Source organism: Triticum aestivum, chromosome 6B, assembly GCF_018294505.1.
Source record: "Triticum aestivum cultivar Chinese Spring chromosome 6B, IWGSC CS RefSeq v2.1, whole genome shotgun sequence".
NCBI lineage: Eukaryota > Viridiplantae > Streptophyta > Magnoliopsida > Poales > Poaceae > Triticum > Triticum aestivum.
In genome coordinates, this window is record NC_057810.1 from 497,954,909 (window position 1) to 498,026,306 (window position 71,398).

Consider the following 71,398-nt stretch of genomic DNA (forward strand, 5'->3'; position numbering starts at 1 on the left):
TATTGCATGAGTTTATCCCTCTACATCATGTCATCTTTCTTAATGCATTACTCTGTTCTTTATGAACTTAATACTCTAGATGCATGCTGGATAGCGGTCAATGTGTGGAGTAATAGTAGTAGATGCAGGAAGGAGTCGGTCTACTTGTCACGGACGTGATGCCTATATACATGATCATGCCTAGATAATCTCATAATTATTCGCTTTTTTATCAATTGCTCGACAGTAATTTGTTCACCCACTATAATACTTATGCTATATTGAGAGAAGTCACTAGTGAACCTATGGCCCCCGGGTCTATCTCTTATCATATAAGCTTTCTATCTACTTTTATTTGCATCTTTAGTTTTCCAATCTATATTATAGAATACCAAAAATATATTTATCTTATCATATTATCTCTATCATATCTCACTTTTGCAAGTGGCCTTGAAGGGATTGACAACCCCTTTATTGTGTTGGTTGCGAGTTCTTATTTGTTTGTGTAGGTGCGTGGGACTTTTGAGGAGCCTCCTACTGGATTGATACCTTGGTTCTCAAAAACTAAGGGAAATACTTACGCTACTATTGTTGCATCACCCTTTCCTCTTCAGGCCTCGTTTGTTTAGCATGGATTGGAGGGGTTTGCAGAGGATAAACCCCGCGAGGCCCAAAATCCCCGCAAATACCTGTTGGCCCATTTGGTAGCCACGGTTTGGACGGCCCAATCCCCTCCATTCCCTTTCGACCCACCTGTTCCCACGTGGTTCAGAACCCTCGAGGCCCCCCTCGAGGATTTGGTCGCCCGCCTCACGCCGCCGCCGACTCCTCCCGACCCGAGACGCCGCCGCCGACTCCTCCCAAGACGCCGCCGCCGACTCCTCCCCAATACGCCGCGCCGCTCGACGCCGGCGATCTCCTCCGACATAAGTCGTCGTCTCCCCTCCCCTCCCCCCTCCTCTCCCGGGAGAAGTCTTTGCCGTGGCTGCCACCTCCCGCAGCCCTCCGTCCGCCTCGTCCTCACCGGCGAGCACGCCAAGAACGGCGTATCCTACCCTAACCCTACCTGGCTAGCTCGCCAAGGACGGCGTCCTCTTCTAGCCCCTCTTATACCCTAATCGTAGCTCGTCTGATGCATCTAAGGGGATAAAAGGAGAGGAGCGGCGTCCCTTTTTTCTTTTTTTTGCATGGGAAGCGTGCGGACGCCATTGTACATGATAGTTGTTCAGCCATCATCTCAAGCCAGATGTTGGAGAGCAAAGAAATAAATGAGTATCCAGGGAGGAGAGGAGTTGAGACTTGTAGTAGTAACTTGTTAAGATAGCAAGAAAGAAGCATGCACAAACTAGGTACATTTTAGATTCATCTCATCATCATTATGTAACTTGAGACTTTGGATTTCATAATTGGTTGTGGATGCTGGGTAAGCTCAATGTCAGTGCTCTTCTGTCAACTCGCATGCTGCGTACTCCCCTCATAATGTGAGATATTTTCCTATGTAGTCTTTCCATATTATAGCAAGGGTGCGGGTACTCTGAATTGCTCTTTGCACAAAGGAAAAGCTATCTAGATGACATACCACATCTGAACAGATGTCTTCCATGCTACTTTTTTAGCAGCAGAGATAAATAAGAGCCTGTGATGGTGATTTCTGGACCGTGTGAATTGTATTAGTGATGGTGATGGTGATGGTCTGATGTTGTAACTGTTATCCGTATGTGCGGTGAGCCTGTGACCATGGACAGCACAAGTTACAAGTCTAATTTCTGTGCACTTTTAGTGAAGCAAATAGTCCTCTAGCTAGCTAGCTAACTTGGTCTTGTATTGATGGTATCACGCAGATTGGTTCTTATTTCTGTCATTCATTTATTATCTAGCTAGCTAGCATTTCCATTGAACTGAATCTATGTAATGGACCTTGCTAACTTGTTCTCCCTCCATGGACTTGCAGCCTCTTCCATGCTCAACCACCATCAGCCTCCTTAACCCTGACCGAAGAGCTGGCCTTTTCCCCGGTAAGATGTAACTTTTGGTTAATTCTCCGTGAGTGTTGGTGGAACAATTTAGTAGGGATGTTTGTTTCTATAGTATATATGAATGATTGTGTGTCATCTTACATGCTGCTGGTATGTTCTTATTTTGACAGAGGCCTGCTGCTTGGATTCTTGTTGGGGTGGACGAGTTGCCTCCATCTTGGGATCCAGTTGTCACGCCTAAATTCGGTAATATACACCAACTTTTTGGCCTCTTGACCTTATTACTATCATGTCTTAACCGAAGTACTATATCCTACTTGATGGCTCTTGTAGTCTTACTATGTATGTATGTCTTATTAATAATTTGCTTCAAGTCAAGTAAACCATGAAATGTAGTTCTTATTTGTTGCTTCCCGATTCTAGTTTTAGTGCCGAGATGAACTCCGAGATTATCGATCGAATTAGGAAGAGGAGAAGCGAGGATGATGAAGATATGATGTCCTTTATTCTGCCCGTATTGCATCGAATGCGTAGTAGAGGGCCAATCGAGAGAACTCAGTGACATAGCTCCATCTTATATGGCAAGAAGCGGGTTGATGATATCCTTAGAGGCCATGTGAAGAATTGCCTAGTAGCTTATAGGATGGAGCCACGTATCTTCCGGCTTTGGCATCTTACCTTAGAAGAGAAAATCTGATATCGGATAAAAGAATTAAGGTGGAGGAGAAGTTAGCCTTTTTCTTGTACATGGTGTCTCACAACGCATCTTATGAAGATCTTCAGCTAGAATTTCAGCATAGTGGACAAACATGTTGGCACACTGCATTCAATCGAGAACCAAGTGAAACTTCCCGCAGCTGCCGCAGTTCTTCACAATATCATCAAAATGGAGAATGGTGACGAGACTTGGCTTGACAACCAGCCCGATAACATAGCGCCAAATGTTTTTGTTGATCTCCCGAATGGCGACGAGAATAACTATGGGAACAACGACTTAGGGAACACTCTAAGGGATGAAATAGTAATGCAAATGTGGGAAAACTTGATGACTGTAAGTTCTAGTGTAGTGCATTTTGTCTTTGCAAAACTTGATGACTTGTATTCCATTCTTTTGTAATCAATCTTATTTTTGAGCAGTCTAAGTTTGATAAATCATTTCTTTTATATATACAGTCGTGGCCAGAAATAGCCAAGTTCCAGAATAAGCCCTTTCCCCTCTACGATAAGCTTGGTGATCTGTATGATGGTGAGTTACTAAGTTGAATGGATTTTAATTTCCTCTCTTTTTGTTGACCTTTATAATGAATTTTCATTTCATTGTTGTGTGGCCTTGAATGATAACTTGGGTGTTTGTGCAGGGCATATAGCAGAAGGTAACTTCAATTTCACATCAACTGAGGTTACAGAAGTGAGTGATGGTGATCTCGAAGTTGAAAGAGAGAAGACTTCTTTCTCTTTTGACCTAAATCAATACGGTGATGATTTACACATGTATGATGATCCAAGAGATGCCGCCCCAAGTGATGGTCCAAGTGATGCTGCCCCAAGTGATGGTCCCAGAGGTGCTGCCCCAAGTGATGGTCCAAGAGGTGCTGCCCCAAGTGATGGTTCAAGAGATGCCACACAAAGAGGTGGTGTTGCTACTTCAAATAACAAGCATGTGAAGGAATCAAAGAAGGGTAAGAAGCGTGATGATCCTATGGTGGAAGTGATGTCACAATATGTGGAGATAAAACAGAAGCAAGCGGAGGAGGAGTCTGCTCTATTGGCCGGGGCAAAAAATGCCCAAGAATTCTCCATCAGCAAGTGCATTGCTGTTTTGCACAAGATGGAAAGTATCCACCGCGATGAAAGAGCCACTGCCTACAAAGTGTTCAAAAGTGTTGAGAACCGTGAGATCTTTCTTAATTCTGCCGCCGAAGATGAAGAGAGTGTTGCAGTGTTTCTTCAGAGCGAAATGGCAGAATTGACTCAACATACTTAAGGTAAGCTACCTTGTTCCTATTAGCATCTGTATATTCTGGTCACTTCAGTTTTAGACTAGTTCTACCCAAAAAAAGAGGATACAATTGATGTGGATCCAAGAAAACTACCCTTGACCTTTTGATTCAAGGGTCTATATATATGTTAATTCATGATTAGCTCAACTAGCTTAGCTCTCGCGGCTGATTGCTTTGTGCAGGACGTACTATATAGCAGCTGCTGCTTTTTTTCCTTGTAAGAAGTATTAATATATGGTTGTTGGTCGCTTTTGTAGTTTGCATGATTTTCTTGGAATATTATTGTACACTGAATTTGTACATGGAAAATGAATTTGGTCTTGTCCCAGCTTCTAATGAGTAAAATGAATTTGTACATGGAAAATTTCTTTGCTACTCCAGAGTGTGTACACTGAAAATTTGATACCATTGTACACCGAAAATCAAGAGTACAAATTTGCCTGCTTGATCTTGCTCCTTGCTTGCTTGCTGTTAGAACAAAACAGGAGTAGTATTGAACTTCAATAAAATTGTTGATCTTGTGTACAAATGCCATTAAATCAGGAGTAGGATTTTCTGTAGCTCCAATATAAATTCAGTATTGCTGTAGCTTGTATTTGGCTGTGCAGTGTTATCTGTATTGCTTGTATTAGTAGTACCATCTGTATTGTTTGGAGTACTCCTGTTTGCTTGCTGCGCACCTACAAAAAGAAAATGAAGAAAAAATCAAATTAATGTTGCTTGCTGGAAACTTTGCTTTAATATATACAGCTTGTTTCTTGCTAGCAGTACAATGCTCCTACTACAAGTACAATACTCCTTGCTTGTTCTATTCCTGAAACTTGCTGTACTACATGCCTACTTATGTTCCAGAAGGCACTCTAATGTTCATCTAGCAAAACTTATAGTTATAAGTTATTCTGAAGGCACTCTAATATTCATCTCTTTTTGTTTCATCAGGTTCTCAAGCACCAAAAGAAGCAACAATAAACAAGCTGGAGGGATAACTTTCTCTCAGATTCTCAAAGATAAATGATCATGACACCAAAAGATTGATATATCTTTGCTGCAAAATTATATTGGGGCTATGATGAATTGTTGTTGCTGTGAAAGATCATATTGTCATGATAAATTATGATTCCTGGGATTTGGGATTCGAAGTCATGTTGTTATGATAAATTATGATGTTGTTGTGATGATATATTGATTTTGAGTCATGCAAAATTATGTTGCTGCTAGGAAAAACTACTGCTAAATTATTCCCCTCTAGCAGTTTTTCTCATTTTTATTAGGTGGCCTTTACAATTCTGTAGCAAGGATATAAGGGAGTTAGTTACATTGTAAAAATTGAATTTTTAGATGATCTACACCATGTTATGTCAATTTGACAAACCCTGCCTACCAAACAGAAACTTTAAACGAAGAGGATTGGGGATGAAGGGGTTTTGGAAATTCAAGGGGTTTTGAGGGGATTGGGTGGAAGGGAGGGATTCACCAAATCCTCCCAAATCCCCGCCTCTGAAATCCTCCCAAATCCCTTTGTGCCAAACGAGGCCTCAAGGAAAACCAACGCAAGCTCAAGACGTAGCAGCGCCTACGGTCGAAACGGGGTCTTGTTCATCCATCGTCTACTGCCTGGCTGCAGCTTCCACCTGCTACTGTTCATCCACCGTCGACTTCCTCCAACCTCCACCTGCTATTGTTCATCCATCATAGACTTCCTCCAGCCTCCACCAGCTAATGTTCATCCACGGGGTCCTGTTCATCCAGCCTCCACTGGCTACTGCTCAACCAGCCCTCCACGGGGTCCTGTTCATCAACCGGCCACCGGCTACTGTTCATGGAGCCTCCACGGGGTCATGTTCATCCACCCTCCACCGACCTCCTCTATCGGGGTCATGTTCATCCAACTGCAACGGCCTACTACCACCATGGGGTCATGTTCATCCAACCGCCACCGAGAACTATTCTTCCAAACCCAACCACATATGCCTCGACTCGTTCAACCAACCCCCACGTTCACTATTCATCAAGAGGCAGCAGGTTCAATCAGCTTTAGTTAGCAGCAGTAATGAAGGAATCCCTCAATCGGGTTCAGTTAACAACAACGGATCGATCGGGGTTCAGTAACGTAGCTAGTGCAATCGCTCGGGTTCAGTTAGAGCCCAACGCCTCGCTTGGGTTCAGTTAGAGCGCAACGCCTCGCACACATGCGCGTACGTGTACAAGAGAAACGCGCAAACCTCCATGCATCGCTCGGCTCCGACCACCCACCATAATAGGGAAATCCCTGAAATTTTCCTCGCCCTCGCTTCTACCATGGTTTTTCCCATCATGGACGGCCCAAAGAATGTCATGCAGGTGCGTCTCCGTCCCGCCCAGGACGAAAAGCCATTTTCTGTCCTAATTTCTTGTCATAGAAGTAGGAGCCCGCCAAATATATGATGATACCGGGTTTTGTCAGAATTATCGTCATAGAAGTGTCATAAGCATGACAGGAAAAAATCGTTTAGCCCAAAATGTCACGGATGTGTCTTTTTTTTGTAGTGGTAGCACATGATATTCTTACATACAGGAGAATATGAGGTCCTCCTTCATCTTAGATGCTACGGTAATACGAGCTTCGAGGTTGTTGGATATGGGATCCAAGGACATGTGAGTAGTTTTTGTACAAATTGTGTGCAATTCTCAAACTCATTAAGGTTTCCTGTAAAGATATTAAGACATCATGTGAGCTGTTATATCTCAGATCTACAAGGTCCAAGCAACTCGTATCATCATATAGCATCTAAGGTGTGGGGGCACATGATATTCTCCCGGGGAGGGAGGTGCACAACCAATCAGTGTTTGGGAGGGTGGGGACAAATATAATGTTCAAAAAATATAGTCTAAACAATACTAAGCAGAGCTTCACAATTTTATCTAAGGTAGAGGGGTTAACCCCCAACAATCTACATAGCTCTGCCTATGCAAGAGGTGTAGTGCTAGCGTCTATGTGTGAGAGAGACGACGCGAGAAAGCGAGGTCAATCGAGTTATTTATAGAGGGAGAGATCAAGGGAGTGTGGCCTAGCGTACACTCAAATGTTAAAGGCAATACACCAAGATATTGTGCAGTGAAGCTGTGGTGAGGGCTGGAGGGAGATATTTACCGAGAGAGTGATCTACATAGACTTTGTGTGTGCGCGCACGGTCAAGGTGTTTTACAAAGGCAACACATGTGTCTTGAGAGAGAGAGAGAGAGAGAGAGAGCATTTGTACTGGAGGGCACAACGAGGTTGTGTGTGAGAAATACATTTGTTGAGAGTGTGAGGGCGAGAATCACATAAATGGAGATTGAAATAATGATCCCTTTAATTCAAGAACTTATCATAAATCACCGAGCCTTTTGGAATAACCAGTAATTTGCAAGGAAAATACGGGCATTGTAATACATACAGATTTGTTCGGCAATTTAAAGATTCCTTTCATATTCTCGAATGGTAGGAGCCAACGGCGTACCAGCCAGACCCGAGCTTGTGTTGATCCTCAAAAAAGAAAAAAGAAATCGGGCTCGTGTCTTTCTGCTGGAGTGTGTGGTACACACATTAGCCAACCCCAACCACTCGAGCCTCCATGTTTCAAGTCGAAATATTTGGCGGTCAAAATTCCAGCCCTAGGAAATTCCCCTCATATCCCCAGTCCATAATGACTACTGATGAACAATGGAGGGATGCTTTAGTAACTAGACAATGTTACCTACCGTGCCAAGCACAGTTCAATTCCCTCAGTCGCCGCTACCAAAGGTCACCCATCAACTCCATTGCCTAGTACTAATAGGAGTACTACACCGGGACAAGCACAGAATTGAGCCCCGTGTGTTCGTCCCTAGTACTCGAGTTAATATATGAGGCAATGCACTGGTACGAAGGGATTATCCTTTTACTTTGCATATATAACTTGTCTGAAGTCTAACTAAGCAAAATGTTTGACCAAATCCTTTCTTAAGAAATATTAACATCTACAACAGTAAAGATGTATTGCTTGAAAATTTATTGCGTGATGCAGGTTACAATATTGTTTTGATTCCTGGATTTTAAATTTCAGAAAATTCATAAGTGACCTAAATTTCATGAAACTGAGCATGATCTCATGATATGGCACAAATATGTTGTCGTAATTTTTTTTGTTCAATTTTAGACAAGCTACTTATGAAAAGTTGCACAAATGAAGAGCCAAGGTATTTTGGAACAAAGACATGTCATGTTAACGCGAACGCTTTCACTATTCAAACCGTGGGCGTTTACATGCCGCCACAAGTCCCGCTTCTCATCGGTAGGTGTCATCTGAGCAAGCGTGTAAGTCGACCAGAGGCGCGCGAGCAGACCGTTGCGCCGGCTGAATGGGAAGCGTGCGAGCAAGCCGTTGTGCAGGCTCACCGGGAGGCGAGCCCTTTGACCAGGCTCTGCCGCCCACCTTTGTTCCAACTGCCCCCACTTTTAATGGCGCCCACCGCAGTTTAAAATCACCCATGCACTACCCAGTATTGCTACAATATTCTCTCTTCCTATCTGATTCTCCTATCATCTACCTCCAACCAGGCTGACCTAATCGTATGCCATGCCACATCATGATGGTATGTCCTTAGTCTTCCAGTTTCCTGAGGAAGACACCCGGTCGGAGTCTCAAGAACATAAGGCGCTTTGGGACAAGCTTGAACTGGCCTTGCAGGAAGACGTCGCACATGTCCCCGCTCCCGTTCCGGCTCCCGTCACCCCAACTGCACCAATGCCCATCCCTGTGGCATTGATGCGCTGGGAGCCGCACATTGTCACCGAGCTTGATGCCACGGGGTTCCACAAGGTCCCCACCGACTTTCATGTGCCCATGCACCTGCAAGCGCATGCGCCTAGGCATGCACTAACGCGTGCGCCCGTACCGGTGCTCGTGCACATGAATGTCTCCGTCGCGTCGTTGCTAGCGCCTGTGCTTGCAAGGGTGCCAATGCCCCCTCAGTGGCATGGACCGCCGCCGTCGACCACTTCCTTGCACCAACGCCAGTCACCGTCCTCCCGCCAGTTGACTCGCTCCTGGAGACTGAAGTCCAGAACATTTTGGCCTTCCTTGAAGCTAGGGCCAACATCCAGGAGTACGCCAACAACGACGCAAGACGCCGCCATCGTCATCGTTGTTGATCAGTGGCCCGACAACACACATGCACGGCAGAGGAGCCGCTTCCCACCGCAAGACGCCCACGCCGCCATCGCATAATCTAATTTTTCCATGAAAAACATTTGGATTGCCATGCTAAAATCTAAACATTTGGGATTTATCATTTCCGTTTATTTTAGTTCGATCGTCGTATGAATGTAAATTCGGAGTCAGACTAAATGAAATCTATGGTTTGATTGATTGAATGTTTTGCTAGAGCCGTATCAAATTAAATATAAAACATCATCAAGCCACATGTATTCCTTCTCATTGCAAACATTTCACATTAAATACCTTGCCAATTCCAAATATTTTTTTAGGGAAGTCAATTCCAAATACTTGTAGGGCGTGACCAGTCCCCTTGTTCGAGCACTAGGAGATACATCTATTTATCCACACATTTAATTATTACGGAGTGGTAGACAAATAGTACTACAACTAGCCTAACTTGTCCGTCACATAACGATTGTTCCTAAACTTGTTACATGTATAATACTATTAATATGTGAAACTGGTGCCGTAACTTGTGAACGCATCCAGATATGGTCAACGGCAGCATTGCCCGCACGTTCTTCGTCTTTGCCCGTGCGTCTAAACATAGAAGGGAAGGAGAGAGAGAGAGAGAGAGAGAGAGAGAGAGAGAGAGAGAGTAGACATGGAACCCACCAGTAAGTGAAGGCGAATAGTACGTGCTAATGAGCCGGTCCCACTAATGTACTATTATCCATTAAATAGGTTGTGGTAATATAAAAACATTATGTCAACAAAGGGGGGTACAACAAACGTTGCCTATTGACGTGCGGCTTGAAGGCCCTGGTCGCATGTTTGATCCTCGTCCTTTTTCATTTTAAATTTTTAATTTATATATGGGTCCAAATTTGTTCCATAACAGGTGGCACTACATGAATTAGACACTTTGCCGTCTGCCATTGCTGACGGCAAAGGCATGCCTGGCGGACGGCAAAGGCCTTTGTCGTCAGCCAGCAGACGGCAACAGGTCCGGCTAAATAAACTACGGCAAAGGCCTCTTTGTCGTCTACTGGCAGACAGCAAAGAGCCTGGATGGCACACGTGGCAGCTTAGGTCTGTTAAGGGGTTAACGACGTGCTTTGTCGTCAGCTAGCACATGACAAACATCTTTGCATCTTTGCCATCTGGGGGCGAACGGCAAAGATTGTTGGTTTTTGGGTTCCGCAAACCCTTGGTAGGTTCGAACTCTGGGGTGCGTGCGGAGATCTCAACCTACCCAGCCTGCCTACCCGTGATCCTCACAGCCTAGCGCGTTGAGCTCAAAGGGACAGAGAGACACAACAGTTTATCCTGGTTCGGGCCACCTTGTAGTGTAATACCCTACTCCACCTTTGTGGTGGATTGCCTCGAGGGGTTGAGGATGAACTAGTACAGTGGATGAACAGCCTCAGGAGGTGAGGTGTTCTTGAGCTCAAGTTAGCTGGTGAGATGGCGAGGGAGGAATGGATTTGATCCCCCTCTATGGTGGTGGCTAAGCCCTATTTATAGTGGACTTGGTCCTCTTCCCAAATGTTGGCGGGAAGGGATCCCACAACGGCCGGATTTGAAGGGAGAGAATAAGTACATCCTATCCTGACTGAAGTGGACTTCGCCTGCAAAAGCCTCTGGTCGTGACGCTCCGGTGGGCTCGGTGATGACCTACGTCCTGCCGTCCTGGTGGTCTTGGTCTTGTTGCACCAGAATGGAAACCTTTGGTTGATTCCTCGGGACTCCACACCAGTTGCTTGCCTCCCTTGCACCAAAGAAGAAACTGGTACTCTGCTCCCGCTGGCGCCCGCCTAGCCTTGGTCGTCACGACTCGCGTCAGCTGAGCCTCGTGAGGTGCTCCTTGCATGGAAATCTCCGCTCCTCGGGAGCCATCCTGGGGAAGCTGATCCCCCTGGAGGTCTTGGTGTTGTCCGCCTCGCGAGGCTTGACCCCTCGCGAGGGTCTTGAGTTGTCGATGCTGAAGCTGGGTCATACCAGGCCGTCGATGGAGCCACACCGTGGGTCGCAGGCAGGAAAGTTTGGGTACCCCCATATCTAGAACACCGACAGTAGCCCCCGGGCCCAAGGCACGCTCGGACTTGGCTTCTAGTCGAAGCCAAAGGGCAAGTGCAAAGCACCGAGGGCCCTAACCACCTGTGGCCTTGGACGACGCATGGAGATTGATGGGACGTGGGCATCTCACTTCCCCATGCTGCCTCAGCAACTGTACGACTTGACGAGTCGATGCTGCATGCAGGGGATCATCATTGTGCGAGGTTGTGGAGGCCGGCGGTTGGCCTCCCTCTTGCTATAAATGAGGGGGAGCAGATCCCCCCCTTCTCATCTCTTCCTCTGTCTTCTTGCTGCTCGTCTCTTCTTCTTCTCCACCTTGCTATAGCATCCATGGCGCCGACGAGGAGGCTCTCTGCTGCTGAGAAGTGGAAGGCTCCCAAGGAGGGGCAGGCTTCTCCTCCGCCCAATGGGGGTTGCGGCCATCCCCGCAAGCATGCCGCGACCTCGGCGGCGGCCCCCAAGGGGCGCGAGCACGCATCTCCAAGGGTCGGCGTCTCCCTTGGCATCCGTGGTGGTGCTTCTTCTCGTGGCGGGGGTCACCGCCCCCGGGGCAGCCCCACGACGAAGGGAGGCGCGCTGTGGTTGCACGCCCTCCTCGATCGCGCTTCTCCTTGCTAGACATGCTCCCAGAGTTTGTGGATTGGTCGGAGAGGCCCGCCGGCACCTCGTTCTGGCTCTTGCGCTTCTTCTCCGATGAACTGCCGTCCTCGGGGCTCGACGGCCTCTGGCTGCAGGCCGACGGCTGTTGCAGCAGGGCCTCGTGGGTGGGGGCTGAGGTCGCCGCCACAGGCAGCATGGTCCTGACCCTTGGCTGGCAAGCGTTCGCCCGTGCATGAGGCTTGAGTGGGAGGTGCACCCTCCACTTCAAGTACGACGACCTTGTGACCCTCTTCCCGAGGGTGTTCAGGGAGGACGGCCGCTGTGTGGGGTGCTTCCCAGAAGACGGCAGTAATAATGAGCTTGGCCTTGATGTCGGCCGCACCAGTGGCGGGGTTGAGCTTGGCCTTGACAACGTCCACTCCTCCTCCCGCAGTGGCAGCTCTTCCTTGGGCGAGAGATCGAGCAGCGGCGGCTACGATCGACCTCCGTGCTGTTGAGCTTGGATCGAGGGAGGCAGCGGATCATCTCACTGCCTGGTCCCGGTGAAGTAGGAGGAGCCCGGCCTGAGCTTTGGGCTGCCGAACTTGGACTCAAGACCTGCCGCGGCCCTACGGGCCACTTTTGTTTGACCTTTCCTTTCTTCTGCAATTTTGAAAAAAGTAGGGTGCCCTGCTGGGGTGTGTAATGAACTATGGCAGTTATGCCCTTTTATGCTATGCTTATTATCTTAATGATCTGCCATGATGTCTGTATTCTAGGTAGGCAAGGGTAGGATAACTTAGCTTGACATGTTTGCGGTAGCTTCCTGCTACGTCTTGAGCTTGCGTTGCTTTTCCTTGAAGAGGAAAGGGTGATGCGGCAATAGTAGCGTAAGTATTTCTCTCAGTTTTTGAGAACCAAGGTATCAATCCAGTAGGAGACTCCTCAAAAGTCCCATGCACCTACACAAACAAACAAAGAACTCGCAACCAACGCAATAAAGGGGTTGTCAATCCCTTCACGGCCACTTGCGAAAGTGAGATCTAATAGAGATAATATGATAAGATAAATATATTTTTGGTATTTTATAATATAGATGCAAAAAGTAAAGATGCAAATAAAAGTAGATTGGAAGCAAATATGATAAAAGATAGACCCGGGGGGCATATGTTTCACTAGAGGCTTCTCTCAAGATAGCATAAGTGTTATGGTGGGTGAACAAATTACTGTCGAGCAATTGATAGAAAAGTGAATAATTATGAGATTATCTAGGCATGATCATGTATATAGGCATCACGTCCGCGACAAGTAGACCGACTCCTACCTGCATCTACTACTATTACTCCACACATCGACCAACTCCTGCCTGCATCTAGAGTATTAAGTTCATAAGAACAGAGTAACGCCTTAAGCAAGATGACATGATGTAGAGGGATAAACTCATGCAATATGATATAAAGCCCATCTTTTTGTCCTCGATGGCAACAATACAATACGTGCCTTGCAACCCTTTCTGTCACTCGGTAAGGACACCGCAAGATTGAACCCAAAGCTAAGCACTTCTCCCATGGCAAGAAAGATCAATCTAGTAGGCCAAACCAGACTCATAATTCAAAGAGACTTGCAAAGATAACTCAATCATACATAAAAGAATTCAGAGGAGATTCAAATATTTCTCATAGATAAACTTGATCATAAACCCACAATTCATCGGATCTCGACAAACACACCACAAAAAGAGTTTACATCGAATAGATCTCCACAAGAGAGGGGGAGAACATTGTATTGAGATCCAAAAAGAGAGAAGAAGCCATCTAGATAATAACTATGGACCCGAAGGTCGGTGGTAAACTACTCACAACTCATCAGAGGGGCTATGGTGTTGATGTAGAAGCCCTCCATGGTCGATTCCCCCTGCGGTGGAGCGTCGGCGAAGGCTCCAAGATGGGATCTCACGGATATAGAAGGTTACGGTGGTGGAAATTGTGTTTCATTGGCTCCCTGGATGTTTTTGGGGTACGTAGGCTTATATAGGAGGAAGAAGTACGTCGGTGGTCACCCGAGGGGCCCACGAGACAGGGGGCGCGCCCTATAGGGGGGCGCCCTACCCTCTCGTGGCCACCTCGGCTGCTTCTTGACTTGCACTCCAAGTCCTCTGGATCACGTTCGTTCCAAAAATCATGCTCCCGAAGGTTTCATTCCGTTTGGACTCCGTTTGATATTCCTTTTCTTCGAAATACTGAAATAGGCAAAAAAACAGCAATACGGGCTGGGCCTCCGGTTAGTAGGTTAGTCCCAAAAATGATATAAATATGTAAAATAAAGCCCATAAACATCCAAAAGGGGTATATAAAAGCATGGAACAATCAAAAATTATAGATACGTTGGAGATGTATCAAGCATCCCCAAGCTTAATTCCTGCTCGTCCTCAAGTAGGTAAATGATAAAAACAGAATTTTTGATGTGGAATGCTACCTAGCATAATTCTCAATGTAATTTTCTTTATTGGGGCATGAATGTTCAGATCCAAATGATTCAAAATAAAAGTTCATATGGACATAAGAAATAGTGATACTTCAAGCATACTAATCAAAGTAATCATGTCTTGTCAAAATAACATGGCCAAAGAAAGTTATCCCTACAAAATCATATAGTCTGGTTGTTGCTCTATCTTCATCACACAAAGTATTTAATCATGCACAACCCCGATGACAAGCCAAGCAATTGTTTCATACTTTAATAATCTCAAACTTTTTCAACTTTCACGCAATACATGAGCGTGAGCCATGGACATAGCACTATATGTGGAATAGAATGGTGGTTGTGGAGAAGACAAAAAGGAGAAGATAGTCTCACATCAACTAGGCATATCAACGGGCTATGGAGATGCCCATTAATAGATATCAATGTGAGTGAGTAGGGATCGCCATGCAACGGATGCACTAGAGCTATAAATATATGAAAGCTCAACAAAAGAAACTAAGTGGGTGTGCATCCAACTTGCTTGCTAACAAATACCTAGGGCATTTTGAGGAAGCCCATCATTGGAATATACAAGCCAAGTTCTATAATGAAAAATTCCCACTAGTATATAAAAGTGATAACATAGGAGACTCTCTATCATGAAGATCATGGTGCTAATTTAAAGCACAAGTGTGGAAAAAGAGATAGTAGCATTGTCCCTTCTCTCTTTTTCTCTCATTTTCTTTTTTTATATTTTTTATTTTTTCCTTTTCTATTTTTTTCTTTGGCCTTTCTCTTTTTTTGGCCTTTCTCTTTTTTTTCTTTTTTTTTGTAAAATCCGAAGTCTCATCCCGACTTGTGGGGGGATCATAGTCTTCATCATCCTTTCCTCACTGAGATAATGCTATAATTAATGAAGATAGTCACACTTTTATGGATTTACAACTCAAAGCTAGAACAAGATATGACTCTATATGAATGCCTCCGGCGGTGTACCGGGATATGCAATGAATCAAGAGTGACATGTATGAAAATTATGAAGATGGCCTTGCCACAAATACAATGTCAACTACATGATCATGCAAAGAGCAATATGACAAAAGTAATGTGTGTCATATGAACGGAACGGTGGAAAGTTGCATGGCAATATATCTCAGAATGGCTATGGAAATGCCATAATAGGTAGGTATGGTGGGTGTTTTGAGGAAGGTATATGGTGGGTGTATGGTACCGGCGAAAGTTTCGCGGCACAAGAGAGGCTACAATGGTGGAAGGGTGAGGGTGCGTATAATCGAGGGACTCAATATTAGTCAAAATAACTCATATACTTATTGCAAAAATCTAGAAGTCATCAAAAACAAAGTACTACGCGCATGCTCCTAGGGGGATAGATTGGTAGGAAAAGACCATCGCTCGTCCCCGACCGCCACTCTTAAGGAGGACAATCAATAAATAAAATTGTGTTCCAACTTCATCACAAAGCGGTTCACCATACGTGCATGCTACGGGAATCACAAACCTCAAAACAAGCATTTTTCATAATCACCTCAACTAGCATGACTTTAATATCACTACCTCCATATATCAAAAAAATTATCAAGTATCAAATTGACCATAGCATCCAATTCACTTTCTATGATAGTTTTTATTATACCCAACTTGGATGCTCATCATTCTAGGACCAAATTTGTAACCATAGCAAATACCATGCTGTTCTAAAAGACTCTCAAAATAATATAAGTGAAGCATGAGAGACTAGCAATTTCTTCAAAATTAAGCCACCGCCGTGCTCTAAAAGATATAAGTGAAGCACTAGAGCAAAAACTATCAAGCTCAAAAGATATAAGTGAAGCACATAGAGTATTCTAGCAAATTATAATCAAGTGGGCTTCTCCCTAAAGGTGTGTACAGCAATGATGATTGTGGTAAAATAAAAAGCAAAGACTAATATAATACATGATGCTCCAAGCAAAACACATATCATGTGGCGAATAAAAACATAGCTCCAAGTAAAGTTACCAATGAACAAAGACGAAAGAGGGGATGCCTTCCCGGGCATCCTCAAGCTTAGGCTTTTGGCTATACTTGAATATCTTGGGGTGCCATGGGCATCCCCAAGCTTAGGCTCTTGCCACTCCTTATTCCATAGTCCATAAAAGCTTTACCAAAAACTTGAAAACTTCACAACACAAAACTCAACATGAAATCTTATAAGCTCCGTTAGTGAAAGAAAACAAAACCACCACATAAGGTACTGTAATGAACTCATTCTTTATTTATTTTGGTGTTAAACCTACTGTATTCCAACTTCTCTATGGTTTATAAACTATTTTACTAGCCATAGATTCATCAAAATAAGCAAACAACACACGAAAAACAGAATCTGTTAAAAACAGAACAGTCTGTAGCAATCTGTAACTAACGCAAACTTCTGGAACTCTAAAAATCCTACCAAAATAGGAAGTCCTGTAAGATTTATCTATTGATCAACAGCAAAAAGAATCAACACAAAATCACGTTTCTGTGATTTAACAAAACTAAATTCGTGCGTGAAAAGTTTCTGTTCTTTCAGCAGAATCAAATCAACTATCATCATAGGTTATCCTATAGGTTCTACTTGGCACAAACACTAATTAAAAGATAAAAACACATCTAAACAGAAGGTAGGTGCAAGATTTATTACTAAACAGGAACAAAAACAAAAAACACAAATAAAATTGGGTTGCCTCCCAACTAGCGCTATCGTTTAACGCCCCTAGCTAGGCATAAAAGCGAAGATAGATCTAAGTAGTGCCATCTTTGGCACTTGGAAAGGAAAAAGAGGATCGCCTTTCAATGGCATTCATTCTTCTATTTAGGGTAAGCACATTTCCATTAATGGATGAAGTAAGATTAAGCACATTAAGGAATTTTGCATCTAGGCTAGACTTCATCTCTTTGATAATTTCATTTTGATAAAAGCACAAGAGAGTAGTTGATTCAACCTTATCATTCATAGGGTGCCCAAATATGGTTTTCATTTTTTCATAAGTATCTATAGCATCCCCTTCAAGAAAACCTTTTTAAAAAATAGAATCTAAAACTTGTTTGAAAGAAGCAGGCAAGCCAACATAGAAACTTTTTAAGTAAACTTCAATTTGAGATTGTGGCACATAGCTAGCCCGAATCCTAAATAACCTATCCCAAGCATATTTTAAAGACTCATCAAGTAAATAATGAAAAATTCCAGAGTCAGCCTCATCAAAATTATTTAAGCTCTCATTGGTGACCCCGGAGGGTCTTTCTATAGCATCATTATTCATGAGCTTAAAGAGGATAGAGGGGTTATCCAAGGTACTAGAACCTAGGAAAGGGCCCTTAGTTCTTTTTTATTCGGCCATGGCAACGGGAAGGCAAACGGAAAAGAGAGGAAAATATTGGGAAAGAGAGGGCGAATAAAATGGCAAGGGTGAAGTGGGGGAGAGGAAAACGAGAGGCAAATGGCAAATAATGTAAATGCGAGGGAGATGAGTTTGTGATGGGTACTTGGTATGTCTTGACTTGAGTGAAGACCTCCCCGGCAACGGCGCCAGAAATCCTTCTTGCTACGTCTTGAGCTTGCGTTGGTTTTCCTTGAAGAGGAAAGGGTGATGCGGAAATAGTAGCGTAAGTATTTCCCTCAATTTTTGAGAACCAAGGTATCAATCCAGTAGGAGGCTCCTCAAAAGTCCCACGCACCTACACAAACAAACAAAGAACTCGCAACCAACGCAATAAAGGGTTGTCAATCCCTTCACGGCCACTTGCGAAAGTGAGATCTAATAGAGATAATATGATAAGATAAATATATTTTTGGTATTTTATAATATATATGCAAAAAGTAAAGATGCAAATAAAAGTAGATTGGAAGCAAATATGATAAAAGATAGACCCGGGGGCCATAGGTTTCACTAGAGGCTTCTCTCAAGATAGCATAAGTATTATGGTGGGTGAACAAATTACCGTCGAGAAATTGATAGAAAAACGAATAATTATGAGATTATCTAGGCATAATCATGTATATAGGCATCACGTCCACGACAAGTAGACCGACTCCTGCCTGCATCTACTACTATTACTCCACACATCGACCAACTCCTGCCTGCATCTAGAGTATTAAGTTCATAAGAACAGAGTAACGCCTTAAGCAAGATGACATGATGTAGAGGGATAAACTCATGCAATATGATATAAACCCCATCTTTTTATCCTCGATGGCAACAATACAATACATGCCTTGCAACCCTTTTTGTCACTGGGTAAGGACACCGCAAGATTGAACCCAAAGCTAAGCACTTCTCCCATGGCAAGAAAGATCAATCTAGTAGGCTAAACCAAATTGATAATTCGAAGAGACTTGCAAAGATAACTCAATCATACATTAAAAGAATTCAGAGGAGATTCAAATATTTCTCATAGATAAACTTGATCATAAACCCACAATTCATCGGATCTCAACAAACACACCGCAAAAAGAGTTTACATTGAATAGATCTCCACAAGAGAGGGGGAGAACATTGTATTGAGATCCAAAAAGAGAGAAGAAGCCATCTAGCTAATAACTATGGACCCGAAGGTCAGTGGTAAACTAGTCACAACTCATCGGAGGGGCTATGGTGTTGATGTAGAAGCCCTCCATGGTCGATTCCCCCTCCGGTGGAGCGCCGGCGAAGGCTCCAAGATGGGATCTCGCGGATACAGAAGGTTACGGTGGTGGAAATTGTGTTTCATTGGCTCCCCGGATGTTTTCGGGGTACGTAGGCTTATATAGGAGGAAAAAGTACGTCGGTGGCCGCCCGAGGGGCCCATGAGACAGGGGCGCCCTACCCTCTCTTGGTCGCCTCGGCTGATTCTTGACTTGCACTCCAAGTCCTCTGGATCACGTTCGTTCCAAAAATCACGCTCCCGAAGGTTTCATTCCGTTTGGACTCCGTTTGATATTCCTTTTCTTCGAAATACTGAAATAGGCAAAAAAACAGCAATACGGGCTGGGCCTCTGGTTAGTAGGTTAGTCCCAAAAATGATATAAATGTGTAAAATAAAGCCCATAAACATCCAAAAGGGGTAATATAAAAGCATGGGACAATCAAAAATTATAGATACGTCGGAGATGTATCACTTCCCACCTCACGAGGGCGAGACCCTTGGCATCTGGCGAAGCCCCCATTCCTGTGACTCGGGAGGCGTTTAAGGCCTCGGGAGGCGTTGAAGATTTGTTGCAGAGACATTTAGAGAGAAAGAAAACCTATCGAGCACCTCAATCCTCCTTGCGCGAGCCCCTTGTCATAGGTTAGCCGTGACTTAATGCACCACGTCGTGCTGCCCGAGGGGCACAGACATGAGGTGGTGTTGGTGCTCGTGAGCTTGAGCGAGGGCTCCTCGCAAGGATAAAGCCAAATCATAGGGGCAACGGGGTTCGGCGAGGTGTGCTCGTGCGAGGGCGGGCCTGTACGCACACACCTTCCTAGCCCCCATGCGTGAGGCGTGCGAGGAAGAGCGACGGGCAACTGCCACATCTTCCTGGCCCAGGCTAAGAATGAACGAAACGAGAGGAGATAAAATCCAACTTGGCGAACCAAAGCATGAAAGCACCAATTCCATTAAAGATCGCTAAAAGATTGCGAAGCAACTTCAGAAAGCAAATGAACAGCCGCGTTCGGTACCTAGTCTAGTCTTCTCACCAGCACGGAGCTAAGTGCTGCCACTAGGACGTGGGAGGGAGCCCCTATGAGGCCCCAGGGCGGCTCTCAGGAGACTCCGGGGCGTGTACAGCCCCACTCATTATTACGTGAGTGAGTCACGAGCAGAGACCTTCACAGGCCAGAGCCTTGCTTCATGGGTAGAACTTCCAGAGGTGCTAGATGTTCTAGGCGTTCTGGATGGGGACCCCATCCTGTGTCCCCAGGCGCGCGGCGCCAGGCCTAGAGACACGGGCAATCCTAAACGGGCCCTCCCACATGGGAGAGAGCTTGTGCATCCCGTCCCTGGAGAACACCCGCCTCAGGACGAGGTCGACCACCTCCAAAGTCCTGGAGCGGACGTTGTGGCAGTGGTACCACTGCAGCGCCTGTTGGTACCTCGCCACTCAGAGCGAGGCTTGACGGCGGCATTCCTCCCCAGCACGAGATCCATCCCCCGCGTGGCATCCTGATGTGCCTCATCGAATGCCAGGACCCGCATGGAGCGATTCTTGACCTCATGTGGGAGAACCGCTTCAGCGCCATAAATGAGGAAGAATGGCGTCTCGCCCGTCGGCTTGGTCGCGGTGGTGCGGATGGACCACATCACGGGCTGAAGCTCGTCGAGCAAGCCCCTGCCTCATGCCTCAAGCTTCTTCTTGAAGGTCCTTGCCTTTAGGCCCCTCAAGACTTCTGTGTTGGCACGCTCAGCCTGGGCGTTGCTCCTGGGGTGTTCCACTGAGGCGTAGCATATCCGCGTTCCAAGGTTAGCATAGTTCTTTTTGAAAAGGTTGCTAGTGAACTGCGAGCCGTTGTCGGTGATGATGCGGTTAGGGACCCGAAACTGGCTCACGAGGCCTTTGATGAACTTGACGGCTGACCCAACTGGGATGGTGCGGAGGCTTCTACCTCCGCCCACTTGGCGAACTTGTCAATGGCGATGTAGAGGTAGCAGTAGCCCCCTGGCACTCGGGGAAATGGCCCCAAGATGTCCAGCCCCCAGACCGTTAATGGCCACATGAGCAGGATAGTCTGGAGGCCTTGCGTGGGCTGGTGGATCTTCTTGGCATGGAACTATCATGCTTCGCAGGAGCGCACCAGCTCAGTGGCATCATTGAGTGTTGTGGGCCAATAGAAGCCACTGTGGAACACCTTGCCCATGAGGGTGCGTGACGAAGAGTGGTGTCCACAGTCCCCACCCTGTATGTCTGCCAGCAGCTCGAGCCCCTGCTCTCTGGAGATGCATCACAGAGAAATATCATTGGGTCTTTTGTGGTACAACTAGCCGTCCTGGATGTAGTACACGGTGGCCTGACGAGCCACGAGTTCGGCATCCTCCTCCTTCTCCGGCAAGGTCCCCTGAAGCAGGTACGTCTTGAACTCCTCGGTCCAGCACCCCTCCTAAGGCTCGAGTGCAAGGAGCAGGTGGGTCCCTGAGGATGGGCCGCATGCCGGGGCGCCTGTTGCTGGTGCTCGGGGTAGGTCCTCCTGAGGTGGTGCTGGTGCTGCGGTGGGGGGAGCCGCCAATGGCTTGAAGAGCCATTCCTCAAACACCCCTGGATCCTGAGGTAACCTCCGGGATGCCCTCTTGGCGATGTCATCCGCCTCCTTGTTCATTCATCGCATCACGTGCTGCAGTTCCAAGCCCAGGAACCATTTCTCCATTTTGCGTACCTCTTCCAGGTATTCCTCCATGTGCTCGTCCTTGGGTGTGTACTCTTTGTTGGAGAAGTTGATGAGGCTGGGAATCGCCCTTGATGGTGAGACGCTTCACCCCCAGTGTTGCTGCGGCTCTGAGGCCGGCGAGCAAGCCTTTGTACTGTGCGATGTTGTTGGAGACCTTTTCGCCCTGCTGGAAACAGAGTTGTACAGTGTAGTAGAGCTTGTCCTTGGCGGGTGAGATGAGGACGGCTCCAGCCCCCGCGCCTTACAGTGAGAACGCATCATTGAAGTACATGATCCACCCATCTGGCGCCTCGTCTCCAGGCAAGAGGGAGCGGTCCTCGCATATTCCAGGGTCAGGGACGTCAGTCCATTCCGCCATGAAATCTGCAAGGGTCGCGCCCTTGATGACCTTGGTGGTGCTGAAATCAAGCTGGAACGCCTGAAGCTCGATGTTCCACTCTGCAACCCACCCGGCGGCGTTAGGGCTCCGGAGCACCCTCTCCAGTGGGTAGGCTGAAACGACCTTGATGGGGTGGCCCTAGAAGTAGTGGCGCAGCTTTCGGGAGGCGACGAGGAGTACGAGCAAGAGCTTTTGGGGCATGGGGTAGCGTGCCGGTGCCTCCCGTAGCACCGCGCTGATGAAGTAGACCAGGTGCTCGACGAGGGAGGAGGTGTTGGTGAGGTCTTGTGTCTCTAGAGGATGCTGACCTTCGGGGGTCCCATCACCTGTCGCATAGGCTACGACCTCGCGAGCCTCAGCCTCAGGAGCCCCTCCGGCCGAAGGGTCGGTTTGAGCCTCGGGAGGGATGTTGGCTGTTGAGTCAGCCGAGGTCTCAGAAGAACCATCCGGAAGCTGCTACACTTCGCTTGGTGACTGGGCGCCCTGCTGAGGGTCCTTGATCGGGCGCTCTTCTCTTAGCGCCACCAGAGCAGCGCTGGCGGAGTGAGGGGTGGTGGCCAAATAGAGCACCAGGGGCTCGAGAGGGCGTGGTGCCACCATCACCAGTGGGCTGGTCAGGTATCTCTTGAGGTCTTGAAAGACCGCATCAGCTTCAGGGGTCCACTCAAACGGCACCTTCTTTTTCATCAGCTTGAAGAACGGGAGGGCGCGCTTCCCCAGCTTGGAGATGAAGCGCCCCAGCAAGGTCATGCAGTCCGCCAGCTTCTGCATCTCCTTAAGCATGTGAGGAGGGCTCATGTCTTCTATGGCCTTGACCTTCTCCAGATTGGCCTCGATTCCTTTGTGCGACACTAGGAAACCTAGCAGCTTGCCAGAGGGAACCTCGAACACGCACTTCTCAGGATTGAGCCGCAGGTCCACCTTGCGTAGGCAGGCAAACATTTCCTTTAGATCCTCAATCAGGGTCTTCACCTCCCGAGATTTCACCACTATGTCATCAACATAAGCCTCAGCGTTCCTCCCGAGCTGCCGGCCCAGGGCGATGTGCATCAGCCGCCGGAAGGTAGCCCCGGCATTAAGCAGCCCGAAAGGCATGCATGTGTAGCAGTACACCCAGCAGGGGGCCAGGAATGCCATCTTCTCCACGTCTTGCACGGCCATCTTGATCTGGTGGTAGCCCAGAAGGCGTACAAAAAGCACAGCAGGTCGCACTCGGTGGTGGAGTTAATGATTTGGTCGATGCGCGGAAGCGGGAAGGGATCCTGGGGGCAAGCCTTGTTGAGGTTGGTGAAGTCTACACACATGCGCTCCTTCCCTCCTTTCTTGGGGACGATGACTGGGTTTGCCAGCCACTCCGGGTACTGCACCTCCCGAATAACTCCAGCATCCTGCAACTTGCGGGTTTCTTGGATGATGAACGCCTGCTTCTCGGTGGACTGTCGTCGGGCCTTCTTCTTCACTAGGAACACGTTTGGGCCTCCCCTCAGGTGATGCTCGATTATTCCCCTTGGAATCCCGACCAGGTCCTTGGGCTCCCATGCAAACACTTCCTTGTTGGCGTGCAAGAAGCTGACCAATGCTTTCTCTTTGTCCTGGGGGAGGTCAGCTCCTATGGTGAAGGTGGCGCTTGATGCCCCATCTTCATCAATTGGCACTTGCGTTGTATCGGCTCGATCTTGGGAAAACAACTGCTTCTTCTTGGCTGGTGCCGCCCCCAGAGCCTCAGGGCCCCCTTTCTCGCTTGGCTGCACGGACGTCGCGGTCCTGAAGACGAGCTTGAGGGCCTACAACGCGTCCTTGGTGTCCCCTGCCACCGTGAGGACACCGCTGCTACCTGGCATCTTCATGAGCTTGTAGGCTGGATGAGTTGCTGCCATGAAGTTGGCCAGGGCTAGGTACCCAAGGATGGTGTTGTATGGCAGGTCGATCCGGGAAATGTCGAAGTCGATGAGCTTGATACGGTAGTTGTCGTGAGCCTTGAAAGTGACGGGGAGGTGGATTTGCCCTAGGGGGCTGGTGGAAACATCGCCGACCCCAAAGAAGGGCTTGGTGGGGCAGAGCCGGCCATGGGGCACGTGAAGAAGGACGAATGCCTCCATGGAGAGCACGTTGAGGTCGGCTCCACCGTTGATGAGGGTCTTGGTGACTGCCACGTTGTAGATAGTGGGGGTGCGTGCAGAGCATCGGGAGCACACCTGCTCCTGCCATAGTAGCTGGATGATCTTCTGGGTTGAAGGTGAGGTCAGCCTTAGGCGCCGTCCAACCCGGCGGAGCCCCCGAGCTCACCTGGGCGGCACTTACTTGGCGGTAGAACTTCTTGATGTGGCGGTCGGAGGGTGGTGCCTGCGAGCCACCCAGGAGAGTTGCGACGACATGGAGCGCCAGCGCCGCGAAGTGTGCGATGAAGAGTCCGCGCAGCTCCTCCCAGGAGGCCACAGAAGACTCCGACGATTTGAGCAGCGAGGCGCGTAGTGCGCCTACGAGGGCCATGGGGAGCTAGTTGGCCATCACCTTGTCCTCTCCGTCGGCCGCCCAAACTGCCTCCTCGTACGCCTGGAGGAAGCCAGCTGGATCTGCCACACCGTCATAGCGGGGCGACATCTCTGGCCTGAACTTGGGTGGCCACTCCACCTGTCGCAAGGCGGGGGTGAAAGCGCGGAGGCCCATGGCTCCCCCAAAGGTGCGCAACGGCCTGGTCGACGAGGGAGCACCTGCCATCGAAGTCGGCGGCGGGATATGGCGGACGGAGCAACGGATCTCCGACACACCCCTACCTGGCGCGCCAAATGTCGGATTTCGGGTTCCGCAAACCCTTGAGATGTTCGAACTCTGGGGTGTGTGCGGAGATCTCAACCTACCCAGCCTGCCTACCTGCGATACTCACAGCCTAGCATGTTGATCTCAACGGGATAGAGAGACACATCAATTTATCCTGGTTCGAGCCACCTCGTGGTGTAATACCCTACTCCAGCTTAGTGGTGGATTGCCTCGAGGGGCTAAGGATGAACTAGTATAGTGGATGAACAACTTCAGGAGGTGAGGTGTTCTTGAGCTCAAGTGAGCTGGTGAGATGGCGATGAAGGAATGGATTCGATCCCCCTCTATGGTGGTGGCTAAGCCCTATTTATAGTGGCCTTGGTCCTCTTCCCAAATGTTGGCAGGAAGGGATCCTACAACGGCCGGATTTGAAGGGAGACAACAAGTCCATGCTATCCTAACTAAAGTGGTCTTCGCCTGCAAAAGCCTCTGGTCGTGACGCTGCGGTGGGCTCGGTGATGACCTCCGTCTTGGCGGTATTGGTCTTGTTGCACCATAATGGAAACATTTGGCTGATTCCTCGGGACTCTGCGCCAGTTGTTTGCCTCCCTTGCACCAAAGAGGAAACTGGTACTCTGCGCCCGCTGGCATCCCCCTGGCCTTGGTCATCACAGCTTGCATTAGTTGAGCCTCGTGAGGTGCACCTTGCATGGAAATCTCCGCTCCTCAGGAGCCAGCCTGGGAAGTCCGATCGCCTTGGAGGTCTTGATGTTGTCCACTTCGCGAGGCTTGGCCCCTCGTGAGGGTCTTGAGTTGTTGATGTTGAAGCTGGGCCATACCAGGCCGTCGATGGAGCCACGTCGTGGGCCGCAGGCAGGCAAGTATGGGTACCCCCGTATCCAGAACACTGACAAATATGCAAAGGTCTTTGTCGTTAGCCAGCTGACAGCAAAGCTGCCAAATAGGCCAGCCCAGTGCACCCCAAGTTGCACAAGTAGCTGCCACGTGGCAGCTTTGCCGTCTGCTGGCTGACGACAAAGCTCTTTGTCCTCTGCCAGCAGACGATAAAGTGGTTGTATAGCCCTTATTTTTTCTGTGTTTTCTTAAATTCATTCAATTTGACAGAATTTCACATATATATATACAAACTTCAAAATAATTTCAACAAGCATACCAACAATAAGTTTCCAACAACGTATCCGACATATAAGTTTCCAACAACATATCCAACATACAATGGTTTCCAACAACATATCCATACATACATATCAAAACAAGTTTCCATAAACAAAAATGAAGCACAAGGAGAAGAGTACACTCCATCAATGCAAGCTTGCTCATCTAAAGCAAATCTGCAAATTAGGAAAGATGAAAGTTAGAAGAAGACGAAGACTAGCTAGAAGAAAAAGAAGAAAAAGAAGAAGAAAAGAAGAAGAAGAATTTATCTTCTATTTCTTTTTCTCCTCTCCTCTTCTTTATCTTCTTCTTCTTCTAACTAAGTTAGATAAAAATGCCATTTTTTAGCTAAGCTAGGTAAACATGTTGAGTGTGTAAGTCATTTTAGAGCTAAGCTAGGTAAATAGGTCATTTTGGAGCTAACCTAGGTAGTTATGCCATTTTTGAGCTAACTAAGCATATTTATTCATTTTGGAGGACAGAATGGTAAGTGTAGGTCATTTTTGAGCTGTGGTTAGTTACTTCTCCCCGTTAGGCTCAATCAACCACCTCTGGTCGCGGGTCGCTGGCACTGACGGGAGCTTTGTACCACCACGCTAGTAGACCTTCTTGCCCCCTCAACTAGCTCACCCTCGTTGTAGCTATCATCAGAAAAGGTGTCCTCACCACCATCAGCATGGCCACTAGTCTCCGGAGTCACGTGGAACGAAGACTCTGGGACCCGAGTCTCCTGGGACGAAGACTTTGGGACCCGAGTCTCGTCGGACGTAGGCTCGGCGACCGAGGCTCGTCGGCCCGAGGCTCATGGACCGGAGTTCGAGACGGTCCAAGTTAGACGGGTCCACCTGAGACGGAGCGCTCCGGTGGTCCGGAGAATCAGCTGGGGTGGCGGCGAGGAAGGCGCAGCAGCCTTCCTACCTCTCCTGCCGCCATGTCCACCTCTAGTTGCACCCCTCTTCGTCTTCCCCCGACCTCTCCCAGCCGAAGAAGAAGCGCCCGCCGGTGTCTACATGTTGTCTACCCGCGCTCTCCGAAGGTGCTGGGGTGGAATAACAGCACACCTCCCAGCATGCACCGAGGAAGGAGGCTCGGTGCACTCTCGACCCGCGCCCACCATCTGTCAACACCTGCAATGACAAAGACTAAATGGAACTAGTACAACATAAACATAATAAAAAATTTAAGTGTGTATCATCATCATGAACATAATAAAAAATTGAATACCTAATAACATGAACAAATTAATAATATATATATATATATATATATATATGTACATAATAATAATTGAATACCTGACCTAACTCATAATTCACAAATATATGACCCCGTCGGCCTCTAGAAGGCCGAAGAGCACCTTTTTCAGGAGGTGTCGAGGGTGTTGTGTCGGGGTTGGGGTGCTGTGTCGGGGTCGGGGGTGCCGTGTCGGGGTCTCGGGGTGTCGTGTCGGGGGTCGGGGTGTCGGGGGTGTCGTGTTGGGGTGTTGTGTCGGGGTCGGGGGGTGCCGTGTCGGGGTCGCAATGTTGGGGTGTCGAGGCGGGGTCGCGATGTCGTGTCGGGGTCAGGGTGTCGGTGGTGTCGTGTCGGGGTGTCGAGGCGGTCTCGGGGTGTCGTGTCGGAGGTCAGGGTGTCGGTGGTGTCGTGTCGGGGTGTCGAGGCAGTCTCGGGGTGTCGTGTCGGGGGTCGGGGTGTTGGGGGTGTTGTGTCAGGGTGCTGTGTCGGGGTCAAGGAGGTGCCGTGTCGGGGTCGGGGTGCTGTGTCGGGGTCGCGGTGTTAGGGTGTCGTGTCCGAGTGTCGAGGTGGGGTCGGGGTGTCTGTGGTGTCGTGTCGAGGTGTCGAGGCAGTCTCGGGGTGTGTGTCAGGGGTCGGGGTGTTGGTGGTGTCTTTGTCAGGGTGCTGTGTCGGGGTCGGGGGTGCCGTGTCGGAGTCGGGGTGCTGTGTTGGGGTGTCGAGGCGGGGTCGGGGTGTTGTCTCAGGGGTCGGGGTGTCGGTGCTGTCGTGTCGGGGTGTCGAGGCAGTCTCGGGGTGTCGTGTCGGGGGTCGGGGTGTCTGTGGAGTCATGTCGGGGGTCGGGGTGTCGGTGCTGTCGTGTCGGGGTGTCGATGCAGTCTCGGGGTGTCGTGTCGGGGGTCGGGGTGTCTGTGGAGTCATGTCGGGGGTCGGGGTGTCGGTGGTGTCGTGTCGGGGTGCTGTGTCGGGGTCGGGGGGTGTCGTGTCGGGGTCGGGGTGCTGTGTCGGGGTATCGAGGCGGGGTCGCGGTGTCGTGTCGGGGTCACGGTGTCGGGGTGTCGAGACGGGGTTGGGGTGTCATGTCAGGGGTCGGGGTGTCAGTGGTGTCATGTCAGGGTGTCGAGGTGGTCTCGGGGTGTCATGTCGGAGGTGGGGTGTCGGTGGTGTCGGGGACCGGCGATCTTCTTCTCCTCTTCTTCTTCTTCTTCTTCTTCTTCTTCTTCTTCTTCTTCTTTTCTTCTCCCCCCTTTTCTTCTTCTTCTTCTCCTCCTCCTCTTCTCCTCTTCTTCTCCTCCCCATTTTCTTCTTCTCCTCCCCATTTTCTTCTTCTCCTCCCCCTCCTCTTCTTCTTATTCTTCTTCTTTTCTTCTCCTAATATTTCTTTTCAAGAACTAACCTACAAACTAACCTAACTAACCTAGAAACTAACCTAACTAACCTAGAACTAACCTAACTAACCTAGAAAATCAAACTAACCTAACTAACAGTACTAACTAACCTAATTACTAGCAGTAGAAAAAAAAGAAAAAAACAGGGGGGCTCACCGGAGTGGGTTGGCGGGCACTGAGGCGGCGGGATGTCGGGGCGGCTAGGGCGTCGGGACGGCGGAGCGCCTGGTTGTCGAGGCGGCAGGGCGGCGGGGTGGCGAGGGCGACGGGGCGTCGGGGGCATCGGGGCACCTGGTTGTCGGGGCTGCGAGGGCGTCGGGGCGGCTGGTTGTCGGGGCGGCGGGGCGGCGAGGGCGTCGGGGCAGCTGGTTGTCGGAGCGGCGGGGTCATAGGGCACCGAGCGGCAGGGGCCGCGGGGGCGCAGCAGACCGCGGGGTGGCGGGTGGTGGACCGGCGCGGTGGGGCGGCAGGGGGGTCAGGGGCAGCAAGGGCGGTGGGGGTCGAGGGCGGCGGTGGCGGTTGGGGTCGCAGTCGGCACGATGGAGTGATAGAGATGGAGACTGTGAGGTGAGGTGGACCGTAGCCGTTAGCTGTCATTCTCTTAGAAATTGGTCATTAGGTGGTATTCGTTAGTGGACCACCCTCCCTCTTTGCCGTCTGCTAGTAGATGGCAAAGCTTCTATGTCGTCCGCTAGCGGACGGCAAAGATCTTGCTGATAGCAAATATGATCTTTGCCGTCAGCTCTTTCTTTGTGGTTAGTTTTCTGTAAGCTGATGATAAAGACGTTCTTTGCCGTTGTCTGGCTAACGGCAAAGATCCTGATTCCAGTAGTGTGAGCCCCTCGGTTGTAGTTTGCATCACTTTAATTTGTAAGAATTAAAGAGAAAAATAGAGTTTTTTTTGCAAAAATACCATGGTGCAGCGTGGAAGGTGGGAAAGGACGTGCGAGAGAGCGGTGACCGAGCCATATTGTAATCAATTGGGGGAGGTGTTGGGGTTGCAATGGTGTTTGGAGTAGTTGTGGCCGAATGCTACGAAAATATAATCTAAACCCTCCGAAATAAATGCCTTCACAAATTAATCCAAGGTTGGAGTCCTCCTCGCAACGTAAATAGCTCCGGCTCTGCGAGGGATGGAGAGGTAGCTTCAATGTGTGGAAGATACGGCATGAGAAAGCGAGGACAATCGAGACACGGGTAGATAGAGAGGCAAAGTGAGTGTGGTCCAACATTCGTTGAAAACACACACACACACAGACATGTAGATATTGTCCAATTGAGCTTTCGGGAAGGATGAGCGCTGTAAGATAGAGCTTGAGAGATGATCCTGTCATAGACATGTAGACATATTTTGTGCGTGGGAGGAAGCAAGGTGAATCGATTACATAGATAAAGGGAGAGAGATTGAGCGAGTGTGGGTCGTCATGCGATCGAAAGAGTGAGACTGGTTGGAGAGAGTGGCCTAGATAGACAATGGCGTGAGAGAGTATACAATATGAATATGTCGAGCTGGGCTCAAACATGGAGATATATCGTTCGTGTCTAAGAAAGAGTGAAGTCAATCGAGACATACATAGAGAGAGAGAGAGATATTGAGCGAGTGTGGCCCGCCATGAGGTCGAAAGAGTATGGGCGGCTTGGATGGACTGGCCTAGATAGAGAATTTGTGTGAGAGAGTATAGAGTGTGTCGATCGAGCCCCGAAGAGGGAGATATATCATTTGTGTGTGAGAGAAAGCGAGGTTAATCGAGACTTAGATAAAGAGAGCGAGATTGAGCAAGTGTGGGCCACCGTGCGAAATAAAGAGTGAGACGGTCTCGAGAGAGTGACCTAGATAGACAATGTGCATGCTTTCACATGAGAGGGCGGGGTCTAGATAGGTGATGCATGTATCTAGCGAGAGAGGGTGGGAGGGGGAGAGAGAGAGCTTGGCAAGGAGTGCAATGACGGGTGTGTGAGAGAGATACATTTGGTAACAAAGTGGAAAAGGGGGGTTGTGTAGTTGAGAGAGTTAGAGATTGAAACATGGAGAGAAAGAATGAGCGTGTATCAGAAACTGATAGCTTTCTAAGGTGGTTAGGAGAGGAAGATTCATGGATACAGGAAGTATGTAGCGTGTGTGCCGGGGGGGGGGGGCTAAAAACAAAAATTGAATGTAGATAGTACGAGACTTAATATCGACGTTTCAATTTAGTGTACATTGTAAGATTTGAATTGAGGACCATGCATATGGCTTCCGTAATTATTTCGAATTCGTGTCATACTAGGTTAGGAAAAGTTGACATTGACTCGATTGTTGTGCTATTTTGTAGGTTATATGTTTGAATCCATCCAAAGTTTTCTCAGTACCATGGTGTTCATCTTATACATATGAATTTCTATTAAAAAAGTAGCATGGATACCGTGAAATGTGAAATCCATGTTAGAATTGGAGATCGTTATGTGACATGCACTCTAATTCAAATAACTCCTTGTTAATTAATTTATAGTATCCCGTTTCGAATGACTAATTATTTGCAAGGAAAACACGGGCATGGTAATACATACATATTTGTTTGCAACTGAAAGAAGATTCGTTTGCATTCTCAAATGTAGGCGCACCAGGCAGACCAGGGTTGTGTCGTGGTGGTCGCGTGTGTCGTATGAACGCTAGCACCCAGCCACCCCCCCCTAAAAAAGAACGACGACAAAATAAGTCCATGCTTCCACGTTTCGGATTGAAATATTTGGCCGCCCCAATTCCAGCCCTGCAAAATCTCCCTTCTCCACCGTCCCCTTCCGCGCCCAGAGCGCTCAAGTCCCTAATTCTCCGCCAACCCAAGCAAAGTTCGAATCGCTCCTTGTCTCGTGTCTTTCACCACCTCTGTGCCGGATGATGACGGTCGCGCTTCACCACCGCACCGGAGCTACCTCATCTACGCCCTCGTCCACCACATCGGGTGGTCCACCGACAACGTCGGCTGCCGCAACCGACGTGCCTCACAGACACCGACTTCCACCACAATAGATGCGCTTCACCGATGTCATCTCCCACCTCACCGGGGCTACTTTACCGAGCACATCATCACACCTCCGCCCCCTGAGGCCGTTGGGGCTTCACCAACGGTCTCGTCTACCACATCAAAGCGCTCCGCTATTGCTCAAGATCTGCATCCATGCACGACCAGCCAACGCCAGCGCATCACTTTCAATGGCTCTGAAGTGACCACACTATAGGTAGGCGAGCATGCCCAAATACCGGCCCGAACTAGGTATCCACATATCACTCCCTTGTGCACTGTTCCGACGATGTTTGGATATCCTTTTACTTCTCTCTTAGCTTACATGCCTATGCAACTCTGACTTTAACTCTTATTTCTTCTGAAAATATCATCTCAAACAAGCAAAATCATTTTTAGCGAAGCATGGCGGTGCTATGGGATTTGTTACACATCCTGCACACCGGTATAACCTTGTAAGTACCTGTCCTCTGGTACAACAGCAAGGTCGATTCCTCTTATTTGATCAACCATTCGCCGTGTCAAAAATGCAGAGGGGGATGCAAGGAGCACAAGGCTTGCACATCCAAGCAAGTGGTAACATGAACTTGTACATGGAACATCCCGAGCGCAAGCAGAGCTGCAGTGAGCCTGTACAATGAGCTAACATAAGTCCCTGCATTTCATTTAATTCGTACTGGCCTGCGTGTATGATTTGTGTGCAGTGGCGGATCCACAAATTCAAGTTGCCAGGGGCGAAAATTTAACTTAAAAAATACAAAGGCACTTGCACTCTACAAATCAACATAATTTAAGAAATGTGAAGCTACATGCACTTTGAAAACCAGCTAATGATCCAAAGTAGTTCCAGATTATAAAAAACTAAATGATGTAAGCACAAAAACACAAAATGCAATATTGTGTACAAGGACTACTAACATGGACTGTACCTGCTTGAATTATTCGTTCTCTGGCTGAAAATATCGAAGTATAATTGCACCTATAACCAGTGCGCAAACTGCATATCAATATATCTATCCTGCACAAGTATGCCAATAGTTTCAAACAACATATTAGAAAAGTATTTATGCTACATTGTCATGATACGAGGACTTTCTGGTAGATGGCCTCGATGTTTTCTCAATCCATGAAAATGTACTATAATTTGATTGTCATCAATTCCTGCAAATCGCTATCTCTCTTTCTCAACATGGCAGATTATCATTAGACACTAAATTCTTCAATGGGGGCTTGCAAAATGCTTGAATTAGATTCCTCATTAGACACTATATGTTCATCATCAGGAGCATGTAAAATGTTTGCATCAAATCCTTCATTAGTAGTCTGTTCATTAGACACTTTAGGCTTAAGAACAACATGAGCTTGTATGTTTGCACCGGAAACTTGATTAGACACATAAGGTTCAGTCAGTTCAGTATTGATTAGGGGAGTTACAAAATAAGCAGAAATTGGTTTCATTTTCTTTTAAATTCCCTACATATAATAAGTTTTACAACACCATCAGGTTTAACGAATGACTAGAAATTGAACAGTTGAATTTGATATAATCAAGGATATGCTGTACCTACTCGTTGCACATGCTGCTCTTGCAAGCTGCGACTGTCCGTTTACGCAAGCTCGATGACATGCCCGTGCCGCCGTCGCTGCCTCCCACGCGGGCTACACCCAAGGTTGGATCTTCATCTTTTTGTCCTTCCATTCGCTTGAAGCTCGGCGACCGGCGTCCAACCAGGGCACGAGGAAGTGCTGTGTCAGTCTGTCCAGCGGCGGCTAGGTTAGGAGCGAACCAGACTGAAGGCTGGAGCGAACGAATTGGGATTTTTTTTTCTGTTGTCGATCGATATGGGAGGCGCTCGTTTGGGCCGTGAGCCTGCTATAGGGCCTCCCTTGCACTTACGTTATTGGCCCATCCAAACTGAAATGTTTTTCTTCATTTATTACATTGCTTACTCGTGCGTTGGGTTGAACAAAACTAGCCTGAGCCAACTTGAACAACTCAAACTAGGTGCACACTTTCCAGCTATCTGAGGCGGCCGCCCATACCAGCCCCTACGGTGGTGTCACCCCTTTTTGCGTGTATGATTGGGGTAGTGAAAAATATTCTAGTGGCGCTTTTAATTTACCCACAGAATGGTTGAATTGCTTGTTTCTATGAACTGAGTTCGCCAATAATGTGAAGGATGCCTATCTTTTCGTCCTATTGTAGATTGCTTAGATATCGATATTCCAAATATAATCGCATGAAATATACAGTAAAACCAGTATGATGTGTGTTGCTACAACTAGTTTGACAACCCGGCCTTATATAACATATCAAGGACACACCATCTTATCAGATTAACCATTCGACTTACCAATGTAGTGTGGGAAGAAAGAAGTATTGGGACTACATATCCAAGCAATTGATGCCATGAACTCATTTGTAGAACCTTGTAAGCGAAAAATAAGTTGCAGTGTGCCTGTATAAAGAGCTAACATAAGTTCAGTTATCTGCTTCTCGGAATTTTAGTTAGCCACTTATTGCAAAAAATTCAATTATGTTGCTTGGCTTAATTTAGTCTACTATTGATTATATAATGCCATAGCCTATTAATTTTATTATAGACTGAGCTTATCTATGTGTTTGATACTTATTGTTAAGAATTACCTGTTTGCCTGAACTTAAATAGCTACTCAAGCACGTAGATAACTGGTCATGTGTACTTCTAGGATGCATCAGATTCATGTGTAATTTACGTTTTGATACCCTGTTTGTTTAAATGGTTTGCTGTTATTACTTGTAGCATTAGTAATGTTTGCATGTTCATGGCAACGCGATGGATCCCGGCCGTTGCCGGCGGGAGGGCTATGTTTTTAGACGTTCCTTCAAATATTGTTAGGATCCTTGTCCTGCTCAGGAAGGTGAGACGGCGGCGGCTCCCTGAAGATGGAATAAGGTTCTCCCCTCCTAGCCCCCATTCCGATGATGTCTTAGCATCGTCAGTGGGCGTGTGGAGGTGTGTCTCTGGCGGATCTGTCCTTGGTGGATTTGCTCGGATCTGCTTGTAGTTCGTCTACGTTCGTGTGTCTTCATGTTGGATCCTTACGATCTAGAGTTTTAGACTACTCTTCATCGGCGGATGATGTTGTTATGCTGTGTTGGTCCTATGGGGCCTTAGCACGACGACTTTTCGACTGCCTACTACAACAAGTTTTGCCCGGCACCGGCGAGGGACGAACGATGATGGCGGCACGCTTTTGGCTGGCTTCAATGCTTGTAGTCATGGTAGGTGGTCTACGAACCTGAATGTATTTTATTACTATTTCTCTTGTTCGTTGTACTGCTCTGGTTAAAGATGAATAGATCGAGGGTGTTCTCGCAAAAAAGAAATAGTATATGATAACAACGAGTCAAACCATATACAATAGTTGTAGGAAAAAATAAGATTAATCCTAAAAATCGTATACTACAAGATAGAATACTAATCAATAATACCTTTGGCCTTGCTACATAATTGTGCACCAAACTGATATGTGTTCATAATTTTATTTTCTTGCGGGACATTCACAATTCCATTCAGGTTTTAGTTTGCCCTACTAAAACTCATGATGTATCCAAACATGAAATTATGGCCTAATACTCGTGATTTTAGTTTTGATTTCTAGACCATTCTCAATTTCATTTCTCCCCATTCTCTGCTTGGATCGTCAATCGCCGCCCCGCCGCCGCGCCAGCTGATGCATCTCTACCGAACATTTTCTGCTGCTGCGCACCACTGCCAAGATGGCCTGCTAACGATAGTCGTTGAGCCGAAGTGCCAAAGAATGCAAGGAGCAAGATATATTTGATTAACATGTAACTTTGTGTGAGGCAGCCTATTTTCAAGCACATTTTGCTTTTGGTCTAACATTTGCCCCCCTCCCCACCTTAACTGCGTGTCCCCGTTAGTGCACGCTTAGAACATCTACAACCGAATTTGACAAACCGATCAGTCAAAGCCCGTGGATGAGACATCGTACGTCCGCGGACAGTGATCGGTCACATCTAAAACTTAGTGCTATATATGCATCTGTGTCTTTTATATTTTATCCTCTAGATCCGTATAAACCATGAAACATAAACATACGTACTACGGTGGCGTTTGGTTTGAGGGCAAGGCTGGGTTGGCTGAGGGTATCAATAGCCAACTAGTTAGGGATAACCGCATTTTGTTGTCTGGTTGAATGGAGTTGCTGTGTTGGATAACCATATTTTGTTGTTTGGTTGAAATGATGAGAATTGGATAGGTTGTTGTGATGACCTCTTTTCTATTAGAAGATGAGATTACCCATACATATGCATTTTTAGTTATTTTTTAAAATCTTATTATACAATATTCTTGTGCTGATTGTTGTCACCATCCGAAATTGTCACCTTTCTTATTACTGAAAAATGTCACCTATGAACCACATTTGGAAAGTCAAACAGATTGATTTTTCTGAAAGTGCATATTACAACCGCTTTTAAGCGAGCTAACAACGCCTGAATCTAGGATTTGCGAATCTGGGATTTGCATAATGTCAAACACAACCTAAAAAAGCATCAATATTCAGCGTTGTGCTCGTGTCTCTATTTGGAAAAACAACAAACATATGTTTTCTGCAGTTTTTGCTCAAGTTAAAACACAAGCATTTCGAACCAAACTGGAGCAGAGCGCTCTACTTCTCCATTGTTGATGCACAGAAACGAGGAGAGAGATCAAATCGAAGAATAGACAGGAACAGAGAAGAGAAGAGAAGCATCACGATTCCACGCCGCCTGCGCTCGCTGTTGATGCACAGAAACGAGGAGAGAGATCAAATCGAAGAATAGACAGGAACAAAGAAGAGAAGAGAAGCATCACGATTCCACGCCGCCGGCGCTCGCCGAGCGCAGCCGCCGCCCCTACCCATTCCACGCCACCGGTGTTGCCCGTTACCCGCCACCGACGCTCACCGAGCGCAACCGTCGCCGTACCACTCCACGCTGTCGGATCCCCCGATTTCCCACCGCCGCGGCCAGATCCCGATCCAAAATCGCCCACGTGCCGCCAACCTCTCATATCATCGTCGAGAGGTGAGAAAGGGGTTGTTTCTGTCGCTCAGGTGAGATGCAAGAAGATAACATTTCAGGGGGCTGCGGGGAGGTGACCGAAGTGCAACGAGTGTGGGTGGTTGCCACCATCCGCCAGATTTTTGCGGACAACCTCAACCAGTTTTTCGTGGGAATATTCAGGAATCGTGGCTGCCCTCAACCAGCCCATCCTCTCGTCCAAACAGCTGCCATCCCTAAAAAAAGTGGCTATCCCTATCCCATCATCTGATAGCCACACAACCAAACGCCACCTACGGGAGGCTAGCCACTATGCTTCATCGTCGGAGATGTCCCTGACGTTGGTGTTGGGTGCCAGATGGATGTGCGCGTAGGAGGGCTCCTCCTCCCCCTCCTCTCATCCATATACGCGAGCATCTCGTCAACTTCTGCGGCGTGCTTCACATCCACCTCCTGCCGACGACGACGTCTGGCCTCCGCCTCCGATTACGACCGGGAGGAATCGAGGATCACCTGCAGATCCGCGTCCCCAGCGTCCCCCACATCCTCATCCGGCTTCTCCTTCTCCTCCTCCTCCTCCTTCTTCTTCTCCTCCTTGTCAACCTCATTCTTCTCCACCTCCAAGTCCTCCACTGGATCCACCGTGTCCGGAGGTAGCCCTGCGGTGATGCGGGCTTCACGCATTGCCCGAATCTACTCAAGGAGCTGCAGCCGGCGCTCCAACGTTAGATATGGATATCTACTTATCCGGCAGCGCGGGGCATATCTATTAGTGGTGGCAGATGGCGATTGGAAAGGCTGAGGCCCGAAGGGAAAGGGAAATGTGGACGGGTAGAGTTTCCGGCTCTTACCCCAAGAAACGAAAAGAAAATGTGACGAGCATTTTGTGCCCGAACATCATCGCAACGGGCATATGCTTTGGTCCTGCGCAATGCAAACCCTGCTGCGCCCACGCGTACCCTCAATCAAGAAACCAAAAGCACACCGGCCACGCGTCGCAGCGTCTGCACCCACCCAACCCATCGCTGTCCCCTTTCCCCCGTTTCACGCACGCCCACGCGGCCCCGCACCGCACAACGGCTCGCCACAAAGCCAACAAACCCAGCAGCCCCAGCCCTTTCCGCCTCCCCCCGCCTCCAAACAAGCCCCGCTCCCGTTCTGTCCCCCCGCAAAACCCTAGCTCCGTACCCGCGCCGCGGCCTCCACCATGAAGGGCAAGGCCGACACCTCCAAGAAAGGCGAGGGCAGGTAAGATCTCCGCTTCTTGTGAAACTCTGCGAGGAAGGGTGCAGGGATCTCCGCCGTGGCCGGACGTTTCACATCTATGTATGTAGGTTGTGTGACTGGTCGTTTCTTGCAGGCTCAAGGCCGCCGGCGGCGCCAGCAAGAGGAAGAAGGACGCCGCTGCCGCTGGCAAGCCCAAGCGCCCGCCCTCCGCCTTCTTCGTCTTCATGTGAGCCCTGGCTCTCTGGCCCTGCTATTTCATCTCCCAGATCTCCAGATCTGTTCTACTCTCTGTTCAGCTTTTGTGGTTTCGTCCGGGTTTGTTAGTGTATCTTGTGCCTGTTTCGCAGGTCTGAGTTCAGGCAGCAGTACAACGCGGAGAACCCCAACAACAAGAGCGTCGCCAACGTGAGCCACCTTGCACTGTTTTCTTTTCACTTTTATCTTCGCTTGTATAGACATCTCAAACTGCTTTTGCCATGCTGAGTGATTAGGTGAGCAAGGCGGCGGGTGAGAAGTGGAGAGCTATGTCTGATAAGGTGAGTGCATCTTGCAATGCTCAAACTAGTCTCTGCATAGATCTTTCCTAGTGTACTTATCTGTTACTGTACTTATTAAACATACCTAAGCTGCACATAATTACAGATTTTGTTCTTCAATGTATATTTATGTGAATTGGCTCAGTTGTAACTGAATAGTTAAATGCAATCTGCACATCTGTTTGTTCCAATAAACAACATATTTGTTACCGGGTGGCATGATTAACGTACTGTATATATTTGGTTTATTGACCGGTTTAATTTGTTAGGACAAAGCACCTTATGTGGAAAAGGCTGAACAGAAGAAGAAGGACTATGAGAAGACCAAAGCCACCTTTGATAACAAGGTAACCTTGGGATCATGGTGCATGCTCTTCCAATTGTGAAGGTTACAAAGTTTTAGTGCTAATTTGACATATCTAATTCTTTCAGGAGAGTGCGACTTCCAAGAAGGCCAAGACTCAGAACGATGAGGAGGTCAAATCTGAGGTCGAAGATGAGGGTAGCGATGAGGTAAAAACATTTAAGCATTTTGGTTGATGGTTTATGTTTGTAGCGCCCAATGATGTTTACCTGCTAGTGTTTTTAGTGACACTCTTGATTTTTCTGTCTGCAGGAAAATGAGGACGATGATGAGTAAATAGTGTATCAGATCATGAGGTAGCAAATTGGGTGTTGGGTCCCCGCTTAGTGTACTAGTTTGCTATCCTGCTATCCTCGGTGTTAGATGATGAGATTTGGAAGTAGATGTGCGTTGTGTGTTAAGGGGGCCCTTTTAGACTTGTGGACTCGTGGTTTGAGAAGTTGCTTAGTAGTGTATTAGCAGAGAGGAAGCTGAGAATGCTACCAGCTGTTCCAATGCTTTTCTCTTGCTAACCACCTGTGTAAGAACTTGTTTTCATTCGCTAATCTGATGACTGCCCAGCCATTGGTTCTTGGTTAATTTCGTCTTAAATTTGTCGCGGTTTGCTTCATGTGTTACTACTTCTGTGCGCGTAATCTATCTGCTTTGTTTGGCCTTCTGTAACTCGGTTGAATTCTTAGCCCGAGTCTGTTGGTAATTTGGTGTTTGATGGGATCATCTCCGAGCTAGAGTGTGGAATATAAACCACTCCTAGATAGTGGGGCTGAAAACGTATTGTATAATTTGCTAATCTGCTGTTTGAGAATTGGCCGGACGACATTTCAGTGATGCTGGCACGGGACAAACAACTTGTCCAGGCGAACTGTTGTTGACTTTTCTCGTGTGCTAGTCTGCGAGATGCAAATGGTAACTGCATTTCTGGGCAATAAGAGAAGCTATGTCCCATCCAGCGCGGATCGCTGCCTGTTTGCTTCAAGAGAAGATCTATTTGTTGATCTCGTCATGGTGTCTAACTGCAGGTAGCGGTTCGACTGCAGGGTTGCCTAGATGCTGCAAAACAGCAGATTTGGTTAGGACAGGCAACCGCTCAGGATGATGCGAATATTAATAACGCGATTTACATCTAGTCGTCCACGCTTCCGTAGCATAGTGGTAGTGCGTTCGCTTCGTAAGCGAAAGGTCGTGAGTTCGATCCTCACCGGGAGCATATTTTTTGGCCTCAAGACCTTGGTAAGGTTCCCCCTTTTCAGGCTTACGCTTTCCTCTTCCTCTCCCATTTGGTTTGTACATTAAGGCCTCCTTTGGTTTGTAGGAATTCTATAAAATAGGATTTGCAAAGGAAACATTACTTTGAAGCCCTTTGATTTATAAGAATGGATTCTTATTCCTATGTAGAATAGGAATCAATCCTTCAAATTCTGGAGGAAAAAAAACATTAGCCTGACTTAATGGAAATTGTTATCCTATGCACCAAGTGTCATCTGTTTTTTTATAAAAATTGAGATGCATGTCATCTCACTTTCTATGATTTTCCTATTCCTATAAAATTCCTATCCTATGATTTCTATCCTATGATTTCTATCCTATGAACCAAAGGAGGCCTGAAGTTTTTTTTCTCGCATACCACCTTTTCACGGCCTCTGTGATTCTCAAGCAGACTTAAGTTTTGAAGATTAAATGGGGATGTTAAACTGAAGTACCTAATGAAGAGAAGCGAGTGGTATGATCCAAGAGTTAGCTATATTTTACATTTATTATATGAAAAAAACAGTATAATTGGGTCGATAAACCCCTTAGTTCCTTTGATGTAATCTTATACAGAGTGTAATTATTATTTGATATCAATAAAAAGAGCCATGACAGGCTTCCCTAGAAAAAAAAACCGCAACACTACGCACTTCCCCTCCATGCATACCATAACATCGTAAGACCAAAAGTTACCCTAATCAGCCTAACAAAAAGGTGTACGATAAAAATAGATCCTAACCAGTTTAAAACACGCATATGTCTCGACGGATAAAAGGCATTGCAGTAAATGATTATGAACTGGGAGAAAGGAGATGTACAGAATTATTTATTTATGCACTACAAACATTTAAATATCACAACAAAATGGCATATCCAATTGTTCCTCAGCTTGCAGTACAAGAATAGTATTCTTCCAATGTGCATCAATCATTGTTTGAACTTCACCTTGTTTCAACTTCACAGTCTTTTAAGTGTGATTTCTTTTGATCTGGTCAACAAAAGCTTGCACTAATAATTAATAAAGCATTTGAAAAAAATGTTGAGTAAGTATTTCAAAAAAATTAGCCAAGCATTGGAAAAATGTTAAATGTGTATAGAAAAAAAATGGACCATGCATTAAAAAATAGTGATATTTTATTATTGCATATAGAAATGTTAATCAAGCATTTGAAAAATTGTTGAACAGGATTTTAAAATGATAGTCAACCATTTAATTTTTTAAAAATGTCTATAGAAAAATGTTGACCATGCATTAAAAAAATGTTAATCTCGCATTTGAAAAAATGTTGCTAAAGCAATTGAAAAATGTTAAATGTGCATAGAAAAAAATGCTGACCATGTATTACAAAAATGTTAATATTATATTTGAAAAATATTAATCAAGCTTTTGAAAAAGTTTAAAATATGTATAAGAAAAATGTTGACCATGTTTTCAAAGAATGTTAATCTTGTATTTGAAAAATATATTGATCAAGGATTTGAAAAATGCTTATAGAATTTTTTTAACCATGTATAGAAAATGTTAAATTTGTATTGAAAAAATATTAAACATATATTATAAAAGTAATGTTGACATATACAAAAAATGTAGAATGAAAATCCAAAAGAGACAAAAAATTAAAAAGGAAACATAATAAACCTAAAGAAAAAGGAAAAGAAAAAAAACCCAAAGAAAAAAAATGAAAAAGGAATAAAAAAGGAGAAGAAAAAAGAAAATAAACAAAAGAAAACAAAAAAGAAAAAGAAGCAAATAAAACATAATCAAATAGAAGAAAATGAAGAAGGAAAAGAAAAGGAAACAAAAGAAAAATGGAAAACCAGTGTAAAAACCGGCTCTTTTCCTTCCAGTAGGTTGCGCCCAACTTATTTAACACAAACTCGATGTTGGCTCATAGGGTGAAGCAACCAGGAGATCCCTGGTTCGATCCCTGCTTACAAACAACATTTTGCCCTGGTTAGGTCAGCCCGGTGATCTTAACTTCATTCCTGTAAACATTGTGACAGATGAATAAAGCTTTGTGTGATTGCCTCAAAAAAAAAAAATCCCAGGAGATCCCTGGTTCGATCCTCCTCTCACAAATATATGCGCTAGTGGGCCGGCCTGATTAGTCGAGACGCTTCAGCGAGATATAGCGCTCACGCTTCGTCTTTGGTTTTGTTGTTTGTAAGCAGGGATCTATGCGAAATTGGGTGGGGGCTTAGAACCTGTTTATCGATCTTATAGTTTTCTACATTCCCTCGTACGTATTGGGGTAGGAATGTTTTCAGCGACCCTTATCTTTGTTCTCTAACATTTTTATGTTATTTTTTATCTGAATATATGTGAAATGGGGTAGCGGATTTGTGTGTGAAACCTAGAGGATCTGCAGTGGATGGTGCAGATATTATCTCATTTTTGTGCATTTAGGTCAAACAGGTTTTGATGGCTAGCTTTTTTTATCATTCATGGCAATACTTTTTTTATGCTAGCTTGCAAGTTACTAAGTGGGTTGCGAGTGCAGGTTCTCAAATGGGCCAACAACTGTAGTTTTTTAAGTGGGGTCACAACTACAGTACGTGTTTATAAGTGGGGTCGGAAACTGCAAGTTTTTAAAATGGGTCACAGCTGCAAGTCTTCAAATAAGGCCGCAACTACATTTTTCACGAAGGGTCACAACTATAATTTTTCAAGCGAGGTCGCAAGTAAAATTATTGGCACCATAAGTGCAAGTTTTCAAATGCGATTGCAATTGTAAGTCTTCAAGTAGGGTCGCAACTACAAGTTTTCAAGCGAGGTCGCAACTGCAAGTTTTCAGGAACGCACAAGATCGTACAAGTTTTCGGTGGGGTCGCAACAACAAATTTTCAAACGGGGCATAACTGCAAGTTCTAAATTTAAAAAACTAAAACAAATTATAACATAAATTAAGGGGGAGCGGGATCACCACTTCGTCGACGATCCTTTACCCTTCCTATCGCCAGCACAACTGTAGACATTCGCGGTTGGTGGTGGATCTTGGTCATCGTCGTCGAAGGAGCCGTGGTCGTCGCCATCGGAGGACGGGGAATCGGAGACGACAATGAGCCCCTTCATCCGCCGGACGGCCATGTCCTGCTGCCGCTTTAGCTTTACCACCCAAGTCGCCTCCGCTGCCTCGCTCTCTGGTTGCTCAATAGCAAGCCGGAGCGCCTTCGCGTTTTTCCTCCGTAGCCGGCAAGCCTCTACATCTGCCGTCATCAGTGACCGGAGGTCGACCAAGCGAGGAGCCGCTCGTCCTTGTCGGGCTTCGCCTGCAACCCGCAGCGGCGGCGCACAAATTGCTCCCTCGCGTCCTTCTCCCTTGCCCACTGCCTCTCACGGCGGGCGATGCGTTTCTCCGATTCCGACGTGCGCGTCTGGGCTAGGGGAGCGGGCACTAGCACCCACCGCTGCCCTTTGCGGAGCAGCGGTTGGCGGGGGAAGGGGACGACACAGACTGCGTAGCCCTCGTGGAGTTGCCCATGGGCCAGGAGGGGCCAGCTCCGGCGTTCGCGCTGCGCCGGCGCGGGAGCGGCGACGGGGTAGGTCCCGAGCTGCCCCCCGGTCTACCTTCGACCACTCCAGCGCAATGCGGAGGGCCAGCTCCTCATCGATGTCGAGGTTGGAGTAGAAGCGAGGGCTGGAGCTCGACATCCTCATCGAATTCGATCCAAATCGGAGAAATCGGAGAGGGGACGGAGCAAGAGAGGGAGTGAAGTGATATAAGACTCTGGATTGGGATTTTTTGTGAGGCCGAAGTGGGGTTGGTGGTGGGCGGCCCTGACATGACGGACGCGCCTGGGCGCGCCCGAGCCATCCTATATAGGGATGTGGGCGGGGGGAGGGGGGGGGGGACGTCGAACAACCTCATCGTTTCAGGCCGGTTTCAGGCGCCCGGGTGGGTCATCTTTTTTTTATCGACCGGGAACCGGTCTGCCGGCCCGAGCTTTTGAGACCGGTTTAAAACGCCCGACTGTAGATGCTCTCGGGTGGGGCATGGACTGATAGCTGACTTGGATAACGAGATTACAGAGTGTTGTCACCAAACGCACCTAATGGTATCTGTTTACACCGTAAACAGGCGAACCAATCTGTGGTTGGATGGTTAGGTGGACAGTGTTGTCTCCAGCCCATCAGGGTTCAAGTCCTCGTGCTTGCATTTATCCTGCATTTATTTTAGGATTTCCGGCGATGCGTGTTTAGTAGGAGGAGACGTTTTCATCGACTACGAGGCAGGCGTGTGTGATGATTTCGTAAAATCTTAAGATGCTATGCCAGCTCAATCTTTTGGAGGTGCTCATAAGGGTATGATGTGCGCGTGTCCATGCATAGGGATAAGTGTATGCGCGTATATTTAAGAAACAGTATTACTTATCTCACATCTAAGTTTAGAACCGTTGATCAAACTTGCTATAAGATTCGGGCAATTGAGGAATAACCTGTCGCTTTCGTGTCAAGTATGGGCCTTTCTACTCACGTGTCTGCGCATATATGTGCTGCCCCTTGCCTTGGGCTGGGCCTATTTTCTGTTGAGGACTTTTAGTTTTTGCGGCAGCCGGCTGTATTTTCTCCTTTTCTTTTTCAAGTCTGTGCTGTGACTCACTCTAGTTCTGTTCTGAAAAGAATTCTATGAGACCAGGTCTCACGTGTTAGCAGGTGAGACCCATCCTGATGAATGACACGTGGCATTCATAAATCACAAAGCATCTACCCCACCCCCACTTGAAATCAGGGGGAAGAGATTAGATGCTTTGTAATTTGTGAATGCCACGTGTCATCCATCAGGGCGGGTCTCACCTGCTTTATATGAGACCTGGTTTCATATAATTTTTTTCCGTTCTGTTCGTTTTTGTACGCTTCCATTCAGCACCTTTATTTCTTTTTCTTTTTCTGTGTCCGTTATTTCCCCCCTTTTATTATTTTGTTTTAAATTATGAACTATCTTAAATTCATGTTTTGTTTTTTATTTACATTTTCTATTTTCTCGTTATACATTTCTTTTTTTCTTTTTCTTTTTCTTCTTCTTTATTTATTAAAAAAGGAAATATGTATGTCACAACCAGATTTTTTTTGCAACTGCCACACGAGCTGGTAGGCGTCTGATCACCATCACATGATCCAAGCAATACAAAAAAAACACTGAACAGATCGAACCCACCCTGACGAGAAAACCAATTTTGCTTCCGTCTCTCCCTTGACCTCGCTCTGATCCCCATCCCAGCCGCCGGCAAGCTCGCGCACCACCATGGTCGTTCCCCCACTAGCGCGCCACCGTCAACGGAGTCTCCTACTTCCGCCTTCCCATGCCGCCCACACTCCCGCTCCCCCTCCCCACACCAGGCCATTGCGCGCCGCCCCCTCTACCTCCTGCGTGCCACCGCGAGCCAACCACGCACCGGCGACTAGCCAGCCGGCACGGACTCTGTTCGGTGTCCACCATGGACTGGCCCATGGATAGAAATGGGCGTGGCGGGAGCTGTTGCTCCTGCTGGTGGTGGCGGTCACCGTGCCGGCAAGGCTATGCCAAACCGATTCACTGGATGGTCAGTCAATTCCCTCGGCCATCAGATAGCTCTGTTTCATCTAACGTTTCTCCACACTGCTCACCTTATTCTGTATGGATTATGTTTCCTTGTGGAAGTTGCGAACATTGTGAACTACTTATCCAAGCAGTATTCATTGGTTAGGTCTGACACTTACCAAGTTAGGTGATTTGTACATTTTCCTAGCTATTCTACTACCATGTTTGACGAGAATGACGGTGAAGGCGTAATCCTGGTCCTGTATTCCAAGATATCCGATAGCCTCGACAAGGAGATTTATCCTCAGCCCAAGGACAACATCAAGGTGAGCCAAATTGATTGCATTTCATAAGCTAAACATTTTTAGTGCCTCAGACAAGTTTCTGGTAAGTAATTGGTTATGCAGAGTGTTATGAATGAGGAAATGGAGAAGGTCAAGGGGTTTCCGGTGGACAACAATGTGCCCTACACAGAGGCTGGAAATTCTGGCTGACATTGTGAACTCTAAGACCTGCAGTTTAGTGCAGCTGAGGGGAGGCTCTATGGTATTTTGCATCTGAAAGGAGCGAATGGAGCGATCCATTTTGTGAACCATGTGAGGGAGGCTGGTTTGGGATTTTTTAGTTAATGATTGGTTTCTTTTTTTGGGTGCAATCTCGTCTCAAGAAGATTCAACTAGTATGTAAGTTTTGTAATCAGCAAAGGAAGCCAGCCTAGCTGGTTTTTTTTGCAGGTGAGCCTAGCTGGTTGTTGTGGTTAATTTAGTATGAGAGGGTGTGGGTTCGATCCCCTTGGTATTTTTTTCATTTACAAACATCTGATTGTGCGTGTGCAGCAGCCCAGAAAATCGGGGAGAGCCAGCAGCCTTGTGTGCAGAGGAAAATTAAATCGGGAGAAGCCAGGAAAATCGGATTGAAGAAGGGAGTTCGTTCGCCTGGTGGTGGGATCGAAGGGAAGGGGTGGTGTGGTACCTTTTGCAATCTGCCATACGATTGACACTTATCACAGTCCTTATTTTTCATTAATGGACTTTTTTCACTCTCGTATGTTAGCTTTACATGTTTTGCAAATCTTGATCATGGGTTGCTTTGTCATGCGCGCTATGTGTCATGTTGTGTGTCTATTTGTCGGCATGTTTACGTGTGCGTCTTTTGTTGGGTTGTTCTCGTGGCGCAATTTGGGCTCTCGTTTTGGATTGGCTTCGTTATTTTTGACGATTAAATTCCCAGTCGTGCTCATTGTCATTGTGTTGTGTTTTTTGTTCATCCCTCATGAGGCAGCAAGGCGTGACATGATTTTTTAGTGGGCTGCTTTTATGTTTTTGTGTATTGAGTTTATTTTGTGGGTTGTAGCTTTTTTCTAGAGGGCCATGTGTCTTATTTATTTATTTATTAATTTATTTTTGTTTATAATGATTCAACTATATAACTAGAGACGAGCATAACTAGATTTGTTTTATTTCAGATTTGCTAAATGTCTCATCTAAGTCTATAACCGTATGATTTGTTTGCTTTAATGTTCGCAGAAACTCGGCCATGCACGTTTGCGTCAATTCCTTCTTTTTTGTCGCGTGTCCTCTTGCCATGTATTTTGTATCAACATGTTCTCGCGTTTTCTTTTCACACGGGCCTATATAAGTCGTCATTTGTGCTTTTTTTTTCGTTGATGTGTGTGTGTTTTTTGGCCTGGTGAAGAATTTGTAGAGTCCACCCAAGACTATAGCTCTTTATAAAACGAAGTAGATGAAGGGTTCTTTTTGTCTAGATGCAGGGGTAGAAATGTGTAGGTTCATCCTTGACTCGCAACTGGGTATGTAGTTTGTTTCATCCTAGTTGCAAGTCAGACCCGTTTTTTTAGTTGCCACAGTTGCAAGTTGAAAGAATGAGGATGTCGCCTAGAGGGGGGGGGGGGTGAATAGGCGCTTTAAAATAATTACGGTTTAGGCTTGAACAAATGCGGAATAAACCTAGCGGTTAATTTGTCAAGTACAAAACCTACAACAATTAGGCTCACCTATGTGCACCAACAACTTATGCTAAGCAAGATAAGCAACTATGTGATAGCAAGATATATGACAAAGAACAATATGACTATCACAAAGTAAAGTGCATAAGTAAAGAGGCTCGGGTAAGAGATAACTGAGGCACGCGGAGACAGCAATGTATCCCGAAGTTCACACCCTTGCGGATGCTAATCTCCGTTTGGAGCGGTGTGGAGGCACAATGTTCCCCAAGAAGCCACTAGGGCCACCGTAATCTCCTCACGCCCTCGCACAATGCAAGATGCCATGATTCCACTAAGGGACCCTTGAGGGCGGTCACCGAACCCGTACAAATGGTGACCCTTGGGGGCGGTCACCGAACCCGTACACTTTGGCAACCCTTGGGGGCGGTCACCGGTACCCGTCAAATTACTCGGGGCGATTTCCACAACCTAATTGGAGACCCCGACGCTTGCCTGGAGCTTTACACCACAATGATTGAGCTCCAAACACCACCAACCGTCTAGGGCACTAAGGCACCCAAGAGGAACAAGCTCTAGGGTGCCCAAACACCCAAGAGTAATAAGCTTTTCAAACTTCACTTCCACGTATCACCGTGGAGAACTCAAACCGATGCACCAAATGCAATGGCAAGGGCACACGGAGTGCCCAAGTCCTTCTCTCCCAAATCCCACCAAAGCAACTAATGCTAGGGAGGAAAATGAGAGGAAGAACGAAAGAAGAACACGAAGAACTCCAAGATCTAGATCCAAGGGGTTCCCCTCACTTAGAGGAGAAAGTGATTGGTGGAAACGTGGATCTAGATTTCCTCTCTCTTTTCCCTCAAGAACTAGCAAGAATCCATGGAGGGATTGAGAGTTAGCAAGCTCGTAGAAGGTCAACAATGGGGGAAGAACACGAGCTCAAAGGATTAGGATCATTGGGGAAGAAGACACCCTTTTATAGGACCTCCCGAATCCAACCGTTATGTGCTCAGGTCGTGCACAAGCGGTACTACCGCTTGGAGGAGCGGTACTACCGCTTAGCACGGTCAAAACAGCCCAAACGAGAGAGAAAACATGAGATTTTGGTCCGGGGCGGTACTACCGCTTAGGAGCCACGGTAGTACTGCTCTGAAGCGGTACTATCGCTCCGGAGCAGCGGTAGTACCGTTCTGGAGCGGTAGTAAAAAATTACATCCGCTCTAGTCGCGGTAGTACCGCTGCAGCCTTTACCAAAACAACCACAACTTTTGCAAACGGACTCCGAATTCAACGAAACCAAGTTTGTTGGAAAGCTAACGACATGGGCTAACACAATATTGATAGAAATATCAAGAATAAGCAAATGAGAAAAGTCCCATAAGAAAATGATGAGAACCCTTCATCGGAGAAGACCGGTAAAACCTCCAACACCGAAAACATCATAGAAGACGCATGCGAACTCCGTTTTCGATGAACTCAAGCTTGTCATCAAGATGACCATAAGCTCTAAGACTCAAAAAGATAACCAAACAAGAACAAAGAAACATGATGCAAGGATGCAATGGTTTGAGCTCTCTACTAACGATACGATCAAGCTACCAACTTGAGAGCCCCCCTTGATAGTACGGCAAACGACCCTATAACTTGGTCTCCCAACTACCACCACAAGACCGGTAAAATAGAAAACCTATCAAGGGAAAACCTTTGCCTTGCACATGGTCCAGTTGAGCTAGATGAAGACGATCTTGACTCCCTCAAGTTGGACCACCTTTCTTGATTGCATTGGCTCGATGAAGACTAGATGATTGCTCCCCCATAGTTCACTATGGGTGAGCCACTCTTCGGCACATCTTCACAAGTTCATTGACACCACAATGGATGGCAAGATTCAAGCACTTGATCTCTTCGTGATGCTCCACTTGAACTTGCACACGGCAATCTTGATGACGATCACCACTTGATGTCATCCTTTCCATGGGTTGTATGATATCTTCCTCTTGACGCAAGCCCATGGATACGTGCCTAACCCCACATACAACTCTCACATAGACCATGGGTTAGTACATAAAGTGTAATGGATAATGCTTACCATACCATGGGATCACTTGATCCCTCTCGGTACATCTTCTATGCTTTGTGAGTTGATCAACTTGATTCACTCTTGACTTAGTCTTGATCAACCTTGAATCTTTGCAACTCTCTTCATTTGGATGATGTCTTGAAGGTAAACATGAATGATCACACAACCTTCTTCTTCAAGACATGCTTGCAATAAGCTCAACACTCGCATGACCAATCTTTGGATAATTCCTTAATAGCACCTTGGTCAACTCAAAAACTCCTTGAAACCAACACATGGACTTCAAGAAAAGCCTATGGACAAATCCTTCAAATACAACTCAAGACAACCATTAGTCCATAGAGATTGTCATCAATTACCAAAACCAAACATGGGGGCACCGCATGTTCTTTCACAAGTCCATCTTCGACTCGTACCTGGGCTTGTAGTTGTTCGATTTGCAAGCCCACCCTCATTAGGAACTGAAGCATGTATTTTGTTTTTCATCCCAATTGCAAGTCCACCCTTGACTCGCAACTAGGTTCATAGTTTGTTTCATACCAGTTGCATCGACTCGTAATTGGGCTCGTAGTTTAATAGTTATCCCAGTTGTAAGTCCATCCTTAACTCACAAATGGGCTCGTAATTATCCCAGTTGCAAGTGCACCCTCGAGTCGCAACTAGGAATATGTTTTGCTTCTTATTCCAGTGGCAACTCCATGCTCGATTCGCAACTCGACTCGGTTATTGTCCTACATACTCGACTCACCAATGATATTTTAGTTTTGCATAGTTCCCTAGTTGCAAGTCTGCCCATGACTCCCAACTAGGCCAGTTGTTTGTTTCATTCCAGTTTTAAAACCTCCCTCGACTTGCTGCTAGGTCCGTAGTTTTGTGTAGTTGTCCTAGTTGCAAGTCCACCATCCAACTCGCAAATGGGTCGTAGTTTGTTTTCGTCTCTATTGCAAGTCCATCCTTAACTCATAATTGATATCATAGTTTTGTGTAATTTTCCCAGTTGAACGCTCATCCTCGACTCGCAACTGGGACCCGACATTTTTTGTCCTAGTTGTAAGCCCACCCTTGAATTGCAACCGGGGCCCGACCTTTTCTTTTCCTAGTTGCAAGTCCGCCACCGACTTGCAACTACAACCTTACCTTTTTTGTCCTAGTTGTAATTCCACCGTCGGCTCGCAAGTGGTGCCTGACTTTTTATCTAGTTGCAAGTCAACCCTCGATTCACAACTGGTGCCCGGCCTTTTTTCCCAATTGCAATCCCTCCTCGACTCGTAACTAGGACCTGACTTTTATTTCCTAGTTGCAAGTCCACCCTCAACTCACAACTGGGGGGTCAGGCCTTTTTTCTAGATTACAGGTCCACCCTTGAGCCTAAATTGGGGCCTGGCCTTTTTTTCCCTGTTGCAATTTCACTCTCGACTAACAACTGGGTTTTGACATTTTTTGTTCTAGTTTCAAGTCCACCCTTGACTCACAACGGTGGTCCGGCCTTTTTTTGTCCCAGTTGGATATCCACCCTCGATTCGTAACTGGTGCCCAACCTTGTTGTTCTAGTTGCTAGTCCACTCTCGACTCATAAATGGGGCCATCCATTTGTTTGTCCAAGTTGCAAGTCCACCCTCGGCACGCAACTGGGGCCTAACCTTTTTTGTCCGAGTTGCAAGTCCACCCTTGACTCACAAGTGGGGTCCAACCTTTTTGGTTCGACTTGCAAGTCCACCCTCGACTCGCAACTCGGTCCCAACTTTTTTGGTCCGAGTTGCAAGTCCACCCTCGACTCGCAACTCGGTCCCAACCTTTTTTGTCCGAGTTTCAAGTCCACCCTTGACTCGCAATTGGGGCCCGAGTTTTTTAGTCCCAATTGCAACTCCACCCTCGATTCGCAACTGGGCTCGACCTTTGTTTGTCCTAGTTGCAAGTCCACCGTCGACTCGCAGCTAGGGTTCGAACTTTTATTGTCCCAGTTGTAAGTCCACCCTTGACTCGCAACTAGACCCCCAACATTTTTTATATTAGTTGCATGTCCAAACTCGACTCGCAACTGGGACCCGACATTTTTTAGACACAATTGCGAGTCCACCCTCGACTTGCCACTGGAGGTCCAACCTTTTTTTGTTCCAGTTGCAAGTCCACCATCAACAACGAAAAAACCGCATATGAGCCGGCCCAAATAGCTAGGATAAGTTTTTCTGTTTTTATTTGTTTTGTTTTCTTCATGTGTTTTCTGTTTTTTTATTTTATCATTTTTTGTTCATCGATTTTTCCTGTCCTTTTAATTTTCCTATTTTTCAAAAGTTGATCTCATTTTTTTTGTTTTTACCGATTCTTTTTTTTCTTTTTTCATATATTCACAAGTTTTAATAAATGTTCCAAAACTTATAAATTTGTTCATTTTTCTATAGCTGTTTGTGTTTAGCATTTTTTAAATGAAAATGTGCTCATTTCTTGTTCTCTTCTTATTTATCTATTTTCTCTATTTGGTTTTCTCGTCTTTTTGTTTTTTCATGTTCGCCTTTACTTCATTGAATTTTTACCCATCGATAGTTGTCAGATTTACTATCGCTTAGTTGTTGAATTTTGAGTCACTTAATGACCACATTAAACTAATTTACTTGCCAACTTTTTTACAATCTAGTTGTCAGATTTGGTCACAACATATGTTTTGTTCTAGTTGCAAGTCTACTCTCAACATGAAAATGGGCCCACCTCCTCTTTTGTCCTAGTTGCAAGTTCATTCTTGATATGCAGCTGTTTTGTCCATAGTTGCAAGTCCACCTTTGACACGCAACTGGGCTTGATCCCTTTGTCCCACTTGCAAGTTGTAAGTGCATCTAGTGCCCCTTAGTGATTTTGGTGTATTGAAGACTTATAGATTAAGGGACTGATGCATTTGTGAGTGTACACAGGTCTATAATTCTATGAGGAGTTTGATATTTACAGAGAAAGTCAACCCCTAAAAATGAAGTTCTCCGACTGAAGACTTTGAATTTCTGAAGACTTTCTGAAGACTTTGAAAGTGAAGAAATTGATGTGACCTTGAAGACTTGGCAATCATTCGAGGAACATGAAGCGTGAAGACTTTGTTTTTATAGTTTCGTTTTCTCTTTCTTGAGTCATAGGAAACATCATACCGTTAAAGGGGGTCGAGGAAGTACTAAGGAAAATTTTCCATGTGATGCTCAACTCAAAATCCTACACCTACCAATCCCTTCGAGTGAAGCCATTGGAAATATCATACAGTTCAGTCATATTCTTCAGTGACAGAGACGCAGTTCTTCTTGTCTCTGAGAAATTTGTTCTGACTGAGGAGTTAGGAATTCGCCAGTGCAGATTGCCTACACAGTGAGGAGCATGATAGCCCTGAGGAATTTGAGAGTCAAAATTCCGACCGTTGCTGTGCTACGCGCCAGCTGTCCCAAAATATCCTACCACCTAACGGTCATATCAGACAAGGGCATTTATGTCTTATCATGTCGGGCTGCTCCCTAGGCTATAAATAGCCGCCCCCTGCAACCGCTAGCTGGTTGGCTTCTCCAAGAGAAACTGACACTTGTCATTTGAGAGCATCCCATCCTCCGAGGACTTTGAACGAAAATCATCAAGTGAGGAAAACCAAACCCACACCTACAAACCCAAAGTGATTGAGCATCACTGAAGAGTTTGATCCTGCGTGGATCCGATGCTTGTTACCTTTGACGACTGTGCTTCTTCCAGACGGTTAGGCGTCATGGTCTAGAGCATCCAAGAGGAATTGTGGATCGCCGAGTGACCTAGTTTGTGAAGGTCCAGAAGTCACCTGAAGACTTACCACGAGTGTTTGGGCGAGGTCTGTGTGACCTTAGTTCAAGGAGAATACGGCGAGGACTGTGTGTCCTCGAGTTTAAATACTCAGTCGCTCCAACCAGATGTACAACTGAGACAGCAGTTGGAACTGGTCTACCAAATCATTGTCTTCACCAAGCCTACTGGTTCTATTTCCTCAACTCTTTCATTTCCTCAACTCTTTCATTTCCTCATTTCTGTTGGTGTGCTTGTTCATATCCATTTGAAGACTTTGACTAAAGACTTTCTCAATTTCCTCAGTTCAATTTCTTCAGTCCGTTCGTCTTCTTTCTGTGTTATCCTGTGTTAACGCTTTCTGTACTCTGTGCTTGTCTTCATTCCATTATGATGACCATGCTTGTGTCCTGTTATGTTTACATTTGAGTACTTATTCCGCTGCAAGTAGTTCTTCATTTGGGAATTTCCTCACAGGCAAATTCCTCAGTGAAGAATTCATAAAAATCGCCTATTCACCCCCCCTCTAGTCGATATTCACATGCTTCGCGGGTCGGGCGGGTGTTTTTACTCTAGCCATATGTTAATATGTGTTCGCTGTACGTAACCAGCACCTCGAATCCTTGATACTAGTAGTATATAGTAAGTAGTAGGAGTAGTAGGGTGGCATGGGCCAGAACAAGCATTCACGTCCAGGAGTACGTCACACGCCACCACCACGACATCCATCTGACACCATATTATTTCTTGGAGTCCGTGCTAGAGAAATCTCTTTAACCTCGTCGTTTCTCTAACTTTAGCCATCGCGCGGCGGGCGAGGTGGGTGTTTGCCGATAGTCGGTTTCCTCAACTGCGGGCCCACTTGTAAGGCCAACTCCAATGCACGACCCCAAACGGACCTCCGTTTTGCATGAACTCCAACGATAATTTTGACTAGACAAGCAAGACCAAAGAAAACAAGAACCACAAGAATACATTTTACTACTCCTGTAAGTTGGATTAGTGCCTTCTCGATGCATTCATTGTTGATCTGCGGAGGCTCGATCTTGTGTGCTTCTTTCTTCTTCGAGTGTAAAGAAGTAGACGTTGCTTCCTCGCATCTAGTCTCATGTCTAGCCTCTATTCTAGTAGGAGTATCAACAAGTGCACTAGTCTCATCTCTAGCCTCTGTGCTAGCTAAAAGTGCTAGAACATCTACTAAATTGTGCTCTATCAATATATGGATGTACTCTTCTTCCCAATACCAAGACTTGCATCCATTCTACTCCCTCCGTTGCATAATACATGCCTTCTATTTGTCAAAATATATATGTATCTAGACATGTTTTAGTATATAGGTACATCCATTTTTGGACAAATGGAAGTCAAGTATTTTGGAACGGAGGGAGTACACAATACATTTTTTAAGTTAGCACAACTAGTCTAATCCGAGAGCACAACCGAAGATTTGGTCGGGTTCTTCCTCCTTTTGCCGACACATGGGACATCCGGCATCCAGGTCGTGTCATGAAAGAAAATAGAGTGGTAGTTGAAGCCACGTGATGTGCATCTTGGGTTAAACTGTAAATAGAATCTTACTACTCTTAAGTAACTCCAAAAGCGGCCACCGAAGATCTTTATTGGATTTGTTTTTCATCACCAGCACGTCGAGGTGAAAGATGTGTAGGTTCAGTGGGTCCTCTTGCGTTTTCACTGACATGTGGGACCGCATGTGAGCAAATAGACGATGGGCTCTACGCATCCGCTGGCTGGCTGAGAAGAGAGATAGAGGAGGGCTGAGCATGAACTCTAGGAAATTTGTTCTACGTAACCAGCACCTTGATATTCGCGTGTGGTTGTTTCTAGAATTAAAAAAGGAGGCACCCCTACTTATGTTGCTCCCACTACGCCTAGCCTATGGTTAGTAGGTGACCTTGCGCTTGGCTCTTCGCCTCTTGTGAAAGTTGATGGTTGTCGGTGTCAAAACCGGCGGATCTCGGGTAGGGGGTCCCGAACTGTGCATCTAGGCGGATGGTAACAGGAGACAAGGGACACGATGTTTTACCTAGGTTCGGGCCCTCTTGATGGAGGTAAAACCCTACGTCCTGCTTGATTAATATTGATGATGTGTGTTACAAGAGTGGATCTACCACGAGATCAAGGAGGCTAAACCCTAGAAGCTAGCCTATGGTATGATTGTTGTTCGTCCTATGGACTAAAGCCATCCGGTTTATATAGACACCGGAGAGGGCTAGGGTTACACAGAGTCGGTTACAATGGTAGGAGATCTACATATCCATATCGCCAAGCTTGCCTTCCACGCCAAGGAAAGTCCCATCCGGACACGGGACGAAGTCTTCAATCTTGTATCTTCATAGTCTTGGAGTCCGGCCGATCACGATAGTTCGGCTATCCGAACACCCCCTAGTCCGGAACTCCCTCAGTAGCCCGTGAACCAGGCTTCAATGATGACGAGTCCGGCGCACATGTTGTCTTCGGCATTGCAAGGCGGGTTCTTCCTCCGAATAATTTATAGAAGATTGTGAACACCAGGATAGTGTCCGGCTCTGCAAAAATAAATTCCACGTACCACCGTAGAGAGAATAATATTACACAAGTTCAATCTGCTGACGTATTTTGTGGCGTGACGTCACACCATTACCAAGCCTTTACTCGAATTGTTTTTATTGTACCACCTCAGCGCGTTTAGCGAGGCAGTTTCCTTGGCACGTCTTGTCGAAGCAGAGATTGTGTTCCCCTTATTCCGGGATTCCCATCAATATGGACGTGGGTAACCCAACCGCGCCCGTTGCCACGCCCCCTCCATCGAAGGCGGGTTCCAAACGGTCACGGGGACGACTCTTGGTATTCTTCCTCTTTATAATGAGACCAAGGCCCGTTCTTTTCGTTCAATTCTCTATCGGATCCGCCCCTCGCCCCGAGTTCCAACACCCAGGGCTCCATATTCGGGTACCTTCGATCTTCGACAATGTCCGGCCCCGACCTACGAGGCCGGTGGATGCCCTCCTCCATCACGGAAGAGGACGTGCTAAAGCTAAGAGACGCCAGGTACTTAACCTATGAGATTTCGCATAGGCTGCCTGCCCGAGGGCAAGTTATTCCTACTCCCGAGCTCGGCGAGAGCGTCGTGTTCGTGTCTCACCTTCGTCGGGGTTTAGGCTTCTCGACGGATCCCTTCGTGAGGGGGCTCATGTTTTACTATGGGCTGGAATTCCATGACTTGGCTCCGGAGTCCATCCTCCACATCTCATCATTCATTGTCGTCTGCAAAGCCTTCCTTCGCACTACCCCTCACTTCGGCTTGTGGCTCAAAACCTTCAATGTGGAGCTGAAAATGATTGAGGGGCGTCAGGCAGAGTGCGGCGGGGCGGTTATAAGTAAGAGGGCCGATGCTCCATGGCCCGAGGGCTCTTTTCAGGAGGAGCTCGGCTTGTGGCAACAGGAGTGGTTCTATATCACCGCTCCCAGGGGCAGCAGGCAGAGGCTGCCGCCCGTCTTCCACTCGGGCCCTCCACAGCGGCTGACGTCATGGGTCAACAAGGGGTGTGACTGGGGGCCATCCAAGGACGTTCCCCTGTTGCAGGACCGGATTCGAGGCCTCCAAGAAAGGGAGATCAATTTGGCGGTAGTGGTACATGTTATGTTGATTCGGCGCCTACTGCCCTGCAAACGTCGCCCCCTCTGCCTGTGGGAATTTAATCCAGAGGGGCCACGAGCTCTTCAACACTTCATGGGTTTGACACCCACGGAGATGTACAAGCTGTTCTTCGGATTGCAAGAGATGCGCCCGGAATTGACCGAGGATGCTGGCCTAAGCTGCAATCGCCCGGATACTCAAGTAAGTAGCCCTGTGTCCGGACACATTGTCCATTCATTTACTGTGGGTTTGCCTTTTAACCAGCTATCCCTTGGACAGGAGTGGATAGCGCAAGCAAAACTGATACGGTGTCCGGCCCCCCTCCCTGAGGCCACGCAGGATCCCGTGTTAATCAAAATGTTAGAGGTTGCACCTTCGGAGGAGGGCGAAGAAGGGCACAGGGGAACTACCACCTCAGCCACGGAGGCTTTCAGTAAGGGAGGAATCGAGAGTCCCTCCTTCCAGGGGGAGAAGAGGACCGCTTCCGAAGACCCGGAGGCCAAGGCCTCAAAGCGGGAAAAGAAATCTGTACCGGAAGGTCCTGTGCCGGGAAGAGCCCCGACCGTACTGTCTCCTCGGAGGAATCAACCCTCTAGCGAGCCATAAGTAAAAAGGGGGATTTTGTAATAGTGGACATCCCTGTTTAATTTCTAAGGGTAACCGAAGTTTTCACCTTGTAGTTCGGATCTCAGCCCATCTCAGCACAACTCATCGTCGGGAGACCTTCGTCCGGAGATGATGGAGAGCGAAACGCCTCCATCTGCCGCCCCTTCGTGCGGGGCGGGCGACCCTGAGGTGTCGTCACGGAGGGTCTCCCCGAGTCCGGCGGGGCCGGAGAGTTCGGCACCCATTGGAGTATGGTCGGTGGAGCTGCAGGATTTGCTCAAGAGGGCGTCTATCTCAGAAGATCACCGCACATTAATGGGTAGGGTGATTGAGAGGATCTCGTCCGCCGAAAGCGGGTTGTATGAGGCCGTCGGAAGTTTGCTGACGGGGTTTGAGGTACGCAAAAAATGACATACCTTTTGACAGTTTTGCACATGAAGTGCGCCCTGTATAGATAGTAGTCCTTGAGACTTGGTATGCTGTCGAAAGCGACAGCGTGCCGAGGATCATAATCTCAGTTATAGATTGTCGCCTTTCCTATGCAGGTGGCGGAACGTTCGGTGGCCAGCCGGACTGATGGATTTGCCGAGCTGAAGAGGCAACTCGACATTGCGGATGCGGACATCTCGCTGGTCAATAAACGACTTGATGAGTCACAAGGTATGTGGTTGCTCTGCGGTCGCCTAGTAAGGGAGCTGACGCCCATGCCTTACAATTTGTATGCCTGATGCAGATAGTGCTGCTGCTGTGGAAGGCCTTCGAGCAGAACTTGCTCGGGCCAAGGAGCAAGCCAGAAAAAGCAAGGCGGCTACCTCGAAGGCAGCGGAAGAGCTAGAAGCCGAGAAGGCTGCTCACTGCCAAAGCAGGGAGGAGATAGCTGGAATGGCCACGAAATTAAAAGTTGCTACCGACCGCCTGGAGGTTCTTGAAAGAGAACGCCGAGCGGAGCAAGAAGACTTGAAGAAGGCCGACGCCGAAGCCAAGGATGCCCGTAGTGCGATGCGGGCTATGAAGGAGGAACTGCGTCAGGTCGGAGACATTGTGGCTAGAAAGCTCTTTATGCTGCGTAGGAAGTTCACGGATCCGAAGTATGCTCAGCTGGGCCGATTGTACGGTGCGGAGGATCCTTATCTGGACTTGGCGGCGAGTGCGACGGACGCAGTCGTGCACTTTCGAAGCCAGAAGGATCACGAAATGGAAGAGCTTTTCTGATCTCAATTCCATAGTTCCGAGCATCCACTTCCGTCGAGTGATCGGCTGGTTGAGTGGGCTGAGCTGAATAGATTGTCCGGACTTGCCATGATGGATGTGGTCGCTCATCTGTGGCCGAAAAGGCCCAAGCTGAAGAGTTATTTTGGCTTGTTGCAGCAATTCCTTTGGGCGGTGCCCCGTATTGGGGCGATGAAGCGGTCGGCATGCATAGAAGGTGCACGGATGGCTCTCGCCCATGGTAAGACATACTGGGCGGAGATGGATGCCACCGCTGTTGCATCCCGGGGTTCGGACAAAAGCCGATTCCCCACCGAGCACTATTTTGAGGAAGTCCTGCAGGGCGCTCGTTTAATAGAGTCGCAGTGCTCGAAATATGTTATGTTTGAATGACATGTATGATTTCTGAGATCATGTTTATAATGCAATAACTTTTTATACTTGTGTGTTCAAGTATTGAACTATCTCCTGTGCGGCCGTATATGTATGTATAATCTGAAAGATGGCAGTCTTTGGCTTCAGCCCCCACGCACATGGTGCGGGGGTGTTTGCAAAAAGAAAAGCGCCTTTTCACACTTAATCCAACGCCTTGGTACTTTTAAGGAGGTGATAGCGTAGCAAACTAGGCAGCCGGACTATAATGCTTTATCACTTTCACTTAGCCATAGGAGCTCGAATGTGGGGCTACTATATAGCCCCTGGTGGCACCGCTCTTCCCCGAACTCGGGGCGCGTATGTGCCTGACCGGGAAGCGGTCCTTCGTCAAAGCGGAGGAATTCTAAACATTCCAATGGTCGATCGAGTGGTTGACCAGTCTCTCGCTATATCATGACAGTCAGTTTTCGGCTTTCTCTACTGAGGTGCTCGCCCGGCTGAACCGGGGCACAATCGCAGTAGTTCTCCTGGTGCCGCGTTAGCCGATGAAGCGGAACATAAGGCAGCAAAACACAGGAGCCGGGCAAACCCAACATTTGACCAAAGACATGATTCGGAGCTGATGCATATAAGGCCTAACTCGAGACGCCGAACACTCCCTGAGGTGTTCGGTCTTTATGATACCGGGAAGAACAATGCCCTAAGCCCCTTGTGTCCAGGTACAGGTGGGAACTTCTGACGCGGCCGATGCCAAAACACCATCCTCCTCCTCGGCTATGGTGGGAAACCAGGGGATGTGTATCAACAAGAGACAGTAAGAAAGGTTTACGCAGGGTCTTAATCTGAAAAGAATCCTTGCAACGGGTCCCTGCTACACGTCTGCGCCTGTGTCTCCGTTGTGCTGTATCCTGGACGGGTGTAGCACGTGCTTCATCTGTAAAAGAGAAGGACTTATTTTCCAAGAAATATCGTGCAGAAGTTGTATTAAAATAGAATAAAATGAATAAAGTTGAGCTTTATTGGCTCTCATCATTTATACACGCGGCCCCTTATAAAGGGGGTATGCGGCTGGGGAGCCCCTTGTTTAGTTATGCCAGACTCGCCTAACCATGTCCGAGGTCTGAATGACCTGTTTTAGGGGCTTTGACCTGCAAGGTCTGATTAGTGTGTGGCTGTCGAAGTAGTCTCACGTTCTCCGTGGTCGAGGAACACTCGGAGTTACTTTTTAATGAAATTATGCCACGTTGACCGGGCATTCTTAAGCGTAAAAAACGCGTAATGTGGTATTGCATTAGGGCTGGCGAAAGCTGCGCGCCCCAGTAGTGCTTAAGGGCTACTATTTGAATGGGGCGATGGAGAGTGAGCTTTTCATGACGGAGGTTGTCGGATGAACCGAACACAACCTCTAGTGGTACAGAGCCTGTATAATTGGCTTAAAGGCCTGGCGTTACTCCTTTGAAGGAAGTGCTGCTATGGCGAACTTTGGTAGGGTCTATCCCCATTCTGCGGGCGGTGTCCTGGTATTGCAGGTGCCGCGCTGTCTTTTCGTGTTATCACATGAAGTGAGTTCACTGTTTTGACTTCTAGTGGGAAAGTCTTCTGTTTTCCGGAGTGCTGCTTTTGGGTTTCGTCACTTTTGCTTGGTGTGTCGAGCCCCTTGTGTTCGGCATTAAGTCGGCCGGACTGTTTGAAGACCCAACAATCTCTGTGGGTATGGTTTGCAGGCTTCCCGGAGGTACCATGTATTTGACATAGTCTATCCAGAATTTTGTTTAGGTTGGATAGCTCGTCACTGTTGTCCTTAAGGGGCAGTGTTTTGTTGTTCGTCCGAGAGCTTTTGAATCCGGTGTTGACTGCCGTACTATTCGGGCTTTTCCTTATTCCGGCGCTAATCTTTTCTGCGTCGTGATTTCCCATTTCCATCCCTGAGTTCGGATGTACTCGGGTCGCTGGTGCTGCATCTAGCCAGCCAGCTGTCTTCCCCCGCGCAAAAGCGGGTCATGAGGCTTGTTAGTGCAGCCATTGTTCTTGTTTTTTCCTGGCCGAGGTGTCTGGCAAGCCATTCGTCTCGGATGTTGTGTTTAAAGGCTGCTAAGGCTTCAGCGTCCGGACAGTCGACTATTTGGTTCTTTTTAGTGAGGAACCTGTTCCAGAATTTGCGTGCTGACTCTCCGGGCTGTTGAGTTATGTGACTTAAATCGTCTGCATCCGGAGGGCGGACATAGGTCCCCTGAAAATTTTCTCGAAACGCATCCTCAAGCTCTTCCCAACTTCCAATGGTATTTTCTGGGAGGCTTTTAAGCCAATGCCAGCTGGCCCTTTGATCTTGAGGGGTAGGTATTTTATGGCATGGAGATCGTCTCCTCTGGCCATATGTATGTGTAGGATGTAATCCTCAATCCAGACTCCGGGGTCTGTTGTTTCGTCATATGCCTCTATGTTTACGGGTTTGAATCCCGCTGGAAATCCATGATCCAGTACCTCATCGGTGAAACATAGTGGGTGTGCGGTGCCCTTATATTTGGGTGTGCCGTTGTCTTCAAATGCTCGGCGGGTTATGTTGCTTCCTGGAGTCTTCTTTTTTGGCCCATAGATGGATCTGACTGGGTCGTACTTTTTCCAAGGATCTTTATGCTGATCGTGTGCCGGCTTGTGTGGGGCGCCCCTTGTTGCTCTTGGCCTGTCATCTGGTCGTCTATCCGGCCAGGCGGCTTCTTTCTTTTTTGACTGCGGGGGCTCTAAGGCCTCCTCGTCAAATTCGGGCAACAGCTTGCGCTTCGGGTAGCTCTTTGTCTGGTGACTAGCGCCATGTTTATCCGCGGTGTTGAGTACTCTGCTCCATCTCATTCTGAGTGCGTCCTCCGCTGTTTTGAGCTTCCGCTTTTGCTTCTTCAAACTTCTTGCAGTGGCGACGAGCCTTTTATGAAGGTTCGTATGCTCTGGTGATGTGAGATCGTCTTCGCCGGGGATGGGTTGCTTGTCCAGTTCACCATGTCTGGCTGGCTGCTTGGTGACATGTGCGTCGTCCACTGCTTCACCCTGCTCTAGGGCCGGGTCCGTATGGGTGCCATTTTTATCGAGGCCGGTCTTCGGGCGGCGCTTGCGTCACCGTTTTGGTTGTTTGTTGGGGGAGTTGTCCTTCGCCACGTCCCGTTTCTCCTCATTATCGCTTCCTTTTGGTGTATCCACCATGTATACGTCGTGAGTTGGGGTGGCTTTCCCGTGCCCGGTAGGCGCTGGTTCTTGGTCGTCTCCGGCATCGTCGTCCATACCGTCGATGTCTTCGGAGTCATAGTTTAGCATGTCGGTTAGATCGTCGACAGTGGCTACTAATTGGGTGGTGGGTGGGCTTTGAATTTCTTCGTCGTCCGCATCCCAACTGTCCTGGCCGCAGTCCGGCCAGGGCTCTCCTGATAACGAGAGATACTTTAGCGAACTCAAGATGTCGCCGAAAGGTGAGCATTGAAAGATGTCCGCTGTGGTGAACTCCATGATCGGCGCCCAATCGGATTCGATCGGAGGGGGCGCGGGAGGTTCAGAGTCCGGCGAGGAGTTCGGCACCTCGGAGTCACGAGCTTTATGAGGGACAAAGTCAGTGTTCGGCTCTATCACTGTAGAGGTTGCAGCCCCCGAGGCGGTGTCTAGCCATCTGTCCTCGATCTGCGCAGCCGGCTCCGAATTGAAGATCGGAGCGGGTTTGAGTGCGGCCTCCAGGGTACTGTCCGGCTGCAGAGCTAAATCATGCTCGCCGTGACAGTGCGGCACGCTCGGCTGTGGCTCGAATCCATCGAGGATCAAGTCCCCGCGGATGTCAGCCGTGAAGTTCAAACTTCCAAATCTGACTTGACGGTCAGGGGCGTAGCTTTCGATCTGCTCCAGATGGCCAAGCGAATTGGCCCGCAGTGCGAAGCCGCCGAATATGAAGATCTATCCGGGGAGAAAGGTCTCACCCTGGACTGCGTCGTTGATGATGGTCGAAGAAGCCATCAAGCCTATCAGTGACGACACAGAGGAACTCTTAATGAAAGCACCAATGTCGGTGTCAAAACCGGCGGATCTCGGGTAGGGGGTCCCGAACTATGCGTCTAGGCGGATGGTAACAGGAGACAAGGGACACGATGTTTTACCCAGGTTCGGGCCCTCTTGATGGAGGTAAAACCCTACGTCGTTCTTGATTAATATTGATGATGTGTGTTACAAGAGTGGATCTACCACGAGATCAAGGAGGCTAAACCCTAGAAGCTAGCCTATGGTATGATTGTTGTTCGTCCTATGGACTAAAGCCATCCGGTTTATATAGACACCGGAGAGGGCTAGGGTTACACAGAGTCGGTTACAATGGTAGGAGATCTACATATCCGTATCGCCAAGCTTGCCTTCCACGCCAAGGAAAGTCCCATCCGGACACGGGACAAAATCTTCAATCTTGTATCTTCATAGTCTTGGAGTCCGGCCGATCACGATAGTTCGGCTATCCGGACACCCCCTAGTCCGGAACTCCCTCAATGGTTCTACAGTAGTGCTTCTAGCAATCTGACACCAAATGAACTACTGCACGTCCACCGCTTGTAAGCAGAAGTTTCTCCTCGTGCTGCGAGCCATCACGCACGCGTTGGCGAGGGAGAAGGCGTAATCAAGCTTCTCGTCGTTCTGCCAGTTGACAGGACACATCAAAGTTATTTGCTAGTAGTACGTACTCTCTCCAAAAAAGGGATGACCATGTCATTGCTACCATCCCGTGCTCCGTCATTGTGTACGTGCACTATTCACGTGCCATCGAGGAGAAAAAAATATTGCATAGGTGCCACCGAAGTGCACGAATCACTTACGAAAAAGGGTTTCCCCTCGCTTTTCCCCCACACGACTCACTTACGCACTGCTTATCTGATTATCTCCATTTTCTTGCATGACACGTGCACCTTGATGCTAGATGTCTCGCGTGTTGGGAAAAGGATGAACAAAGCTCACGTAAAAGAAAAGAGTTGAAGAGCATAGATTCCCGACGACTGAGAAGGAGCAAGGAACCTCGCGGTGGAGCGTCTGCAAGGAACCTTGCACGTTTTCCCCTATTTTTTGCCGCCTGCCCACCTATAAACAAATAAAAGAACATGAACTTTTCGCTAACCACTAGAAACGGTACATCAGGATGCTAAGTTGAAGATGTTTTATACTCCCTCCGTTCCCAAATATAAGTCTTTTTAGAGATTTCAATAAGGGACTACATACGAAACAAAATGAGTGAATCTACACTCTAAAATATGCCTACATACATCCGTATGTTGTTGTCTATTTGAAATGGCTAGAAAGACTTATATTTAGGAACGGAGGGAGTAGTTTATATTGAATTATTGATAACCACGCAACAAGCCACGCATTTACAGGGCGCATGCAGCCACGCATGTACACAAGCCAACGAACTAACTCCATCCAATCCAACTCATGCACATACGTGCACAACATGGAGCACACAACGCACGTACACAAGACGTGCATGCACACACGCTCGGCCGCAGAATGCATGTGAGTAACACATGCATGCGCACACACTCGGCTGCATGGAGGGGTGCGCCATCTGCGGCGACGTCCGGTTCATCGTGCTACGGCAAAGCTCGCACGCAACGGTGCATACGCATCTCTTGAAACACCTCTTTGCCGTCGTTGCTCAACTACTAGTCAGAGACGAAGACGACCGCATCCTCGGCCTTAGAGCTAGCACCGATGGAAAAACACGCACGCTGCATGCACACGAGCACATACGGAGTGCCCACGACATGGTGGTGGTGCGTCCCTAGTCGCCTCTACTCCTCCTGCGCACGTTGTCTATCTAGGCGGCTGCATGCTAATGATGATGTGGGTGAGATCTTCTAGGACTCAGATGATGACAAGGAAAATTATGAGACACAAGGTGACATACACCGTCAAGGTCCACGGTCAAGGGGATGCTAGTAAGTGCTTAGATGTGCTTAGAGCAAGTACAATAGAGCTGAGTCAGTGGCTATAAGGAATAAACTAGTATATTTCTGCTTAGTTGGAGGAAAGAGAAGAGGAGAGAGAAGGGTAAGCGGGCTCTTCATGAAGAGCCAGCTCTAGCACGTGCTCCTAGGCACTTTGTGAGAATGAAAGGTGGGCCACATCATAAAAAAGTAGTACTCCCTCCGTCTAGGTGTGTAAGTCATGTTCCGAAAACCAAATAATCCCAAAACACTTAGGCGCAATGCATTAAATTCTACCTCGTTTCTTGTTTCTTGACATATCAACCAATAAGAGATGTGGGGTGTGCATGCTTTTAATGACTTGAGACTACCAAACACGACATGCAGTGGCTAGTTCATTTCATGCAATGCTATTAATTACCTAATGAACATTAAGTTCTCTCGTTTTCCCCTCCTCCTTGGTCACGGTGCACAACCTAAGATGACTTACTCACCTAGACGGAGGGACTACACTCTTTTGATCTACTATTGTACATGTTGACTATAAGATGGGCTGTAGATGACATGGCACTGGCTTATAGCCAGCAGCTGGCTATACTATTAACCATGCTCTTTAGATGAGGTGCTAAGTGCATTAAATGGCTTAGTAACTCAAGTCTTCAATGCATAGGTGCTTAGTTTATTGGTGCCACATCATATTTTATGCCTATGTGGCAGGCTTAGCAGCTATACATGGTGGAGCACTGGGAGAGGCCAAGGCTGGTCATGGTGGGGAGTAACTTATACTGTAACATATTACTATGTTACTCTAAACATCTCTATAAACCGGAAAGGGGGGAGTAGTAACATAGACTAGTGTCATATGCAGAGTATGGGAGCACATGATATTTCCCCGTCCAGACCGATCCCAAGTTGGCTTCTCACCTTCTTGGCCCAACAAAAACCCCTCCCCCCTCCCGCGCGCGCTTCCCACCCGGCGCCAGCTGAGCCCGCCGCTCCACATTGATGGCAAGTCAGGGCGACGCGACCTCTCACTACTTCCGCCGTTGAAGCGGTGCACCGACCGAGGGCACCGCCCGCTGCACGCCCGGCATTTCAGACTACATAGTGGAGAGTAACTTTAGAGCAAGTACTACAATTAGATGACATAAGTAGGCTATAATGATTTAAATATAGTATTTGTGCTTAGGCTGGTCAGTGGGGAGTAACTTAGACTAGTGTCATGCATATGACACTAGTGTAAGTTATTACCTCCATAGTGCAAAGTAACATAGTAGTAGTATCATAGATTGCTTCATTTATTATTTCATAGACTCATTTTGCCTCGGGAAGCACTATGTTACAGTAACATATTACGTTACCACAAGCACCTCTTTCCTCACTAAATACTTGCCACATAAGCAAAATTGTCTTGGGATGTCTTAAGTTACTACCTAAGTTACTCCCACTATGGCTAGCCTTAGTTGAAGGAGAGAGAAGAGGAGAGAGAAGCGAAGCGGATTGTAAACGTGTAACCAGTTGTACTCCAACATACTTTGTGAGACAAAAGGTGGGGCCATTATTAATGATATAGTATTTATACTAAAGGGACTAACGGACGCCTTTATTACTCTGTTTTTTTGAGACAAACCTTGGTGGGGCTATTATTGACTTTTTTGAGCTATTATTGACTTGGACGTGGGGTTTGGGGGCCAAAGGCCTACTATTATACTCGCACGATCGACCAGACATGCTCTACCCTAGCCGCCGCTGTATCATATGGTTTCGCACCATTCCAGATCTTAGCGTCGCCACACAATTCTTCTCCAGCCCTCCTTCCGGCGTGCACCGCGAGAAGGGACAGCAGTCCTCCGAACCCCGCCTTTCGTGATCCTGTACGGGAGAGGTGCGATCAGGTTTTTGGGGAGCACACTCCTGTGACTGCTGCCAGCGACGACTTCCTCAACGACATCCTTCTTCCCCGACCTTGGTAACCTCTTCATCAACGACATGAGTGACAACATCAACCACATCGGTTCTACTCCTGCTGTACAGTATGTGATTCTGTCCTCCTAGTTTAGTCCGCATCATTACTTTGATGTTTGCATTTGTCGTCATGATCTATTTACTGCTGATTCGGATTAAATCTCATACTAAATTGCTCATATATTCAACAATCCAATCCAAAAACCTGATTATAGGCAATTTACTCTGAGTGGTTTTGCCGCGCTTTTGAAGCCTCCTACTTTTAAGGGGGTGCAATATAAAAGGTGGCGCACAAGAGCAGTATATTGGTTTCAGATCATGTACTACTATGACGCCACTAAGGGTAAGCCTGAGGGCGATCTTAATCCTACACAGCAGGAAGCTTTTCAGAACATGGACACCCTCTTCAAAGCCGCCCTGCTGAGTGTTCTTGACGATTCCATTGTGGATTAATATATGTTGTTTGACAGCGGCAAAGACATGTGGGCTACGCTCGAGGCCACGTTTGGGCCCTCGAACGCTGGCAACTAGTTGTACGTCATGGAGCAATTCTGTGACTACAAGATGACTGATGAGCGCTCTGTTGTTCAGCAGACTCATGAGATACAGTCACTCTCTAAGGAACTTGAGTACTTTAAGTGTGTGTTGCTGGACAAATTTGTTGCTGGGACCATCATTGCCAAGCTTCCACCTTCGTGGAACGATTTTGCTACTTCTCTGAAAAACAAGAGACATGAGTTTTCTGTTTTGGATCTCATTAGCACTCTTGATTTTGAGGATAAGGCGAGAGCAAAAGACACACGTGCTTGGGTCGCTGAGGGAGCCTCTAGTGTCCACATGGTACATGAGAAGAACTTCCAACCCAACCAGCCCCAAAACAACAAGAACAAATCTCAGTGGAAAGGCAAGTTTGATGCAAAGAACAAGCCGTCACATTCTACCAACTTCAAGAAGAATTCTCATAACGGGAAGGGATACAAACCTCAATTTTGGTAGCATCGCACAAAATTTATATGGCTGCATCTACCTGCTGTCACCTAACCTCATGGTGCTCCAGGTATTCCTACATTCGTAACTAGGTACAATGACCACCGCAAGATGAAATTAGCTTATTCGTACGTTGACTTGCTGAATGCAGTGCGGAACAATCCTGTCATGTGTGGAGGAGCAAACAAGCAGTGCAGCCGAAGGTGGAAATCAACCAAGGACTTATGAAATTATATATAATCTTCCTCAGGCAGGTCAGTATCCCCTTCGTCCAGATGATCGTGTTTTGTCATGCCGAGCTATTGATATGTGCTACTGTTTTGCAACACCATTTAAGTATAGCTACTATTTTCCTATCTTTTCAGATTCAGGACGATGAATATGATTTCAGGGGAACTGCACAATATGGACCAATGTTGAGTCATCTCTATTGCCTCATGTGTTTGCTGCAAATGTGTCAGCATCAATTGCAAGATGAGGCAGCTAGGTAGCTGTGGAGTTGCCAACATGCTCAAAGTGATCGCAACATTGAGAAGAAACAAGCATGCCCAGGAAATTAATGCGTGCGCAGGGAGGCCCTTTGCTCAGAGAAGCATCGACCGATTTTCTTTATTTCCACACCTTCTCACAGCTTTGTATTGGTTATAGTATGGTGAATCATTGAGATGCATAGACACGCTGAACTTTTGTTCTTCTGAATGTTAGTTTAATGTGAGTGTCTGCATCTAGTACTGCATCCTCTAATTTGGTGGATGCACACAGAGAAAATAAATCTCCTTAATTTACTCCATAACCACCCTATTAAATAGGCCTAGTAACAAACTAGGCACATGCAGTGGCCGGCGGGCACATGCATCCTGCATGCATGGCCAATCAGCCAAGTCCATGCGCCAGCTCCAATGCAGCAACACAAAAGAAGAGAGCGGTTCTTGGGAAAAAGCGAGTAGTTAGTGCAGCCGGCCTTATAAACACGAACAACTCGCTCTCCTGCTTCCGCCCCCCCAATTCCCCTCGCTCCCCAATCTTCCTCACTCGTCCGGAAAACCCCGCTCACCTTCTTCCTCACTCGTACAGAAAACACGTGCTCCTCTTCTTCCACTCCTACAGAAATCCTCAGCCCTCCTTCTTCCCCAGTCGCACTGCCACTAGGCTCGTCTCTGGCTACTCTGCTCAAACCCGTGAGCTCGGCGCGACGCCCACAAGGAAAATGGAGTTGGCTGGCCCAGCGCCAAGAAGATGAGGCTCCAGCCAGCGGCGACGCCGGTTCTAGATCTCGCACCCGGTAGCGTGGGGAGAAGCGGCGAGCCCCCCCACCCAGATCTGAGGAACCGGTAGAATCTTCGGTGGACCGCATTAGTGATCTCCCGGGCTTCATCCTTGAGGAGATCATCTCGCTTCTCCCCACCAAGGATTGCTGCCGCACACAAGTCCTCTCAACTCGGCGGCGCTCTCTATGGCGCACCGCGCCCCTCAATCTCGATTGTCGTCAGATATCTGTCATTCCTAAATTTGATCTCCTCAGAGCCATCGTCTCTTCTCACCAGCAGGGCCCCGTTCAATGCCTCTGCATCCCGACAAGCTACCTGTTGTCCATACCCGGCAAGGTGGACGCTTGGCTGACATCCCCTGAATTTGGAAAACTCCAGCAGTTTGAGTTCTACCATTACCACGAAAGTTTCATACCACGAACATACCAAGAATCGTGCCCACACCACCATTGTCCATCTCGCGGTTTTCCTCCTCTCTCCACACCGCCACCTTCGCCCAGTGCCATCTACCAGACGATCTGGTACAAATGCTTCGACTCCCACTACTAAAAAACTTTCGCTTGTGGTGGTTTATCTGTCGGAGGCCTCACTGCACAACATCATCCACTCCAGTTGCCCTGCCCTGGAGCGCTTGCTGATTGTTTTGGGAATAGAAATCGGTATCAGTTGTCTCCAAATAAAGTCGCCTCACCTTAAAAGCATTGGAATTTGTTTTAAAGGACAACATCTCATCATCGAAGATGCCCCTTCACTTGAAAGGTTGCTCCTTCATAATTGTTATACACCTTCAGAAATAACTGTCGTCTCTGCGCCCAAACTGGAGACCTTGGGTGTAATTCGTGACCCGTTTAATAATCACAAGGAGTTGGTGTTTGGCTCCTCACTTTTTCAGGTACCGTATATTATCATCTACACATTTGTAATCATATGCTGCATTTTTCATTTGTGCGCATAAGTTTTATATCATCTTGGAGTACACTTTGGGTACTAATATTATGTTATATGCTCAATGAAGAGTTCGTCCATTGATAGCCTATCAATGCTGCTGGATTCTGTCAAGATCATATATATCAGAATGTATAGTTTTGATCTGGACATAATTATTGGCTTGCTGCGATGCTTTCGATCTCTGGAGAATTTATACATAGAGGTGATGATTTCATGCACATTGAAAGCCCATATATATTGTACTAGAATTAACTGTTCAGCTGTCGTTCTTTCGACATACTCTTTTTTCAGACCTTAACTGTTTTCAATCTTCATGTCTACTTAGGCAGAACCACATGGAGAAAAACATATAACCAATCGTTGGCGTAATAAGCACAAGGATTTTCTCAGTTCTCATGACATTCGTTTGAGGACAATAACGATGGGACGATATGCATCCAACCAGGCAAACAGAAGCTTTGTCACATTCTTCCTGTTGAATGCGAGGTTACTATTGTCCATGAGGCTTAATTTTTACAGCAAGAGATTTCTCACGGACGAACATGTTGAACAGCAAAAAAAGAAGTTTCAGGTGGACAAATGGGCTTCTAAACGTGCTCGGCTTCTATTTACAATAAGTTGTAGACATCCTGAAATAAATTTTTTTTGCACAGGATGTTGATTTTATGGATCAGACCAATCCATTTGTTTGTGAGTGCAAAAAAGAGTGGTTGGGTTAGATGTTACTGACATGTTCAATCTGGGTTTTGTCTAAAAATTTGATGAACAATTAATCCTTGGGCTTTTTGTACCATTTGTATGCTTGACTTGCATGTTGTTGCCCTCGTACTCCCCTCCACCTGCCACTACACTGCCGCATCTTCCATGGCTGCTGTTCATTCCCGTCCGAGGCCTTGCCGTCGTTCTCCACCTTGGTTCGCTTGCTGTGACTGCCGCCGTCTGGCGTTGTCAACATGGTCAACAATCAAGAGGAATCAGGAGATGACTGTACATGGAGAGGCTGACAGTAGGGACCCACCAGGGTCATTGCATTTCGCAAGCAGGTGCCTCGTTATTACAAGCCAAAAAAATACTTCCTCCTAATTGTTTGACAACTAGGTTCCACGCCATTGTCAATGTAGTCAATAAACGAGAAAATTACACAACGAGCGGATAACACC

General features: G+C 47.3%; 2 protein-coding genes, 1 long non-coding RNA gene and 1 other non-coding gene across 4 annotated transcripts; all 4 read left to right on the forward strand.

Moving 5' to 3' along the window:
- The first annotated feature begins 1,744 nt into the window (after positions 1-1,744).
- On the forward strand, positions 1,745-2,613 carry LOC123134295 (uncharacterized). The gene is made up of 3 exons (XR_006465610.1): positions 1,745-1,994; positions 2,126-2,201; positions 2,379-2,613. It is a non-coding gene; the product is annotated as an uncharacterized lncRNA (long non-coding RNA).
- A 228-nt stretch (positions 2,614-2,841) lies between these two features.
- On the forward strand, positions 2,842-3,939 carry LOC123139309 (uncharacterized). The gene is made up of 4 exons (XM_044559115.1): positions 2,842-3,006; positions 3,093-3,201; positions 3,314-3,771; positions 3,853-3,939. Exons 1-4 carry the CDS (start codon positions 2,842-2,844, stop codon positions 3,937-3,939), a joined length of 819 nt encoding a protein of 272 aa, XP_044415050.1.
- Positions 3,940-37,624: 33,685 nt separating this feature from the next.
- LOC123137661 (high mobility group B protein 4) lies at positions 37,625-39,302 on the forward strand. The gene is made up of 7 exons (XM_044557486.1): positions 37,625-37,844; positions 37,957-38,049; positions 38,171-38,228; positions 38,315-38,359; positions 38,629-38,706; positions 38,792-38,872; positions 38,976-39,302. Exons 1-7 carry the CDS (start codon positions 37,804-37,806, stop codon positions 38,997-38,999), a joined length of 420 nt encoding a protein of 139 aa, XP_044413421.1. The 5' UTR covers positions 37,625-37,803; the 3' UTR covers positions 39,000-39,302.
- Positions 39,303-39,858: 556 nt separating this feature from the next.
- Positions 39,859-39,930, forward strand: TRNAT-CGU (transfer RNA threonine (anticodon CGU)). The gene has a single exon. It is a non-coding gene; the product is annotated as a tRNA-Thr (tRNA).
- The last annotated feature ends 31,468 nt before the right edge of the window (positions 39,931-71,398 follow it).

Excerpts from the sequence above, each read along its gene's own strand:
- LOC123137661 (XM_044557486.1), top strand. The coding sequence starts at position 37,804 with ATGAAGGGCAAGGCCGACACCTCCAAGAAAGGCGAGGGCAG. Across the intron at positions 38,229-38,314 it reads ACAACAAGAGCGTCGCCAAC|GTGAGCAAGGCGGCGGGTGA; the intron begins GTGAGCCACCTT and ends CTGAGTGATTAG. Across the intron at positions 38,707-38,791 it reads AAGCCACCTTTGATAACAAG|GAGAGTGCGACTTCCAAGAA; the intron begins GTAACCTTGGGA and ends TAATTCTTTCAG.
- LOC123139309 (XM_044559115.1), top strand. The coding sequence starts at position 2,842 with ATGGAGAATGGTGACGAGACTTGGCTTGACAACCAGCCCGATAACATA. Across the intron at positions 3,007-3,092 it reads TGTGGGAAAACTTGATGACT|TCTAAGTTTGATAAATCATT; the intron begins GTAAGTTCTAGT and ends ATTTTTGAGCAG. Across the intron at positions 3,202-3,313 it reads GCTTGGTGATCTGTATGATG|GGCATATAGCAGAAGGTAAC; the intron begins GTGAGTTACTAA and ends GTGTTTGTGCAG.